General features: G+C 43.8%; 8 protein-coding genes and 1 long non-coding RNA gene across 15 annotated transcripts; 3 read left to right on the forward strand and 6 right to left on the reverse strand.

Moving 5' to 3' along the window:
- The first annotated feature begins 16025 nt into the window (after positions 1 to 16025).
- On the forward strand, positions 16026 to 17591 carry LOC127777034 (uncharacterized). The gene is made up of 4 exons (XM_052303546.1): positions 16026 to 16655; positions 16769 to 16885; positions 17032 to 17112; positions 17192 to 17591. The coding sequence occupies exons 1-4, from the start codon at positions 16143 to 16145 to the stop codon at positions 17348 to 17350; spliced, it is 870 nt and encodes a 289-aa protein (XP_052159506.1). The 5' UTR covers positions 16026 to 16142; the 3' UTR covers positions 17351 to 17591.
- Positions 17592 to 17610: 19 nt separating this feature from the next.
- Positions 17611 to 19905, reverse strand: LOC127777013 (probable hexosyltransferase MUCI70). The gene is made up of 4 exons (XM_052303535.1): positions 19458 to 19905; positions 19031 to 19243; positions 18220 to 18801; positions 17611 to 17957 (listed from the first exon to the last, which is right to left on the reverse strand). Exons 1-4 carry the CDS (start codon positions 19741 to 19743, stop codon positions 17626 to 17628), a joined length of 1413 nt encoding a protein of 470 aa, XP_052159495.1. The 5' UTR covers positions 19744 to 19905; the 3' UTR covers positions 17611 to 17625.
- A 7971-nt stretch (positions 19906 to 27876) lies between these two features.
- On the reverse strand, positions 27877 to 29168 carry LOC127777044 (uncharacterized). Its single transcript, XM_052303556.1, has 2 exons — positions 28842 to 29168; positions 27877 to 28511 (listed from the first exon to the last, which is right to left on the reverse strand). Exons 1-2 carry the CDS (start codon positions 29066 to 29068, stop codon positions 28076 to 28078), a joined length of 663 nt encoding a protein of 220 aa, XP_052159516.1. The 5' UTR covers positions 29069 to 29168; the 3' UTR covers positions 27877 to 28075.
- Positions 29169 to 31306: 2138 nt separating this feature from the next.
- On the reverse strand, positions 31307 to 32254 carry LOC127777054 (uncharacterized). The gene has a single exon (XM_052303565.1). The coding sequence runs from the start codon at positions 32064 to 32066 to the stop codon at positions 31566 to 31568; it is 501 nt and encodes a 166-aa protein (XP_052159525.1). The 5' UTR covers positions 32067 to 32254; the 3' UTR covers positions 31307 to 31565.
- Positions 32255 to 37120: 4866 nt separating this feature from the next.
- Positions 37121 to 43862, forward strand: LOC127777064 (uncharacterized). Of its 7 annotated transcripts, none has more exons than XR_008018242.1 (5): positions 37121 to 37414; positions 38955 to 39155; positions 39303 to 40154; positions 40305 to 40861; positions 43328 to 43862. It is a non-coding gene; the product is annotated as an uncharacterized LOC127777064 (long non-coding RNA). The 7 variants fall into 7 exon arrangements; XR_008018244.1 differs by lacking the exon at positions 38955 to 39155 and having other exon boundaries at positions 40305 to 40401; positions 40589 to 40861; positions 43328 to 43861; XR_008018247.1 differs by lacking the exon at positions 38955 to 39155 and having other exon boundaries at positions 39303 to 39437; positions 40099 to 40154; positions 40287 to 40861; positions 43328 to 43860.
- Positions 37849 to 42152, reverse strand: LOC127777004 (potassium channel KAT2). The gene is made up of 11 exons (XM_052303530.1): positions 41938 to 42152; positions 41632 to 41847; positions 41388 to 41543; positions 41252 to 41309; positions 40805 to 41122; positions 40096 to 40335; positions 39881 to 39979; positions 39757 to 39789; positions 39486 to 39671; positions 39123 to 39393; positions 37849 to 38297 (listed from the first exon to the last, which is right to left on the reverse strand). The coding sequence occupies exons 1-11, from the start codon at positions 42051 to 42053 to the stop codon at positions 38185 to 38187; spliced, it is 1806 nt and encodes a 601-aa protein (XP_052159490.1). The 5' UTR covers positions 42054 to 42152; the 3' UTR covers positions 37849 to 38184.
- A 1207-nt stretch (positions 43863 to 45069) lies between the features above and the next one.
- On the forward strand, positions 45070 to 50472 carry LOC127759856 (phospho-N-acetylmuramoyl-pentapeptide-transferase homolog). Its single transcript, XM_052284076.1, has 8 exons — positions 45070 to 45375; positions 45785 to 45862; positions 45969 to 46192; positions 46401 to 46848; positions 46939 to 47003; positions 47614 to 47807; positions 48277 to 48485; positions 49199 to 50472. The coding sequence occupies exons 1-8, from the start codon at positions 45214 to 45216 to the stop codon at positions 49379 to 49381; spliced, it is 1563 nt and encodes a 520-aa protein (XP_052140036.1). The 5' UTR covers positions 45070 to 45213; the 3' UTR covers positions 49382 to 50472.
- Positions 50473 to 50629: 157 nt separating this feature from the next.
- LOC127759857 (cytochrome P450 710A1-like) lies at positions 50630 to 52903 on the reverse strand. Its single transcript, XM_052284077.1, has one exon. The coding sequence runs from the start codon at positions 52868 to 52870 to the stop codon at positions 51335 to 51337; it is 1536 nt and encodes a 511-aa protein (XP_052140037.1). The 5' UTR covers positions 52871 to 52903; the 3' UTR covers positions 50630 to 51334.
- A 4567-nt stretch (positions 52904 to 57470) lies between these two features.
- On the reverse strand, positions 57471 to 59107 carry LOC127760169 (cytochrome P450 710A1-like). Its single transcript, XM_052284388.1, has one exon. The coding sequence runs from the start codon at positions 59105 to 59107 to the stop codon at positions 57539 to 57541; it is 1569 nt and encodes a 522-aa protein (XP_052140348.1). The 3' UTR covers positions 57471 to 57538.
- Positions 59108 to 69901: the final 10794 nt, after the last annotated feature.

Below are 69901 nucleotides of genomic sequence, written 5' to 3' on the forward strand. Positions count from 1 at the left end.
TTGGGCGTCTACGTCTTCACCGACCGGCCGCCTCATCCGCCGCCGACTGGTGTTTTTGCCTGCAAGGCTGGCTTATTATGCCGCCGTTGTTGGGCGTCTACGTCTTCACTGACCGGCCGCCTCATCCGCCGCCGACTGGTGTTTCCGCCTACACGGCTGGCCTATTATGGCGCCGTTGTTGGGCGTCTACGTCTTAACCGACCGGCCGCCTCGTCCGCCGCCGACTGGTGTTTCCGCCTGCACGGCTGGCCTATTATGCCGCCGTTGTTGGGCGTCTACCTCTTCACCGACCGGCCGCCTCGTCCGCCGCCAACTGGTGTTTTTGCCTGCACGGCTGGCCCGTTATGACGCCAACTGATGCTATCTTCTTCACGGCCGGCTACGTCGCCGTCACCGCTAATAGGCGTCATCATCTTCAACGCAAGCTGTCTACGTCTGCTGCCGACTAGTTTATTCACTTCCATGGCTGCATGATTCTGCCAATGGTGATTGGCCTTATCTTCTTCACCGCTGGTCATCTCGTCTGCTGTTGACTAGTGCCCTCGCCTCTACGTCTGGTTTATACCGCTACCACTACTGATGGACATCATTGTCTTCTGCCGCCGACTGGTTATGCCGCCGCCGACTGGTTATGCCGCCGCCGACTGGTGCTTTTATCTTCAAAACTACGCGTCTTCACTACCGGTTTGCTTCTGTTGCCGCCGACTCGTGTTCACTTTATCACGACAAGGCAACTTTGTCATCATGGTAGAGCGACTTTATCTTTATTATCTTCGGCACCGGCAAACTCTATTGCTGCTACTTCGCAAGTTTTGCTACTTCACCAACCACGACGTCTTTGTGAACCTCGACATCTCAGCATGCGATGCCGTGTTATTTTACTATAACAAGTGGTGTTCCAATCTTCAATATGTCTACTCGGACATCAACACATATATTCACTAAAGCAATGGCTACTGGACGACAAGAAGCTACAGTTCTCGACTCTATGTTCAGTTGTTTCCCAACTAATCAAAGAGTCGGGGGCTACACAAATATAAGGCTCAAAATTTGATAAATTCAACATGTTCGGGAGTTTGGAGTTATCAACCAATCAGCTCGGTTTAGACGAGTTGGACAACAGCATCAACTTTCCTCCAAGTGAAGCATCTACAACAGTTATAACACTAAGTTCTACAGTTATCTTCGTAAATCAAGAAGCGTTGCATCAGTCTTCTTTATGCACATGCTTGCATCAAGGAAACTACTCGAGCTTTGATATCTTTTCAACAGTTTGATGGATTATTGTCACTGACATCATCACCAGCACCTTTGCTTCATCGGCCTTGACATCCCCGTTGTTGCTAATGGATGATTATGTCTTCGCCTACTTATTATTTCACCTTCATGGTTGACCTACTACGCAAACGCTGATGATCGTCTTCATCATTATCATCGGCTGCTACACCGCTATTGACTAGATCACCGACATCGTCATCTTCATCAACATCCTGTCAAGCCTCTTCGACATAGCCTAATCTACTGCTATCGATGGACAACTTCGTCATCATAGTCGATCATGTCTGTTGCTGCTAATTGTCATTACAGTCGGTTGCGTTTGCCCTCGCCGACTATTTTCTTCATCTTCATGATTGATGGATTTTGCCATTGCCATTGATGAGAGTCTACGTTTTCACCACCGGCTTGCCTCCGCCGCCGCCCATGGTGTCTTCGCTTTCATGGCTGGCTTATTATGCCTTTACTGATGGGCGTCTTCGTCTTCTTCACCGGCTGTCTCGTCTGTCTCCGACTGATTATTTCGTCACCATGGCTACAAAGCTCTGTCGCTATTGCTGGGTGCCTTCATCTTCATTGTTAGTTGATCTGCCTGCGCCGACTGGTTTCTTCGCCTCCATGGCTATGTGACTTCATCACCTTTGATTGGTGCAATTGTTTTTACCACCACCAACATCTTCGTCAGCTTTGATGGGTGATATCATCTCCATGTTAGTCATCTTGCCTTCATGTCAACTGCATCAGCTATTGCCAATGGACAATTTTGACCACGACAGAACGACAAGCTATATGCTCAGGGGCTCATCAACTCAAGCGCGAGGATTATATCTTCAATTTGGACTTGTTCCGGATACATTTAACATGGATTCATGGTCATGAGTCAATCTCTTATGCTCAACGATTGGACCAATCATTATTCCCCGTAAGGGTTATCAACCGAATACTTGCGCCGGTCGGGATTCAATTTTTATATCTATTTTGGAGTATCCCATAAGGGATAATCACTCAGATCAGAAGCTATTCATATGAGCTGCACTTGGTCTATATCACCCGGAAGATTTATTACTCTGGAGCATGTTACATGCGTCATCCTTTAAAGGGTGTCGCAGGCATATTTTTTGGCCTAGGCCTAATATGTCTGCAGCCCATATTTCCAGGTGTGGCCTGTCACGTTCTTTTAGGGACTTAGGCACTTTTTGCTTATGCCAAAGTGCGCGTGATCAAGTGCCCAATATCTTAAAATCATTTTATACCGCAGTTACTCAACTTTTTAGGAGTTGGTACAATGCATCTTAAAAGGTGTCAAACAGTAAAGCTTTATATAGCTGCCCCGCTGACTTTTTTATATAAGTCAAGGTGCTGTTTGGGTTTTTAAGCAATTGATTGGATACAATATCGTTTCTTTTTGCCACGTAAGTGTGCATTTTTATTGACCAATATTATGGCTCAGGCTGATTATATATCTTGGTCATTTTCCAGGCGGTTGGTAAATCCTTTATGAGTTTATTTACTCGGATTTTACACCACATATGCCATATATTTCCGGGTGTGATGAAACCATGTGTCTTTTAGGGACTTAAGCACATCTGTTAAAGCAGTGTGCGCATGGCGTATGCCTTAAATTTTGGAAAATTCTTTATTCACAGCATACAAGGTTCTTTATAGCTATTTTTGCTATGTGAATTTTCAATGATGTAGTCAACTTTAGGTTGTACGCATCATGTTTTATAAAACAGTCGGTATATCACTCGGATTATATTATTCGGGGATTCACACCGCATATGCTACATATTAATATCAAGTCGCTTGGTTGACTACAATTATTGAAACCACTCGGTTGGTTGGATTATTTATTCCTTGACTATATGCTTGGTTTGTTCAAATAACCACGTAGTCGGGGGCTACACCTATTAGGTGCATCTAGTCGATGCACCTGACTTTATTTTTCAGCCCTCCACAGTCTTCAGACTTGGTAAAAGTACTCGGGAGACCATGGCAAAGATGATTGAAGTACTCGGCTTTGGAGTAATCTAGTTCAAGAGAAGATTATCTTTTCGACTTTGAAGGTCTCAGGGGCTACTGTGGAGAATATGGGTACCCTATACCCACACGGCATGGTTATCCGACTAGTTATAGGGGATAACTTATATCTATGGAATATGTAACAGATCATGATTTGGGTATTACGTTTCCTTGTGTATTACGGAACGGCCTAAAGTCCTGGTTTGATAATATTGTAAGGTAGATTTAGGAAACTGATACCGTATTAGTTAAGGTTTCTATCTTGTAATTCTGCCCCCCATCCTATATAAGGTGGGCAGAAGGCCCTCTAGGGGGCATGAGACAACTAGATCGTCAGATCTATAATTCACCCGGCGGATTCAAATCCCCAGACAGGAGTAGGGTATTACCTCTCATTGAGAGGGCCTGAACCTGTCTAAATCCTTTGTCTCTGCATCCATCCACTTTTAGGTCTCGTGCGCTACCCCCTTTTATTATTGCCGAATTCATGTTTCGACAATGACACAATCCACATCCCGACCACCTCACCCCAAACCGCCGCTACAAGGAGCTCCACTGGACTTTCGTGGTGGTCAACGGCAGTCGCACCATGCATCTGGAAGCTCTTCGGAGAGCTGCCATCTTACATGGCACTACTATTTCAGCTGCTCGCTGTCACCAACTTCACCATCGACTCTCTAGCCGCCTCCTTCATTACCACAGGTTGTCATCGCTACACGCTCCGCCTGCGCCACCGCTGACGTGGCGTGGGTTGGGGAACACCTCGTAGCGATGTTACGGGCAAGGTACACCGGCGGAGGCACGGTGGCCGAGGGCACCAAGCTTGAACGTATTGAGAAGCACCCTCCTGACGGCAGTCTCATCAGTTTTGGACAAAATCGTGGCGGCAGTGTCTGATCCCCCCACTGTCACCGCAATGCCGGTGATGAGGAAGATGGAGAAGAGAAGAGGAAGAGGGAGAATGAGAGTGTGTTGCATTTTTATTTCTTTCCCATGTATCTAATGTCGAAACATGAATTCGGCAATAATAAAAGGGGTAGCGCACGAAACTTAAAAATGGATGGATGCGGAGATAAGGATTTAGACAGGTTCAGGCCCTCTCAATGAGAGGTAATACCCTACTCCTGTTTGGGGATTTGAATCCGCCGGGTGTATATTGATCTAACGATCTGGTTGTGTCTCATATGCCCCCTAGAGGGTCTCCTGCCCACCTTATATAGGATGGGGGCAGGATTTACAAGATAGAAACCTTAACCAATATGTTATAGGTTTCCTAAATCTACTTTACAATATTATCAAACCAGGACTTTAGGCCGTTCCATAATATACAAGGAAATGTAATACCCAAGTCATGATCCGTTACATATTCCATAGATATAAGTTATCCCCTATAACCAGTCGGATAACCATGCCGTGTGGGTATGGGGTACCCATAATCTCCACAGTAGCCCCTAAGACCTTTACAGTCGAAAAGATAATCTTCTCTCGAACCAGATTATTCCAAAGCCAAGTGCTTCAATCATCTTTGTCATGGTCTCCTGAGTACTTTTACCAAATATGAAGACTGTGGAGGGCTGAAAAATAATTGAATGTAGACTTAGGTGCATCGACTAGATGCACCTAATAGGTGTAGCCCCCAACTATGTGGATAGTTGAACAAACTAAACATATAGTTAAGGAGTAAATAATCCAACCAACTGAGTGGTTTTCATAATTGTAGTCAATCGAGTGACTTAATATTAATATATAGCATATGCGGTGTGAATCCCTGAATAATATGATCCAATTGATATACCGACTGCTTTGTAAAATATGATGCGTGCAACCTAAAGTTGATTGCATCATTGAAAATTCACATAGCAAAACAGCTATAAAGAAGCTTGTATGTTGTGAATAAAGAAATTTCCAAAGTATTGGGCATACGCCATGCGCACACTGCTTTAACAGATGTGCTTAAGTCCCTAAAAGACACATGGTTTCACCACACCTGGAAATATATGGCATATGTGGTGTAACATCCGAGTAAATAAACTCATAAGGATTTACCAACCGTCTGGAAAATGAACAAAATATATAATCTGCCTAAGCCATAATGTTGGTCAATAAAAATGCACACTTACGTGGCAAAAAGCAATGATATTGTATCCAATCAATTGCTTGATAAACCCAAACAGCGCCATGACTATATAAAAAAGTCAGCGGGGCAGCTATATAAAGCTTTACTGTTTGACACATTTTAAGATGCATTGTACCAACTCCTAAAAAGTTGAGTAACTGCGGTATAAAATGATTTTAAGATATTGGGCACTTGATCACGCGCACTTTGGCATAAGCAAAAAGTGCCTAAGTCCCTAAAAGAACGTGACAGGCCACACCTGGAAATATGGGCTGCAGACATATTAGGCCTAGGCCAAAAAATATGCCTGCGACACCCTTTAAAGGATGACGCATGTAACATGCTCCCGAGTAATAAATCTTCTGGGTGATATAGACCAAGTGTAGCTCATATGAATAGCTTCTGATCTGAGTGATTATCCCTTATGGGATATTCCCAAATAGATATAATAATTGAATCCCGACTGGCGCAAGTATTCGGTTGATAACCCTTACGGGGAATAATAGATAGTCCAGTCTTTAAGCATAGAAAATAGACCCATGATCATGAATTCATGTTGCATGTATTCGAAACAAGTCCAAATTGAAGGTATGATACTTGTGTTTGAGCTAGTAAGCCCCTGAGCATATAGCTTGTCCTTCTGTCATAGTCACAATTGTCCATTGATAGTAGCTGACGTAGTTGGCATAGAGACAAGATGACCAATATAGAGATAATATTGCCCGCCAGGGGTGGCAAAAATATTGGTGGTAGTGAAGATAGTGATACCAATCAAAAGTGATGAAGTTGCGCAGCCGTGGAGGTGAAGAAACCAGTCAGCAGCAGTCAGGTCAGCCAGCAACGAAGATGAAGGTGCCCAGCGATAAAGTTGTATAACCATGACAGCGAAATAATCAGTCGGTGACAGACGAGGCAGCTGGTGAAGAGGATGAAGATGCCCACTAGTGGCGACATAATAAGCCATTCGTGAAGGCGAGGATACCAGTCGGTGGTGATGAAAGCAAGCCGATGGTGAAGATGTAGACACGCATCAAAGGCGATGACGAAATCCACCAATCATGAAGATAAAGAAAATAGTCGACGACAACAAACGCAACCGACGGTAATGATGATAAGCAGCAATCATAGATGACCGACTATGATGACAAAGTTGCCCATCAAATAACAGTAGAATAGGATATGTTGAAGAGGCTTGACAGGATATTGATGAAGATGACGATGTCGGTGATCCAGTCAATAGCAGTGTAGCAACCAATGATAATGACGAAGATGCTCATCAGCGAGGTCAACCGTGAAGGCGAAATAACAAGTCAGCAATGAAGGAAGCAACCGAAGGCGAAGACATAGTCATCCATTAGCAACGGCAGAGATGTCAGGGCCGATGAAGTAGAGGTGCTGGTGATGAAGTCAGTGACAATAATCCATCAAACTGTTGAGAAGATATCGAACCTCAAGTAATTTTCTTGATGTGTGCATAACGAAGATTGATGCAACACCCCTTGATTTGTAAAGATGGCAGTAGAACTTGGAATTGTAGCTGTTGCAGATGCTTCACTTGAAGGAAAGTAGAAATTGTTGTCCAACTCGTTGAATCTGAGTTAATTGGTTGATAACTCCAACCTCCCGAATATGTAGATTAAATCTCAAACTTGATACTTGAGAAATTTGAAGTAGATTGTGGCGGCATGAAGAAGCCAAAATTGTCAGTGAAATAATTGAAGTTGCTAAAGTAGAATGTCTGCTCCGAAGCAAAGATGAAGATAATGACTTCTGGAGTTGACTCGTTGGTTGATTAATTGATTGATTCAGCTTGTCGAATTTTGAGAGTCTTGTATTTGTGTAGCCCCCGACTCTTTGATTAGTTGGGAAACAACTGAACATAGAGTCGAGAACTATATCTTCTTGTCGTCGAGTAGCCATTGCTTGAGTGAAGATATGTGTTGAGGATGTCCGAGTAGAAATATTGAAGATTGGAACACCACTTGTTGTAGTAAAATAACACGGCATCACATTTGGTGACGTATGCCGAGATGTCGAAATTCTTGTAGTCGTCGTGGTTGGTGAAGTAGCAAAGCTTGCGAAGTAGAGGCAATAGAGTTTGCCGGTGCCGAAGATAATAAAGATGAAGTCGCTCCACCATGGTGACAAAGCAGTCGGCGATGGAAGAAGTAGAATGATGACGAAAACGCGCAGCCATGGAGGTGAACAAGCCAGTCGGCGTCAGACAAGGTGGCCAGCAATGAAAACGATGACGTACATCAGTAATGGTAGCAGTATAAACCAGCCGTATGGGCGAGGGCACTAGTCAACCGCAGACGAGACGACCGGCGGTGAAGACGATAAGGCCAATCAACACTGGCAGAATCATGCAGCCATGGAAGTGAAGAAACCAGTCGGCAGCAGACATAGACAGCTTGCGTTGAAAGTGATGACGCCTATTTGCGGTGGCGGCGACGTGGCTAGCCATGAAGACGATAGCACCAGTTGGCGTCATACGAGGTGGCTGGTCGGAGAAGATGTAGATGTCCTACAACGGCATAATAAACCAGCCGTGCAGGCGGAGACACCAGTAGGCAGCGGCGAAGGCAAGCCGGCGGTGAAGACGTAGACGCCCAACAATGGTGGCATAATAGGCCAGCCATGCAGGCGGAGACACTAGTCGGCGGCGGCGAAGGCAAGCCGGTCGGTGAAGACGTAGACGCCCAACAAACGGCGGCAAAATAGGCCAGCCGTGCAGGCGGAGATACCAGTCGGTGGTGGCGAAGGCAAGCCGGTCGGTGAAGACGTAAACGCCCAACAACGGCGGCATAATAGGCCAGCCGTTCAGGCGGAGACACCGGTCGGCGGCGGCGAAGACGAGCCGGTCGGTGAAGCCGTAGACGCCCAACAATGGCGGCATAATAGGCCAGCCGTGAAGGCGAGACACCAGTAGGCGGCGGCGAAGGCAAGCCGGCGGTGAAGACGTAGACGCCCAACAACGGTGGTGTGACCAACCAACCGTATAGGCGAAAACACCAGTCGACGGCGGACGAGGCAGCCGGTCGGTGAAGAAAACGACGCCCAACAACGGCGGTGTGACCACCCAACCGTATTGGCGAGGACACCAGTCGGCAGTGACGATGGCAAACCGGTGGTGATGTTCTGACTGATCCATTCCTGTAACATAGGAGATAAGCTTAAAGCCATGAATCCCTTTGATGCATATCTGGATCTGGATCCTGCAGAACAAACATATAGGATGAGTAGTATCTGATGTAAGGGATTCATGGCTTATAAATATGCTTTCCGTTTGTAAATATGTATTTCTCCTCATTCAAGTATTAAAAGTGTTTATAAATATGTATTTCTCCTCTCGTCAATTTTGATTTCCCCGAGCAGATGACTCATTACGTTTAAACACTCTGCCCGACTAGTCATAGCCACCAAGCACTGGGAGTCGGCCTACGCACTTCCCAAACATGCATATGAGTGACATGAGTTCGTCATTAATGGAACAAAGTTTCACGGATCAGATTTACTACTTGGGTACTTTTGCAATTATTAAGAGCAGAAAATAAATTTATCTCATCTCTATGCTTCTGATTTATTCCGAGTAATACTTAGCACCTTGCGTTACTTGGTCCATCCAACGAGCCCCCGGGTGCTAGGAATCGACCCAAAGGCAACTATCCATCGACAAACCAAACGGAAAGCATAGGGAGATAGAACTCTATAACTCGATAGGCACTTTTGTACTCAGATTATATCGTAAGCAATCAAGATAAATATTATGAAAAATTATTGAAAAAATATGATATAACATCTGTAGCCCCCGACTCACTAGTCAACGGCGAACCAGTTGATGTAGTGAGGCAGAGGAAAAGGAAAATATCATATAAGAAAAAATGATGACTTAGCTTTGTAATATTCCTCTTGATAACGGCAGAGGTGGTTGATGTGGGAACAAAGTCATCCATCAATAACAATGAAGACGCCAGTCGGCGGCGAAAGAAGGCGGTCGACGGTGAAAGCGAAGATGCCCACCAACGGCGGCATAATAGGCCAGCCGTGTAGGCAGAGACACCAGTCGGCGGCGGCAAAGGCAAGCCGGTCGGTGAAGACGTGGATGCCCATGAACGGTGGTGTGACCAACCAACCGTATAGGCGAGGACACCAGTCGGCGGCGACGGAGGCAGGCCAGCGGTGAAGTCGTAGACGCCCAACAACGGCGGCATAATAGGCGAGCCGTGTAGGCGGAAACACTAGTCGGTGGCGACGGAGGTAGGCCGGCGGTGAAGTCGTGGACGCCCAATAACAGCGGCATAATAGGCCAGCCGTGTAGGCGGAGACACCAATTGGCGGCGGCGAAGGCAAGCCGGTTGGTGAAGTTGTGGACGCCCAATAATGGCGGCATAATAGGCCAGCCGTGTAGGCGGAGACACCAATTGGCGGTGGCGAAGGCAAAGCCGACTGTGAAGATGAAGACGCCCAGCAATGGTTGGAAAACGCTAGGATATGTCCTCACACATGTTTGCTCCCAATCTGCTCGCACGCGTGTATATATGTGCGTACGGCAGAGTGCAAATTATGCGTGTGAGCAGCTCGCTCCAGCCAGATCAGGGCGACGTCAGCCGGATGGATAGGCCAACGATGATCTCACATGCAAAAAATACCCAATATATTAATCAGACTGATTAGGAATAGCAATTAGCAATGACGTATAGATATTATATGCTATATATATTGATGTACGCATGCAGCATATACGCATGCTAATTTGCATGTCCATGCATCTGAAAGTATTGCATGCCACTGTGCGTGCATCTGCCCCTGTAACCAACAGTCCTTCAGCATGATGCCGTCGTCGGAGGTAATCATGGAGCCGTCAAACGCCAGTATATGCACGCGAGAGGAAAAGAAGAATCAAAGGGCAGATCAATCTATGATTAAAAATAATATCATAATTATAATAATAGATTGGAACGATAAATCAGCCGATGCCGGAAAGCAGTTTTTATCCATGCATGCATGTGTTTATGCGTGTAGATGCAGAGCCGATCCTTGCATGTCCAAGTGCATGTGCTGACGGGTGATTGCTATCCCGGCGAGTAGCTGTCTTCACACGGCTGATAGATGGCTGCGGTGGATGACGCGCTGCTACACGCCTCCGCCGAGGCGCCGAGTCCACGTCGAACTCGAAACGTCCCGTCTGATCTCAACGGAATCAATCTCACCGAGCATAACAGAAAACGGCGACGATGACGACAACAGGATCGGCGGCTCGATTGCTATCCGGTGCATGTGAACATCCGCCGCTCCAGCATGCCTGTCCAGATAGCAGTGGTGACTCCCATGGCCGACCTCCATGCAGAGCAGTATGATCAAGTAGGGTTGTGCAGGCTGGTAGCTGGAGACGTGGCCGATGATCTCTTGGATACAGACGATTTTTTTGGCTACGGACTGTATAGCAGCTCCAGCCGGCATCTTGGCGAGTTGTATCTTGAGGATTCACCACCATTGGTGACGTCGGAGATTGGAGCGATCCAATTTGCTGAGATTGATTTTCCTTGCTAGATTGAATCTGATTCGGCGACTTCTAATTGGTTCCGTCTCACTTCTTGATAGATAACTCGACGCACCCTTACCTGGCGCGCCAACTGTCGAAACATGAATTCGGCAATAATAAAAGGGGTAGCGCACGAGACCTAAAAGTGGATGGATGCGGAGACAAGGATTTAGACAGGTTCAGGCCCTCTCAATGAGAGGTAATACCCTACTCCTGTTTAGGGATTTGAATCCGCCGGGTGTGTATTGATCTGATGATCTGGTTATGTCTCATATGCCCTCTAGAGGGCCTCATGCCCACCTTATATAGGATGGGGCAGGATTACAAGATAGAAATCTTAACCAATACGTTATAGGTTTCCTAAATCTACTTTACAATATTATCAAACCAGGACTTTACGCCGTTCCATAATATACAAGGAAATGTAATACCCAAGTCATGATCCGTTACATATTTCATAGATATAAGTTATCCCCTATAACCAGTCGGATAACCATGCAGTGTCGGTATGGGGTACCCATAATCTCTACATCTAATATGTGGGTCTCAATAATATGAGTGTCAACGTGACAAATCAGAGCACACAACGTGAGGAACCCATTTGGGTAAGTACGACACAAGGACAAAGTTCAAAAACTTGAAAAATAATTTTTAGAGGTTTGGGGACTTGAATGATAGAACCGAAAATGTTTAAGGATCGCCCTTATAGATAACATAGAGAATATAGTGGCGATGGCGGTCTCAGCCGGATCTGGACGCGGGCAGCAGTTGGTGACGACAGCCACGGTGTGGTGACGGCGGCGGCGGTCGTGGATGTGGTGGCTGCCGTGTCAACTGGCGGCGGCGGCGGCGGCGGAAGACATGGCGTCGGGCAGCTAGCTGCTCGGTGTTGGAGGACGACGGCGCAGCGGTAGTTTGCGGAGGCGGTGGTTGGCGTCGGTGACAGCGACGACGGCGGCTGCAACTCTGGAGGCGGTGGTGACGTCGGCGGCGGGGAAGGAGTCGGGTGCGAGGTGGCTGGGTGTTCGGCAGCAGCGGCTGCAGTGGTGGTGACCGTGTTTGCGGTCACCGGAGGCATGGCGGCCTCGGTTGACTAGCCGAGGGCGTGGGAGACGGCTGCATCTGGTCGGCGCGGCATCGTTCGGTGGAGGGGTCGGAGACCGGTTTGGCGCAGAGAAGCGCAGCCGATGGCAGCGGAGGCCGGCTCGGCGCGAGAGGCGCGGGCGGCAGAGATGGAGGCCGGCTTGGCGCGAGAGGCACGGCCGATGGAGGGAGGCCAGATTGGCGCGAGTGGCGCGTCCGGTGGAGGAGGCCGGCTTGGCGCAGAGAGGCGCGGCCGGCGGTGGAGGAGGCGACCTAGGTGAGAGGAGGAGCTGCCGGTGGGTGTGGCGCGGTCTTCGGCGCACGAAGGCTGGCCGGCGGGGGACGCCGGTGCAAGGGTCCCACATGTCGGCAAAGCTTGTGTGGTGGTGGAGCAATCGGTGCGTCAGCCGTGGTTTCGATCTCGTCTGTGCCCCTTTGTTGGCCTAGTGGCGGTCGGTCACGCCTAGCGGCGGCCGATCCGGTGCTAGCCTTCTCCTAGGCGTGTGTGTTGGCGATGTTGGCGTGTGGGTGGTGGTATATTTTTTGCTTTTCCTGGTTACGACTCTCCAGAGTTGTAATCTTGCAATTTTTTCCTATTCTATCAATAGAACTTCGCACCGCCTAGTGCAAGTCGTTAAAAAAAATAGAGAATATAGAAAGTACTACTAGTGTAGCGCTGGGACTGCACTTAGTGTCAGGTTATTGGGAGATTCAAAGACTATAAATCGCTCTTAAATAGCATGTTCAAGCATTACGCCTTCAAAGAGAATGCCAACAAGATTAGATTAAGCTCGAAAAATAAAATACTTAATCCATATTTTTATCGTACAATATACTGATTTATCATCAAATACAACAAAAAAAGGACTACAACTCTACAAGTTGGTAGTACTTGTCACCAACTTCTTCAGAGTTCAGAGGCCGCATCAGTTATGCGCCTATGCGGCGAAGCAGGCGAACCCTGGTGCAACGATCGTGCCGCCGCCGGCCACGGCGTCGCAGCCACCATGGTAGGAGGCCACGCTGGAGTCGAGGACGTCGCTGCACGACAACGCGTCGTCAAGTAGCGGTGGCACCGGCTGGTCGGGATGCCAGTACAGCGCCCTGAGGAACGCGTCGCTCTTGCGGAGCTCCCTCCACCGGCGCCTCATGGCGCGAGAGATGCGGCAGTGGGCGGCCCTGCTGATGTCCTTCCACCGGTCGCCGCCGCCGCCGCGGAGGCGGAGGTGGGCGAGCTCGGCGTCGTCGTCGGCGGTGAAGGGGCGGTGGTAGACGTCGCGGGCGAGGTGGTCCCGCCACCTGTCGCGGCACTGCTTGGGCGAGCGGCGCCGCTCCCTCGGCTGCATCTCCTCGGCGACGCGGCGCCAGTGGCGGAAGCCGTACCCCCTGGCGAGGCGCTCCAGGCACGCGTCCTCTTCGGGCGTCCACGCCGGCGAGAGCCTAATGCGGAGGATGATCTTCATCGCGCTCGACGGGGTCACCGCCACCTCCGTTGTAGAAGAGAAATCAGACGAAGAAGTTTCCATGCCTAGGTGAACTGACGCAAAGCGCGTAGGCGCGCTCACAAATCACACAATCTCTTCTGATCTGACAGGGGTGTGTACGCACGCTGACGCAGCCGCTAATTATGTAGATGGCATGCGTGCGTTCTCCGATTCGAAGTCGATCTTACTTCGCTTCCATTTCGAGGAAGAAATTTAACTCGGACTAGTCCATCGTAATACTACCCCGCCGTCCGCCAATGCAAACTCGATCCGATTAGCATAAGAGTGTATGGCAGATTGGCAATCGCGTATGGATTGTTTCGCTTTGTTCGTCGAGCTCCACGCGCATCTTCCGCGCGCCGCGGAGAAGCCCGACGCCACACAGTAGTTCTCCGGCGTCGGGCCGTCTCACCCGTGACGCTCCGCCGCCATTAGCTGCGCACTAGCGCTTCCTCGAGCTAATCCGCTAGTACCACTGAAAATTTCGTGAGGACCGATAGATCCGAAATTTCGAAAAACTACGTAAATTTCGGGAAACATTGAACAAAAGGACGGGACAAAAAAAGCGGCTCACAGCTGACATTGCGTCACCTCGGAGTGGTATTTGAAGCTTTGAGCTGATACGGCGGGCTGAGGCCGAGCCCGGTCTAAGTGAGAGGGTAGGGGCGATAGGGCCGATAGGTTGAGGCGTGCATGATATATCGGAGAATTCGATTCCGTCCGCCGAGTGGCTTAAGGTTTGTTCGGGATTGAAAATAATTAATTACAAACCTCAATAGATGTGAAAATATTTTCCTTCAAATCCCCCGTCAATTCTCTTGTGAGAGTGACGAACAAAGGTTTAAAGGGGCTACTTTATAAAACGGGAATGTTAGGGGACGGGATACCGTCCCCCAACAGGATAGCTCCTCTCCACAATGCGATTCTTATCCATACACTCACTCGCCGCTGTCGCCGTCCCCCGCCGCCGCGCCCATCCCCACCTCCGTCGTCGCTGTCCCTTGCCGCCGCCGCCGTGCCCATCCCCCACCACCGCCGCGCCCGTCCCCCGCTACCGCCGCCGTCGCCATCCTCGTCTACAAGGGATGGCTGCAGGGGGCGACCACGCGTGTCGGGGTGCTCCTCCCACAACGAGATGCCCAGCTATATCTAGTAGGAATCACCTGATACCTGGTAGGTATTATCCGATACCTCGCAAGTATCACGTGATACATGGTAGAAATCGCCTGATACCTCGCGAGTATCACGTGATACGTGGTAGAAATCGTCTGATACACGGCAGATATCGCATGATACCTCGTGAGTATCACGCGATACGTGGTTGAAATCATCTGATACCTTACGAGTATCACGCGATACGTGGTAGAAAATCATATGATACCTGATAAGTATCACATGATATTTGTAGGTATCACCTGAAACGTGTGTAGAATCGTTTGATACCTGATAGGTATCATACCTGATACCTATTCGGGATCATCCTGTTGTGTAGAATCGTCTGATACATGATAGGTATCACTCCTGATACCTACTCGGGATTATCCCGTTTGAAAACAGGATTCCGTTATATAGCAGTCCCCTTATAAAATCATCTCAGTCAATCTATGTAGCACCAGTGCACCACCTGATCCAACTGATCTTGTCCTAACCTAGTTTCCCTGTGTATCTTTTACATTAGTAAAGACAAATGGGGTTCCGTAGGATTTAATGTTCAACTTTGATCAACCTTACTTAGTCACATGCTTTATTTTTTAAAAAAAGAAAGAAGGTTTAAAATAGGGGCGATCTAATCTAAAAAGAGTGATTTTACAGTTCGGGAGATATCACATTTTCTAGTGTAAAATATGATACCTCTTGGTATCTTGGGTACTAGAAGGTACGGAAATTCGCAATAAATTTTTTGGTACCTCTTTCTCCATCTTCAATATAATTTAGTGTTTGCCTAATTCCTACCATGACTTCGGCTGTGTTTTTCACGCTAAAATTGAAAGTTTGGTTGAAATTGGAACGATGTGACAGAAAAGTTAGAAGTTTGTGTGTGTAGGAAAGTTTTGATGTGATGAAAAAGTTGAAAATTTGAAAAAAAATTTGCAACTAAAGACGGCCTTCCTGAAGGATCGAGCTCAAACGAATTGATGTGAGACTGGAATAATCGATTTGAATGAGGAAGAGTATTCCTTTTCCTTTGACATGAGGAGGTATCATAGATACTAGCAGTCTAGCACTACAAAATGTGGCATGATTCCAGCAGTGAATAGATACTAGCAGGCTAGCACTCTACTAAGTAGTAGACGGTAGTACAACCGGAATAACGCTTTGCTTGTAGAGGGAGCAACTCATATGTTCTAATACACATTCTTATTTGGCTATATCACCATGAGCCCATGAGTGTAACCAAGCTTAGAGCCTATGTTAAATTGCTAATCAACTTGAGTAAAAAAGAAGAGCGCGTTAGGAACCGGATGCCTTGCTTGCGATAGCAAAAGACGTCAAGCACCATGCATGCAGAAGCATGGTAGCACAAGCTCTGAAGCTCCCAATAAAAAGCAAAATTGAGATATGAGAATGATTGCAACCTGGCTTCACCAGACACCAAGCTGACCGATCAGACCAGCGGATGGCAATGGCATCCTCGTTGATCTGCGCATTGGATTGCACGGCTACGCCCGGAGCACGTGGTGCTCCAGCTCCGGTCGCCCCGCGTCGCCGCGTCGCTCGTGTTCGACTGGCGCCGCGGTGCCAGTGGAGGCCTCTCACCGCGCGCGCACAGGCGGCGGCGACGCAGCCGGACCCGGAACACCAGGCGCCCGCGAATGGGGGGCCGTCGGCGTTTCCCACGACCGCGCTGAAGGTGGGCGCCGGCGTGGCGCTGGCGCTGGCTCTGGGTGGCGCGTCGTGGAGGGCGCGCGGCGGGAGCGCCGGCCCGGTCCTCGTGCAACCCGCCGCGGTGTGCTCCCTCAACGTCGTCACGGACAGCGCGTCACGCGCCACCGCGGAACGGAGCGCCGCCGCCGCGGCCACCATGAGGACGAGCGTGGACGCGCTCTCCGACTCGCTGTTCCGGCGCGAGGACGCGCCCAGGGACCGCGCCACACTGATGGACCTCGTCTTTGAGCAAGTCACCAAGGAGGTCTTCCTGATCCATCATCCCGATCCATTTCTTGATTCTTCATTTCTCATCTCAATCTTAGTTAGATCAAGAAAATGTGCTTCTACCAACTGCGTGTCTCTTGTCATGCGCAGCAAATCGGCGACAGGGGAAAGCTGACGAGCTTGCTGCAGAAGGAGTGGTCGGCGTCGCGCGATTCCGAGAGGAAGCTTGACCTGGGCTTGCTGCTCACTGACGTACTGATCAACCAGGTACATTTCTATGATCCAGTATTAACTCAGTTTAAGCAAAGTAATCCGGATTCACTCTTAAAACTTTCTTGTCTCAACTCAACTTCCAAGCTCTGTAAGTGATCTGAATCACCTAGTTAGTAGTGATACTATGTTTAATCCTGTAGAGAGAATGGCAGAGGGCAAAAGAAGTTTGTCAGCAATTGACTGGCCGATACCAACGTGACTCGAGGCCTTACCTGCACTTGGTAATGATCTAACCAACTTATTAGTCAAGTTTTGTTTTGGTTATCTGCAAAGCTTGTGCCTAATGATGCTTTTCTTCAGGCTGTCATCAACATGATGATGGCAGTGGAGACCATGCTTTCTCCTGAAACAGCCAATAGTGACGACATTGAGAAGATGTCAAAGAATGCCATGGACGCGTGGAAGGAATTCAAGACCAAGTATGAGCATGCCAAGGGGTCAACTGATTCCAGCACCTGACTGACCAGTATTATGCTTGCTTTCAGACAAATCTTTCTGTTGAGTGCTGACAACTCTTGTGATGAATCTGTGTCTTACCCACTTAGTTGCTTGTGAAGTTTGCCCCAATCTTTGTGACGTAAATGTTCTCGATTCTCATTATGCATACCTATTTTACAACCTACAATTATTTACCAACATTTCTAGTTGTGTTTATCCCTTTTGTATATTTACACCAATGCAATCTTCAGAAGAAAAAAAAATGAAACAACGAACTGACAAAATTTCCAAAGACTTTATTCAGTAGTCTCCCCCCACATCTTCAGAAGGTATCTCTCGCAGCTGCTCCCTGCGATGTCTCCCGAGGATGCCATCCTGGTGATGCCCTGCTTCCCTCCTGCCCCGCCATTGCCACGCTTTAGGTTGTGCCGGTACTCGACGGCGATGTGCTCGAACACCTCGACGTCGAACATGTTCATGATCACCTTGGGGCTCATCTGGTCCCGGACATAGGCGAAGGCGAGCTGGTCGCGCGGGTTGAACGCCTCCAGCTCGTTGAAAAGGAGGCAGGAGAAGAGGTCACTGGCGAGGCCGTGCCTCCTGATGATGATCGCCGTGTCCGGCACATCTGCAGCACAACAAAATCTCGTGATCCCGTATCCCTGATCTTTGCTTGGATGGCGTTACATTGTTCGTGAGTTGTAACACACTATCATATCATGTGTCAGCAATGTTGACATGCTGGCTAATCGCATTTTGTTCATGTTATTGGCATTGTTCAGATGTCAGTTTCAGTAGCTTCGTACGATAGCTGTTTGTTTGTTTGATCAAGCAAGAAACCAAAAACTGAAGGCGAGAAAGCAAATTCTTTCTGTGCTATATTGCAATACCTGACGGATATGGAAGCTTGATAGGGGACCATGGCTGCAGGCCGTTCCGGCAGTACGTCTCCATCTGCGCCCTGATGGCATCCACGTCGCCCCACTTGCGCCACCGCGCCGTCGCGATCGCCTCCTCCATGGTGTGGAGGTTGAACGGGTGCTTGGAGACCGCCATGTCCGCACCCTTCCCGGCGACGAACGAGTGCACCAGCAGCAGCGGGTCGACGGTGAGCTGCATCTTGGCGTCCACCCAGACGCTGAACCTCGCGTTCGGGAACAGCCTGTGCAGGAGGTACTTCACGATCACGCCATTCATGGCCGGGTTCTCGTAGGGGAGCCGGTGGTCGCCGCCGGCGCCGGCGACAAGCCTCGCCACGCGCCACGCGCCGACCGTGCCGGCCTCGCCGCGCTCGCCGGCTAGGATGTTGTGGCTCGCGAGGACTCTGTGGGTGGCATCGTCGATGAACATGAAGAAGCACACCGTCCGGAGCGTCTCGGAGCCGAGCCCCTTGAGCTGCCGGATCTTGTCGTGGTCGTTGAAGATCGCCGACGCCACCACCACGCCATTGCACTTCTCCATGGCCAATCTGTCTAAAACCAACAACGTCTTCACAAAGATGATAACATCGAAGTGTGTAGCAGTGTTTCGTGATTATTGCACCACAAAAGGCTTGAGTTGCATATACGCAAAAGAACACATAAAAACATCTGGCTTGCAACTCAAGGGATTATAATGAGTTTTCAGCTCAATGATAGTCATGCTCACGTGCCACAAGAATTTTCTCCTCTATGAAAAATGCGAATTGGCCAAAGAAATCACCAGATTCTCTGACGGGGAATTCCTTGAAGAACCCACATGGAATTTCAACTGCGCTATCAGTGTGGTTGAAGAAGGATTTCCGCTCAACGGTGGACAAATTTCCCGCGAACGAGTTCCTCCTCCCATTCTGGTACCGCAATGCTGGTTTTGCATAAGGAGACGCCGAGAGGTTGCGGCAGAGTTTGTTGATCTCTTCTAAGACCGTCTTATAGTCTGTTCCAAGAGTAAAATATAGCACTTGTGAATTTCTTATGGCATTCAAATTCCAGAAATTTAAAAAACTGATCAGAAAACACTGAACGAAAACAAGAAAAACAGAGATGAGAAACAGGATCGTCCGCATTTGTTGCGTTTGCATGCGACCATGGATCATGAAAAGAGAAGCAGAGACATCCGTTACGTCCTTCCCGGACGGAGAGGGATCGACCTGAGAAGACGGCGGGGTCGGAGCAGAGCGCGCGCGTGGCGGGGATCGCGTGCTTGTGCTCGCCGTACTCGCGCGGGTACTCGAACAGCGCCGCCGACGCCGCCGACGAAGGAGCGGAGGAGCGGAAGGGGAGGAAGGCGAGGCAGCGCGAGGCGGCGGAAGCCGGGTCGGAGAAGGAGACGTAGAGCGCGAGCGGGAGCGTGGTGAGGAGGTAGAGCAGGGAGAGGCAGAGCAGCTTCGACTGCATCACCGGCGGGCTCCGCACCCGCATCCGCACCCACCCCATTTCGCCGTCTCTCCACGTCCGCCGCGGCTGCTTCCCCGCACGTCGCGGTTGTGTTTTTGACCGAGCTTGATCGATCCGTCTCTCCACAGTGGGCGCGCGGGCGCGCGGCGTCGCACTCGCGTGGCGGTTTCGGATTTTCGGTTAGGACGATGTGGTTGATTGGGCTTGTGGCTCAGTGGCTCATCAGTCATACCTTGCTCGAGCAGGGTATGTAGAGTACAGTGACTGGGTGTGGCCGTGTGGGGCCACATGTCAGTGTCAGTTTGCGGCCAAGCTGCATTTGCCCGGGCGCCCGACGACTTCTCGCTTATAGGTAAAACTGGTTCAGGTTCAGTTTCAGTTGAGTTGTCTATCATCTAAGGAAGCTTTCGTACATATTCCTTAATCCTAAGTAAATTTGGTTGGTCTATCTTAGACGACCCGGCAAATCATCTAAGGAAGCTATTCGAACGTGAAAAAGAAATATGAACAATCTACGAGGATAAACAATCGATGAGATCAGAGGAAGGAAAAACTCTGAATAATCATCACCGCTTTGTCGATCGGCAAAGTGTGTATTGTGCAAGATCTTTTCCGTTCGAAACTAACACTCGGGTGGACTCTCAACTGTATGTGATCGCGTTGGTAATTGGAAATTGAGTAAAGTACATGAGCGGTCCTTAAAATTATAGAGATGTGTCATTTAGATCCCCAAAGTCTCAAAATGCAAATTCAAGTTCTAGAATTTATCAAAGCATCCCCCATCTAAGTCCTAAATCATCACAGCCCCTTTAGAATCCTATATGGCGCTGATATGGCAATGCCACACGGACGGGACGTGGCATAATCTTGACTGAGAAATGTGACTTACTTAAAAATTTTCTTTTTTTTCTTCTTCTTTTTTTTCCGTTCTTCTCCTTCCTAGGCCAGGCCGCCACCACACAGTTAGGACCGCTTGTGTATTTTACTCTTGAAAATTACCATATAGCCACACTATCGATCTGGTTGACCTGCATTCTGCCTCGAATCTCGGTTGCATTTTGAATCATGGCTGTTTTTTTTTTAGAAAATTCACCCGGGGGGGGAGTTTCCCCACCTGAATATATTGATAGCGATAAAAGGGGGAGGTGGAGTACATGGAAACAAATTACAGATACGAAGAGCGAAGAGTAGATGAGAAGAGAGATTTCCAAGAGGAAATTACATGACGTTCATCTAGTTTTATCCTTTCTACCCACAATGAAGAATCATCAATACACTTTGTGAGCAGGCGGCGGAGCGAGATGTCTTCATTCCTGAAAACCACATCGTGGCGATGATTCCATAGGTTCCAGAAACAAAGAAGATAGAACACCCGAAAATGTTTACTTGGGATCATTGGTGGGGGAAGGAGGGCCGAAACTTCCGCTATTGTTGGGATGGTCAGTTGAATATTGATGGATGCCCAGAACTGCAAAGCAAACGGACAGTGAAGGCACAGGTGTGTAGCTGTTTTCTTAGCAAGATGACAAAGATCACACATCGGGACGAGACAATAGTCTTTTTGTGTAGGTTCTTCTTAGTAGGGAGACGATCTCTAACCAAGAGCCAGCCAAAGAACTGTATCTTCAGAGGAGCCTTATTTTCCCAAACAAATTTCCAATTAGAACAGTGGGGGAAGGAGCCACATTCCGCAAGGTAGAGGTGCTTTGTTGTGAGTAGGCCTACCGACGTGTGAGCACTTCTTTCGTCTATCTGTTCAGGATCCAGAGCGCAGCCAGGGAGCAAGAAACATAGATCAGAAAACTGCTCCTCCGCAATCATCGACAGGCGAGGTGCAAAATGTTGTCTGAGGTCAGAGGACAGGACTCTTTGGACAGTGGCATCCTATGCAAGCGAATGCGTGTAGAGCGGTTGCATCTTGTCAGCAAGGGTATAGTCTCCGCACCACCGATCATGCCAGAAGGCAGTACGGCTTCCATTACCCACCTTCACCGATGTGTGCTTCTGAAGCAGGGGGAGTAGCGCCGACAATGTCTCCCAATGAGGGCCCAGAGGTCTGTGTTCAGCAAGGGCACAGTCAGAGTGTTCCTCCCAAATCCATGAGGCCCAGGGAGAACGGCCGGAGTGAAGATGGTGCAGACGTTTTACCAGCAGAGCCTCATTTTTGTCTGCCAATGTCCTTGATCCCCAAACCCCCGAATTGTTTCGGAGTGCAGACGGCGTCCCATGCGACAAGGCACCTCGCCCCACTGCAGCTGTCCTCCCTAGTCCAAAGGAATGCACGCCTTTTCCTATTGAGGTCTTCGATCACTCCTTTTGGAAGTTTAAGAGCAGACATGGCGTATACTGGCACAGTGTCAAGGACAGAATTTACTAACACTAATCTTTCCACATATGAGAGAAGGCGGGCCTGCCAGCTGGCAAGGTACTTGTCCACGCGGGAGATCATCGGCTAAAGTTCACATTTCTTCACCTTAGAAGGTGTAATAGGTAGTCCAAGATAAGACATGGGGAAGCTCTCAATCTTGCACTGAAGAATCTGTGCCAGAGCAGCGGTATCCGCAGTTGAGGTGTGCATTGTAATTAGGGTGCTTTTGGAGAAGTTAATCTTCAACCCTGTGGCAAGAGCAAAGTGATAAAGATAGACCTTGAGTCGATGAACATCCTGAGTTGAAGGTTTACAAATGGAGTTTTTTTACCGTACAGCAGGCCAATACGGTACCAAATCGTCGCCGTTGAGTGGATAGGATCCAACGGCTGTCATCGCTGGGTACCGCGAGGTACCAACTCGTCCTTGTGGTGGCACTGTATTAGGATGTGGAGGTGGAAAGGTATTTCTGTATTTTCGCATGGCTGATTCGGTCTTATCCACTTCGATCGTTTCGTCTGACGCCGCCTCTTTCTCTCCATCTCCATCTCCACACCGGTGAATTTTTCCCCACATCGACCGCCAGCGTGGAGAAGAGAAGCGTGCAGCTGATGGCCCCGGATGACCGTGTCGAGAACGACAAGCTCGGCGCCGCCGAGGAGGAGCTCGTCTCCAAGACGGAAGCGGCAGCGGCTGATGTCGGAGCGTCCATTGGAAAAGTCGGCGCCGCGTCCGCCGTTGAGAACACCTCCGGCGTCAAGGGTGCCGACGGCAAGGCCGTCAAGGCGAAGGGCTCACGGTGAACACACACAAAACTCACGTCGCCGGCAAGAACACACACAAAACTCACGCGGACAGAGGAATGAACACCATCTTGTTTGGTGCTGCTAAGTGCTAACTTGGCCGCTTTTTCCAGACTCTTGTATTGCTTAAATATGCGATTACAAGGAAAGGAAATTATAGCCTCCAATCAGGCCGACACATGCATGATCACACAATGGATATGCAACTAACCAAAATAAAACAAACACTAATCTAGCACACAAGGATTAATCTCAATAGTCGTCGACGAGAAGCGCGGCGGCGCTGAGGACCAGATGGCTTGAGAGCGTCGAGGAAAGCCGGACCCCTTCGCGTACAGGTTGACGGGGCCTCCTCTTCTCCCCGTCCCCCGGCCGGTGCGCCATCGACGAGCACGGCAACAACGATGGCGACGGCACATCTCCACGGGATGAATCGGCGGAGTCGCACGCGTAACTACATTCACATATCTTACGCAACCTTACGTAAGTTAACAAAGCGAAAGCAACTCTACTTATCTATCTACTTCACACATGAGTTGTTCTGTTAGGGGGTTAGCTTTGGGATTTGCCTGATCAACCCCTACCAGCGTATTAATCTACAAAAATTAAGATTGATATTCGTTATCTGCATCTGCTTTCCTCAAAAGGTCTAGCTTTGCCAAAATCAATAGTTTAGTTGGTTGGGTCCTGTCAATCAAGTTATAGGAGCTGCTTGCTATCTATCATGACCTGGGTTGAAGAAGGAATCTATTTTCTTGGAAGCAAAGAAAGAACTCCGGTATTACGACCTTAGATTTTTGCTCTGTAGGGGCTACCCTATGGGCTGTTATCTCAAGGTCCTGGTTAGGAATATCTAGTCGAGTTCGCAGATTTGACTGAACACAGATAAACTATAAACGAAAATAGAGAACTGGATGTGGTTAAGCATACCACTTCGGAAAAGTGGAAAGGCACGGTGCTCGTAAAAGGGATAGCCCTCCTAAAGGGGATAGCGATAGGTCTAGGAATAGCATTTCTCTAGCGTATAAGGGCTCGCGGTCCAATACTTCTTTTCAAAGGAAGAAATGACAACCTTGAAAAATGGTTGGAGTGGAAAAGCTGAACCCTCTTCCTCACAGGTGGCTGAAACTGATCTGAAAGGGATCTTCGTATTGCAAGTTTTGATGCACCCGAGCCAAATCACGCGGAAGAAAAGCAATGGTTGTTCGGGGAGCAATGAAAGTATTAATAAATCTAAAGTAGATTGGCAAGAAAGAGCAGTTGGTTGACGGGGGGGTCGCCGGTTGTTGGCCTCTCCCGGTCCTTTCGTGTGGTGCTTCGGTGGAAGAAATGGATTTCTAGTAAAAGCTACTGCAAGAGATTTCCCATTGGGTTGCCAGAGGTTTCTGAACCCGTGGAACTCTTTTTTTGAGGAAGCAATGAACATTGTCTTTTTCCATTCTCAATAAAAGAGGAAGGAGGGGTGAGGTGTGAGCGCGGGGGTGGTCCGGAACCGTGTATTATCAAAACATAATGACATTCATTTAGAAGGTTCAAAAGTATGGGAAAGGTTGAGCAGAGGACTCGAAATCCTCTTTAGCTTTGCGCGTTGGACTCTAAATCCTAACAGAGTGGTTCGATTCCACCTCAGAACGAACCCTTTTTTGACCAGGGAACGGGAGAATTCCCACTACCGCTGGCAGGCCAGCCGGGCCGTGAGCGCGGTGGGAACGGGCTTCCCAAAAAGCGAGCTCTTTACCTCCTCAGCCGCATCAAGTGCAGATTTTTCGCTGAACACCTTCTTTGAATGCGAATCCGAGTAAGGTCTAAAGGCATCAGATCGAGGAAGGAAATAGAGAATGTTTTCATAGAAGCTTTCTTTTTCATAGGTCAACTCTGAGATGAGGTATGCTGAAACACAGGTTTTTTGAATTCTGCCTACGCCAAAAGAATCTAAAAATATCCGTTCGAAGGTGACTGAAGTCCCATGTTTTGAAAGAGACTTCCGGGTATTGGGTGACGACCTTAATGAATCAAGTATTCAGGTGGCAGAGTTATTAGCTACATAAGCGCTCAAATTCCTGAATACTTATTGCCCTGGCTTCTATGATCAACCCCTGGCACATTTAGGTTTTGATCTGAGGCTATCCTGGTCTGCGGGACCCAACACAAGTATTCATCCTTTCCAATCTGAAAAAGGTGTTGCCGAAAGCTTACCCTCTTTCCTTTTAGGAGGCAAAAATATGGAACTTCAATCTGATGCGGGTATCCAATCCCGCAGCTGGGATGTCCCGGGTTGATAAAGGTATTTTGAACTCCCCAATTTACCATTGGTCTTCCATGTGATTTTGTGCTACTTCTAATGTTAGGATTGCTAAAAGGAAAATTTGGGAAAAGGAACCCATTGTATGGGAAATACTTCAAGAAGTTATGAGGGGACATCCTGTACTGTTGAATAGAGCACCTACCCTGCATAGATTAGGCAGAGGACGCTGCGGGACTACCAGGGGAAAGCCCGCCCCCGCTAGCTAACATAGATATCTATTCTTGGTGCGCATATTCGAGATTTAGAGTCTCTTTCCGACCAGGCCAGGCCGAATCGGCTTGGCAAGGAAATTTTGAATCATGGATACAGGATCCTTTACACGTAAGACCTATTCTCATGCGATTTGGGATCCTCATTTTGGTCAACCCGCTGTGGAAGCCTTTACTCGAGGAGGCGTCGCCAGTCCAGTGAATATCGCCTATTCTGGGGTTTATCAGTGGTGGTATACAATTGGATTACGGACCAATGAAGATCTTTATACAGGAGCTCTTTTTCTATTATTTCTTTCTCGGTGAGGTCAATCCCTACACTTATTACCCATATAGAAAGAAACTTAGCGTAGCGATTCCGTATCTAGTTTGTGTCTTATTATTAAACCTGCAAAGCCTTGATCCCGGCTTTTCCTAAATTATTATATTGCCTTGTTTGTCCACTTAAGCAGACAGGTAGAATATCTAGGGCTTCATCTTATGCCGCACGGGTTTCGAATCGTCTACTTTTCCTTATCCTTATGGGAATTTAAGAGAGAGATCACTCCACTGAGTAACCGAGAGAGAAGATTCAGGCAAGTATGTCGTACCCTATTTAAAATAGAGGGCGGTGTGTCTGCGGGTTGAGCCTGACCCCTGCAGGATTTGGTAAAACATTCTCTCCGTCATCTAAAAAAACAGTCTCTAAACAAAATTTATAGGTAATTTGGAATATTCCTATCTACACTGTACACAACTGCTTTATAACTAATGCTTTGAATCCAATGAAAATTCCAGCATTCTACACAGTAAGCTTCATGAATCTACTCAAACCTCTGTATATTGTCAACAGGCTCTGATTTATGATAACCTGATTCGGTATTCTGGCTGTTTACATACGTATAATCCGCTTGTCAATTCTTTATATCAGACTCACTCGTCAAAGCAATTGAACTTCATTGGGGACAGGGGCTTTCTTTAGGAGATAAATCAGAGACAAATAGAAGTGAGAACAAGAAGCCCCTTCTGTCATAGCTATCGCACGCACCCTCCTTCCCTATTAGAACAGGTTGTTCGAAGAGGTCTCCTGTTCTTCCATCAAATATTCTGCTTTTTCCCGGGTACTCGGGGGTGCTGCGCGTCGGGGAAGAGAGAAAGGAAAACGCTCGAGGGGATTGGTTGTACACACGACGCAGGAGCGGTGCGTTTCCACAGGTTCCCATCATGCCCCTTGCGAGCGAACGGCAGGGATGATTTCAGTACCGTGCGGTACCAGTACCGCAAGGTACTGCCTGATGGACCGGAACAAACCTCTTACAAATGATTATCGTGTTGTCAGCATATTGAAGGGTGGCACAAGCTATATCATGATAAATGGGATGAGCTATCTCTGATTGTTGAATCAATTTTTGAAGGACATCAGCAACCAGGATGAACAGGTATGGGGAGAGCGGATCTCCCTGTCGCACCCCCTGTTTACAGTTTATCCATCTACCTGGCAGGCCATTAATCAGGATAGCCGATTTTGAGGTATGAAGAAGTTGCGCAATCCAGGCACACCATAGGTCAGGGAAGCGTCTGGCCTGGAGAATTGAGAGAAGGCTAGACTAGGTGACAGAGTCAAAAGCTTTGGCAAAGTCGAGTTTAATCACTGCAGCATGTATCTTTCTCTTGTAGCAACATTGAATCAGTTCAGTGGCATAGATGAAGTTTTCAGAAATGCTTCTACCTCGGAGGAACCCAGTTTGATCTTCATCGATGAGAGCAGGTAGAATTTGTTGCAGCCGGTTTGCTAAGGTCTTAGCAATGATTTTGACAGAGCAATTTTGGAGAGATATAGGCCGGTATCCATCAGGAGTGTTCAGTTTGCCAGGTTTAGGGACAAGAACTATGTATGCTCGATTTATCCGTTCCAAGTCAGCCACCCCCCCATGAAAACTCTGAAGCATATGGTGAATGGAGGGGGCAATCGTGCTCCAAGCTGCTTGATAGAATCCCGGACCGAATCCATCCGGACTGGGGGCACTGTTCCTATCCATTTGCCGTAACGCTGTATAAGTCTCCGCTTCAGAAAAGGGCACAACCAATGGATTAGGGTCCCAGCCCAGATCGTCTCTATACAGAATCATGGCTGTAGCAACTAATGAATCAGGTACTCCGGTATGCACTTGAAAGTGTCTCAGAAAATTAGTTTATTTTCTCCACGGATAGGAAAAAGAAAATTCTTGCCTCGAAACAGAGCTGAAATAGTTAACTAAACAGTACTTTTATTGTTGTTAATCTCGATACTCATGAGTCACAACTCAACTACATACTCGCTCCGTTTCAAAATGTTTGACGCCATTGACTTTTTAGCACATGTTTGACTGCTCATCTTATTAAAAAAATTAAGTAATTATTAATTCTTTTCCTATCATTTGATTCATTGTTAAATATATTTTAATTTAGGCATATAATTTTATATATTTCACAAAAGTTTTTGAATAAGACAAACGGTTAAACATGTACTAAAAAGTCAACGGTGTCAAATATTTTGAAACGGAGGGAGTACTTTACAGTGCAAAACAGTTCACTCGAGCAGTTTATAAGGCTTTTTTTTTTTAAAAAAAAAGAGCAGTTTATAAGGCTTTAAGATGTCATTATTCGTCCGACCAGAAGCTTTGAAGATTACACTGCTAGTGAAGAAGCACTAGCTGTGCGATCGAGTCTACATGTCGGATGCATCCTTGGCGTCGAAGAGCATCCATATCTCGTTGACCCTGCCGCTGAACTCGAACGGCGAGTTGTACTGCGCCACCGTGTACGACGACGTCGGGTCGGCCCTGCGCCCGTCGGACACGGCGGCGGCCCACCTGGTCCCCTGCAGGCTGGCGTCGAGCAGCGCGGCCTGCTCGCCGACGTCGGAGTCGGCCACGAAGCCGCCGAAGCGGCGCACGGCGGCGTACCTGGCCCCGGCCCACCTCTGCACGTGCAGCCCCTCCGCCGGCGGCGGGTCCGGCTGGTTCTTCGCCGGCACGTAGAAGCTGACCACGAAGGAGGAGACGCAGAACGGCCCGTCGCTCGGCGCCACCTGCGTCAGCACCGGCGCCGTCATCTCGATCGTCTCGTTGTATGCGTTCTTCCCCTGGATGTAGTTGAACAACCTGGCCCATCAACGACATGTCTTCAGCCCAGGGTTATCTCAAGCCCAAACACTTTTTTGTGGCCCATGTAAAGCCCATGTACTAGCCTGTGATGAAGGGTCTATTTACTTTGATGTCATTTTCATCCTTACTAAATTTTAGTAAAGTTGTCAAAAATATGGCTATATTTAGTTTACTGCCAAATTTTGGTAACTATATAAGAAATCCTGCCAAAATTTTAGCAAGTAATTATAGTTGCCAAATAAAGTTTTTTTTTTTAACAAAGTGAACATGCCCGAAGCTTTTCCATGGCGAGAAGAGGTGAGTGATGAGTACTGAGTGAGGACTTACTGGAGGAAGCCGGTGCGGGTGGCGGCGACGAAGGAGATGTCCTCGATGGGGGCGGTGGAAGCCCACATGGCGTCGCTGTACCGCCGGATCTCGAACCCGTTGGCGCTGTCCACCACCTCGTACGACGGGCACTCGATGCGCTCGCACGACGGCGGCACGGCCGCGGAGGCGACGGCGGCGGCGGCGGCGGCGAGGAGTAGTAGCATCAGGCCGCTCCGGCGAGCCATGGTGGCGGGTGCGGGGATGCGTGCGGCGGAGTTGGGGAGGTGGGAATGCAGTGGGGCTCGGGTGCGTGCGGTTGGGGATCGATCGGTCGATCGGGTTGGATAAATACGGCCGCGCTTTGCGTTTGCTCGGCGCAGGTGCCTCCACGTCGCCAATGTTCGTTCGTACGTTGGAGACGCACGGGGAAGAGGGAAGCAGGCGCAAGAAGCGTCGTTTTGGTGGTTTCTGAGATTTTCCTTGCCAAAATTTGTGGAAGTCGTGTCGGCGCGTGTGCTGTATTCGCCTCGTTTTATATTCTTGTGTCTGAAACTCTGAGGGCTGTTTTGCTTTGACGCCAAAACTTGTCCTGCTAAATAGTTGGCAATTTAAATAGTACTTTATAGATGTTTAGATTGATGCCAATATTTACTATAGCTAATACAACTTAAATAGTCCAACTCTACCAAAACATTGGTAGTGTCAAAAACATGTTCAAATCTACTATCAAAATTTGGCACTACCAATGATTTGGTAGGACATCAAAACAAATCAGCCCTGAATGCCGATTCATATTTGCTCTTCTCCATTGTCAAGTCTAAACTGAGATCTTCACCTCATCCGACTTTGTTGTTGAGTTGGTTGCTCAACTTTGACTGATTGAGCAATGAGCAGTTACTTCAAGTAAAAGAAAGAGAGAAAATCTTTCTTGCATGAGTAAATTTCAGAAAACTATTAATTTAAGGTAAAATTATTATAAAACTATATATTTAAAGTTAAGTATCACAACTATATATTTAATATTAAAATTATCATAAAACTACATATTTTAGATTTTAAATCTCTAGTGATATTGTTCCTGTTAAAGCTATAAACGTTATAATTTGATAGATTTACTGCTTAATCTTATTTTTATTATATTCCATGTTAATTTGTAATAAGAAATTTCACGGTAATTTTATATCTTTTTACCACACCTTCAATCTTTAGTTTGAACGAAGTGTAATGTTGTGAAATTTAATTTTCGTGAATTCATTGTTTCTTGAAGGAAAAAAAATAGTGCTTACGAGGAATTAATTCCTCGCAAGTCGCAACCGTGTCACCCAACTTGCCGGAAGGATCAATTCTACAACGAAGCCCTGCCAGCCTAATCGTGGTTTCGACCCCAAAACATAGTAGTAGTATCTTTTTTCCGTCAAAAAAATTTTGTAGTTATTGCTTTCATTCAACGTACTCCTCAGTTTCATATTACAAGTCGTTTGACTTTTTTCATAGTAAGTTTGATTAAGTTTATAGAAAAATATATTAGAGTAGTATTTTTAACGCAAAACAAACATATTATCAAAATATATTTAATGTTAGATTTTACTTAATACAGTCTGGTATTTTAGATGTTGCTAAATTGTTTTATAAACCTAATCAAACTTATAATATGAAACGGGTAATATGGAATTTCATCCGCAACATTTACTGGGTAAAATAGCACGTGCAGTATCATACACGTCAATGTGGTTGGGGCTTGCTTTATTGACTGGGATTCGATTTTCCGTACGAATAAGAACACTAAACATTCACCGTGTTTTTTTTAGATAGCAGCCAACTCCAGGTAGTATATTTTTTAAATTTACATCAGTGGTTATAAACTTATACTAAACACAAAATAGTAGTAGTAGTAGTACGGTCTATGCATGGTGATGGTCATGGTAGCATGGTACACGAACAATCATCAAATTAAGTAGGATCACAGGACATCATCAATCATGTTCCCTACAGTACAAATTTATGCCAAACTCTTTGCGGCTGAAAAGGTTCAGACAGTCCATTCAATCCGTCTATTTAGATGGTATTTGGATCCAAGAACATAACTTTAGTCTCTTTATTTAGACACTAATTTAGAGTATTAAATATAGATTACTTACAAAACTAATTACATAAATGAAAGCTAATTCGCGAGATAAATTTTTTTAAGTCTAATTAATCTATAATTAGAGAATGTTTATTATAGCATCACATAGGCTAATCATGGATTAATTAGACTCGATAGAATCGTCTCGTGAATTAGTTCAAGATTATGGATGTGTTTTATTAATAGTCTACGTTTAATATTTTTAATTAATGTCCTAATATCCGATGCGATATTGACTTGTTTTAGTCCCCCTAAACAGGTGTCATAAATTTCTCACCAGCAACATGTTTAAATACGACAGCTACTCTTGTCTGCGAATAGAACTGTAAGGTAGATTATAATTACGGCCAAGAGAAGATTTTCAAGTCTAAAATCATGAACATCTTTCAGGTAGTCATCTACTTCTCGTGATGCTACTGTAAGGTTCACAAGATTAATCCCCGCTTGATAAAACAGACAAAAAAATAGGATAGGTGACACACGAGTATAACGCTCTCGATGAAAAACCGGAGCAGAGTAGTAGTAGTAATACAGCAGCCGTGATTTTATTTAGAAGACTAAGTATATCAATTAAGAGGGTAGTTAACCTTAAACCCCGCAAGAAACCCGCGCCACCCTCACTTGGCCTTGCCGTTGACGGCGGTCTCCTTGCCGTTGGCCGCTGCGGCGGCGGGGACCTTGCCCTTGCCATCGTCCTCCTTGGCGAAGGCGTCGACGGGGTAGGTCCTCCCGAGGCCGGTGGGGGTCTTGAAGGTGATCTTGGAGGCGTCGTCCTTGTCGATGAACATGTCGGAGAGGGAGACCCAGATGAGGAGCTCCTTGGTCTTGGCCCCGGTGACGCGCTTCATCCGGCGGTCCTCGACGAAGGCGGTGACCTCGGCGGCGTACGAGACCTGCCTGCTGATCTGCTTGAAGGTGTGGGTGATGGCCTTCTTCTGGCGCAGCCACACGAACCCCGTGGCGCGGTTGTAGCCGACCTCCTCCATCTCCGCCAGCGGCAGCAGGCCCAGCGGCATGTGGATCTCCGCGAGGAGCTCCACCGCCTTCTCCGCGCACAGCGCCGCCCCGTGGTACACCTCCGCCCCCTCCCTGTGCGCCTCTATCGCCTGCGACCCCATCGAACACGAACTCCAACTCTTGGATTCGACACTCACAATTCACAAATGCACAATGCGGGATACTGGGAATCTTTGGGTTGCGTTGTTTGTGGGGAAAGGTGGGGCGCTGGATTTATAGGAGAGGAGATCGGATTGGTGGACTCCGTGAGCCTCCGAGTAGGAGAGGAGGCGGGGACGGTTGGGGTGGGGGAATTAAGGCGCGGGGGGTTTATTTATTACTACTCCTACGTGACATCTCTCTCGCAACTCGCGCGAGTCAGAGGAGGCCTTGATGCAGATTGGGGGGGGGGGGGGGGGGGGGGGTGACGCAGGCGCCGCGCTGTGCGCGAGCCGTTGCGTAGCGCGCGAGTCGCGACACCGCACGACGCCACGCGATGGTTTGGGCGGTGGTGTGTGCAGGTGGGGGTTGGGCGGGGCACGGGAGGCGTCGGACGCGCGCGATGGTGGATTGATTCATTGATTGGGTCCGGCCTTTCGCCGGGTGGTTGGACGGTTTGCTCTACTTGTGGATTTCGTGTTCACGTGTCGTGCAGGCTTGCGGGGTGTGTCGCGCGCGCGGTAGCCGTTTCGAATAGGAACGGAAAACCTCCTTCAACACTACCTGGATTTAGACTGTTTCTCGTGAAATCGTCACAGAAATTCGTTACTATATTCTTGCGTCTCGAATCGAATGGGGACCCAAAGAGTCGGCATGCATTGGACACGCCTGTGCTGACTGTTGTAGAAACCAACCGTAAGATATTTTGAGTTTAGATGACGCCATAGCGGTCATGACCCACATTTTAAATGCAACAATTAATCATGCGAACCCAACCACAGCGCTCGCCGTTTTCTGTCGTCAAATCGTGGACTGTGCGATTGATTAGGCCATATTTGGTCACTGGTACAACTAGTTGTCAATATCTTGCCACGAAAAAGACGAGCAGTTGACAGAAAACATAAACATAATCTCGAGTTCTTTGCCTCCGAAAACAAGAGTTTCACCCGGCAGCTGCTGCAGCACAGCTCAGTCCAGCTGCTAATTTAACGTACAACTGTGCTATGGCAAGCAGGACACGCTGGATGGAAGCAATGAAACGCGTTAGAATCTTCAGATTGAAGGGTGATATACAGCTGCACCATTCAATGGCGTACATGTACAAGGTGCAAGGTGAGCGTATCGGAGTTAATGTTCTGACCTCTGAAATGTGTAGCTGCTGTTGCATGTGGCATCGTCAATTCGTCATGCGTCTTTGACGTTGCAAGTTGGTTCTCGGGTACGTACAACCACCTGATTTAACGTGCAAATACGGCAACAACATAAAACCAGTACAGTTCTTCACACTACTTCCTCTGTCAGAAAAAAAAATACAATCTAAATATATCATAATTCATCGTACATAATATCTCATTCTATCGCAAGTTAATTTATTTTTAACAGACGGAATACAAAATAAACCAAAGTATACCTTACAATCACACGCATTCTAGCTTCTAAGCAGTATACTCATTGCTCGGCTCGAGTAATGGATAAGAAGTTGATTTGAAAAAGAAAGGTGCTGATAAGAACAAGTGCTTTAAAAGGTGCAACATAAGTTTATACTTCAGGTGGAGAAGAGAAATAGAAGCCACCCCTCGTAGAAGGGACAATCTCCAAACAAAACTCCAACAAAAAAAAAAGAAAATAAAGAGTCGATTGAACAAACAAATAAAATAAAAATATTAAGGCTAGTGTGCTATAGTTAATATAGATTAGCTTATATGGATAAAATTAAATGTGACAATTGTACCTTCTACTATACAACTTGCCCAAGAAAGAATAGTGAACTAGTTGGGCTATGCAATTGTACGTGTCCGTATGAGCATGGTTTAATTATATGCACCCATAAGCGAGTGCATGCTAATAGAGACCGTTGATGTAATAGTCTCGACAACGCCATAGTTCCCTATCCATAACATCTTTTAATGTTGTATGGTGAAACTGAGGATGCTTTGCTCTCATTTTACAGCTCATACCTTCTAGAAGAAGGATGGAATTAGCATCAGTTGTTGTCGATGTGTAGCAAGTTGATGTATTGTTTATCTAGCTTGGTTTTGTCTCTTGCTGTATTCGATGAAATTGTCATACTCAATGCTAAAAAAGTTGATGTACTGGAGAATTTCATTTCTCTCCTTTGTATTCTAATCTTAATTTTTAAATAAAATATAAAAGTCTTAAGAAAAAAAAACTTGTGAGCCTCTTAAAATAGTTGGTCCTTTGAAGAGGTTTGGACTGCATGGCTTTACTAAAGAGGGAACTGGGGAGGGAAAGAAAATGAATTCTAAGGGATCAGATCAGTAATGTTACGCTTGATCCTACAAAGTTCTAAGCCCAATTGAAAATTGAGCATATTGTGTAGTTTTGTTACAGAAAGGCCACCACAGAAACCCTCTTGAAACTGCGTTTCAATAGGGAAGTTAATCTGGTTTCTATCAAAATCCCGCAAAATCCCTAGTGAAATTGACATTGAGAATATCTTTAAGAACAGCTCAGCACCCTTTACACTAATTCTAAAGTCGCCTCTCACTGTCTCACATAAATCTAAGCTCCCTGAACCTTCTTCCATGGCTCCAAACTGTGTGGTTGAAGATTGTAGCATACTTGAATTAATGAAGTTAAAGGTTGTCGCATTAATGAAGTGTAAGATGCCTGTAACACCCAACGACCATCTGCTTTACATTCGCAACTCCGATCCAGTGGCTGGATGCTGCGCACCAACAAAGTCGCTGCAATCCCTGGACCCATATGCTTCATGTCACCATGGGGATGACTAGAGCAAGTTCTATAGAAAGGGTAAGGGTAGTTATCCAATTTTGTACATGTAACATAAGAGGTTATATGTACAATATATATATATATATATATATATATATATATATATATATATATATATATATATATATATATATATATATATATATATCACATCTGCACTATCTTTTGCTGAAATTAAAGTCAACAGTGAGCTTTTCTAGTACTTCCTCTGTTTTATATTATAAGGCATTCTAATATTGTTTATATTTATATATATGTTAATGAATCTAGACATATATATAACCTGAAACGGAGATAGTATTAACGTATAGAAGCCATGGAGCCATGCTCGTGCCCTCATGGGAGATGCAAGCTTTGGTGAAGGAGAACGTGAGAATGGTGACAGACCAGGAGGCGTAGAGAAGCAGAGGTATAGCAATGCAGGACGTGGAGGGGGTAGTGACATTGTGGATAACAAGTGCCAACATATAAGCAAGATAAAATCTTGTACCGGTAAAAAAAGAGTAAGTTCACTTTAGATCTCTTAATTTATTGCCGAGTCTGAAATTCATCGCTCAACAAAAAATACAAGGTATAATCCATCCCTCAACTCACAATATTGTGTCAATTTTAGTCTCTCGACAATATAGTGGCTGGTTTTGGCTGACGTGGCGTGTGGGACCCATGTGGGCCCCATTAGTCAATGGCTAACTCCTCTCTCTCCTTTCCTTGTCTCTCTCTTCCCCGTCTCTCTAGGGCACGCGATGAAGTCATGGTGGCGCGTAGCCTGCATCGCACGGTGGTTGACGGGAAAGGAATGGCACGGCGGCTGGCGGAGGTGGCAGCGGAGGCGGCTAGCTAAGGCGATGACAGAGGAGATGGTGGCACGCGGTGCTAGCCTGCGGAGGAGGCGACATACGCGATGGCGGAGGAGATTGTAGTGCACGGTGGCCGGTGGAGTCGTCCTCTCCTTGCGACCATGACCGGTAAAGTCATCCTTGTCCTTGCGGCCGGGGAGTCGTCCTCGTCCTCACGATGGCTTCTTGAATGCCCTCGACTACCACTACATCCATTCCCTTTTCCTCAACCTCGAGAGATCCTCGGGACGCCGTCGTCTCCTTGTTTGGGACTCCGTGCATCGGCCGCCGTGAGCCACCATCTCCTTCATCATCACCTCCGCCAACCGCCACATGCCACATGGCACCATGTTCTTGCCGCGTGCCCTAGAGAGATGTGGCAGAGAGGGAGAGCGATAAGAGAGAGAGAGAGGAGTGAGCCGTTTCTCCATTAGCCAAAACCGGTCATCATACTGCTAAAGGACTAAAATTAACACGGTATTGTGAGTTGAGGGATGGGTTATACCTGGTATTCCGGTTGATGACGAATTTTAAACTCGACAACAAATTAAGGGATCTAAAGTAAACTTATTTCCTTAAAAAAAGGGCTTTTACGTAAAAATCGAGTGGATGACAACACAAAGTCATCTATACAATACTACGAGTATTGATGCTCAAATTGATGCTGAATGAGAGATCATAAAGCTACTTGTATCAGTACAAATTACGAGTTACACTCAATGATTAGGTTCGTTGAGTTGAAACCTACTCATAGAAGAGTTTTAAGTACTAAACTTCACGGCTAATTATTTTCTCATAGGCCTTGTATAGTTCCTAAAAAATTTTGCCCAAAAACATCACATCGAATCTTTAGACTATATATGAAGCATTAAATATAGATAAAAAACTAATTACACAGTTTATATAAAATCGCGAGATGAAACTTTTGAGCCTAATTAGTCTATGATTAGCCACATATACTAATGACAGATTAATTAGGCTTAATAACTTCGTCTCGCGGTTTACAGACGATTTATGAAATTAGTTTTTTCATTCGTGTTCGAAAACCCCTTCTGATATCCGGTCAAACATCTGATATGACATTCAAAAAAATTTCTTTTTGCGATCTAAACACACCCATAGTAAAAATGATTGTAGCAATTTCACCTATCCCTACGCGCCTGTAATCAGTACAATTACGGGTGCGTTTAGTTCACATCAAAATTGAAAGTTTGGTTGAAATTGGAATGATGTGACGAAAAAGTTAAAAGTTTATGTATGTAGAAAAGTTTTGATGTGATGGAAAAGTTGGAAGTTTGAAGAAAAATTTTAGAACTAAATCGGCGTACATGAGTATCTTCGAGAAAAAGTAAATGTTTACAAACCGGAGAGATATAAATGAGTATAGGAGAGGATAGATTGTGGCCGTCAGATCTAGCACCAAGTGGAGATACTACATGGAGTACTCTGTCTCCCTCTCGTCTTCCTCCTCTCCTTCCGCCGCGGCGCACCACGCACGACGGCATACCCCCTCCCCCTCCGATCTCCCGCCGAAACCTCCCCCGCGCGTCGTGGAGCAGACCAGATCCCGACTGCGCCGCGGTTAGCAGCTCACCCGTAGATCCCCCCCCCCCCCCCCCCCCCCGCGCGCCGGCCGCGGCGCTTGTTCGCCTTCCGGCGATGCCGACGCCGAACGGTACACCTCGGTGGCAGCGCTACTCCGCCGTTCTCGCCGCAAGGTGCACCGCATTCTCCACCCCCCGCGTGATTGAATTTTAGTAGTTCGTTCCAGCGTATTTGGCCCCATGTCAGGCTTTATATAAAACTTCAAATGGTTACTTTGGGATGAACTGTATTTCTCTCGGACTTACGATGTCAAATTGATATAGTTTTGATACGTTCAAGATGAACTGTTGTTGTGATTTCCTAGTGTAGATGTTAACTAACCTAAATTCACCCAATCCTGTAAATCCAAACAAATTGTTTTGCATCTGATTTTGATTCAAGTGTTATAACTGGGATTTCCGACCCCTTTGGAGACAAAAAAGTGACTTCTGTCAATTGTGATATATAATGGTTAGCTTTTCTAGAATGCGCGCTCATGTCCAGTACTCCAGTCTGCATGTCTGTTTCATCATTTATTTCAAAAAAAACTTGGAGAAACACTATAAAGTACCTGTAAACGATATTAGTATCTTTCGTTGCACTATAGCTACATTACAAACTCCACAGATCATAGAGGGCTGCCCTCTGCCATGATCCAACATTTTGAAAGCGGAATAGAGACTACATTGCTCCAAAATTCTACATTTACATTCTAAAGTAAAATTAGATGTAACTACAGGACTGCAACTCGAAACATCCCTAGGTGGCATGTTCTTGATTATCATGCCAAGTCGCCTCATGCCTGATTAGTTATCACTATTATCTTAATCTGGTACCTTCTGAAAGGTATACTACATACCTATCTGCAGTTCTTTGCATCGTTGCTGATTTCAAGCATCCTTATTCAAATTTCCATAAAAAACAGATGATCACCATCTCGAATTACTGTAATATCATCAATTTCAGCAAATTCTGGATTGACAAGTTTTGTAAGACGATAATTGTTAAACTTCTGACCTGCAGAATCAAAATTATTGAATAAGAACACTTGCACTAGATCCAAGTTGTATTACCTAATACAGACAGTCCCTCATACTTGTACCTATGATTAATTATAGCCTAATGGGACAGCTACTGCTTGCTTTTTTTTAATGAAATGTCAACCAAATGTAAACTACAAAAATGCCAAGGGACAGTTCAATCTATAAAATGAACTAATACCGTGCCAACTATTAACAAATTTTGGTGCTAGTTATTTGAGGGGTTAATGCAATCTCATGGCCCATTAACCCATCAACTGATCAACTCAACACTGAATGCATAAATATACTGTTTGGTAGGGTTAGGATCTGGTGCTTTGGTATACCTGCTGGGCTTTACTTTCTTGATTAAATGGCGTTGTATTCAATTTAAACATTTCAGGTGAAGGTGTTATCCATGAAGAAACATATTTCTTGAACTATAAGTAAATGTTGGAGACCTTAACCTCCAGTCTATTGCTCTACCAAGCAAATAGAGTAGCATACTGATGTAAAACAGTTATCATCTAAGAAAGTTCTGGTGTAGTGGTAGGATAGAATTATAGAACTCTGTTTGATTGTTGCATGGGATGTAAATTAAAAGTACTCTTCCTGTAACCTATGAGAATCTTAAGTTTTCCAAAACATGCTGCAGCTGGAAGGATTTTTCTCACTTCTCAGGGGAGTTTTACCTCCCTTGCACTGAGAATATGAGGTCCCTTCTGCTTACATACCTGAGAAGCCAGTTCATGGAAGAAACTAAGCCCTCCTATACAGGGCCCTAATCGTCCTCCCTCATGTATTTAAATCAAAGAATACTTACAAGCTATGGCGAAAAGTTTATCAAGAGATCCTGGTAGATTTATAACTTTTGCAAGCGGTGCCTCCGGTCTTTTGTTTCTCTGTGAATACATATGTATTGTCACTCTTTTCCATTCTAAAGCCATAGAATGACCATTATTAGCTTTTAATTCATTCTTCTCATTGTCTTGATTCAATGCAGAACATCTGTTGTACTCTCCAAAGTGTTGATGCATCATCTGTAAAGATTTTTCCATCACCTCGGTAGAGAACCTGTGATCTTGGTTCATCTTCTGCCGAATATGAAAGAATTCTAATCATCATTCTGCATAAAAAGGTATATTATAAAACAAGACACCATGATGATACCAAGACATGAACTAACCTGGGAAAGATTGTTCAGAATAACTCGTCTGTCATCGCTGTTTTCCTTGATAATGTTCTTTAGCACTGCTGTGTTCAGCCTTAATAGTTGTGAAACTTTGATTGTATGGAAAGCACACGGCTGGGGGATGCTGCAGATAACTCCTATTTCTCCAAATATTTCACCATCGCACAGTACTTCCTGGACCTGGATTTTGTAATTATACATGTCAAATTCTGCATTACCCTTTTAACCATTGTTCTTTAGAACATATGAACTTTTGTTAAGTCACCTTTTCTGTTCCATCGATCTCTACCCGCTCTTCCTGCCAAACAAAATAACAACAGTTACACTAGTATCCATAGTTGTATGAACTGCAAAATCATCACAGTGTTCCAAAATATAGTTGCACTAACCACTGCTCCTGAAACTAATATGTAAACATCTCGGGGTGCTTCATTTTGGAGTATGACAACTTCTCTTGGTGGGTAGTACTCTGCTTCCATTTCAGTTACCTATTATGTAGGGATAATGTATTAACTTTGAGTTGTTCATGGTATATCGAATATTAACTTTTTATTTTTCTTTTGCAATTGCTCTAGCATAGAAACTAATTTCCTTGTGTTCATACCAGTTGGATCATGCAAGTAAATGAGACACCATGGAAAAGATAGACTTTTTCTATAACAGGTAAGAATAAGTTGCACGCTATGCTTGAACGGATTCCCTTGGGGAGACTATCCAATGTTTCTTTCTGTTTCAGCCCCTCTGTTTTATATCTTAGGCAGATATGAGATAGCATTTCGTCCTTAATATGTCCAGGCAACTTATTTCTTGCAGCAAACTGAGAGGCAGCATGGATTGTGTCCCTCTGCAGTATGGAAAGATGAGAACGATTAAGAGGTTTAAATGCACTTGATATTTGCAAAAATAGAAGGTATGTACTGCTTGGGAATGGTAGAGTTTTTATGAATTTTTTTACCAACAACCAATCTTATCTAATCTAAGTTCCCATTCATGATTCTACATGCAACTTTATTGTTAGTACAGTTCTGTACCAAAAAGAATTGTATAGCAATACTCATATTACTTCTAGCTGTGTCTATGCATGTATGCATATACAGGTGCACATTCAATTTGCAAGAGTTTTCGCATGCATCTCTACAGCACAGCCTTCGATTTCCAGACATGCTAGTGATAAGCTTAAAAATCCATAAGCAAAGTACTTCTTTCTCTCTCTTTTTTTTTTGTTCCAGTTATTTTGCAAATCCACAAAGCAGGAATATCAACATCATCAAAATTGCTATAGGATTTCTTGAAGTTATTGGAAGAGTACGTACAAAATTCCTGGTCCGGCAACTTCCCTGAACAACCAGATTTGTCATGTTACCTATGAGGTATGCTGTCAATCCCAGGTTAAATAGCATGTAGCATATGCTAAATAACATTTCTCTTTGATTCTCTGCATGCAAATCCCCATAACCAGTTGTTGTGAGTGTTGTTATGGACCAATAAATTGCCGTAACATATCGAACCCACAGACTTTGTGATCTGTAGTTTGATATTGCTGCTCCTATCCATGTTCTTGCTGGATTGGGGTATCTATCAGCTATTAAATAATTGAAGCATCCTGAACAATGTACCGCGAAAAGTGTAACCTGAAATTTTTACAAATAATAATAATAATAATATAGAACTAAGTTTTCTTCATCAAGGTAGTGTACTTCGATTTTTTTTCTTCTTTTTTTTTTTAATTTGAAGAGGGAAATGAGAGCATGCAAACTTACAGAAATTAGTTTGGTGCACCTTATCCAGTAGTAATTCAATCGGATATCCTTTTCGAGCCTAGAGGAATTGTTTTACCATATCAATTTTCATTTAAGTTTTTTGTAAGTTTCAAGATGAAACGGAAAAACACTGTACCTGGCAAATAATTCACTGAGGCGCCGGAGACGCCATAATCGAAGCATGCTAAGTAACCTATAAGCAAGGCCATTTTCATGCTTTTTGAAGATTTGCCCAAGCAGTTGATATGGAATCGTTGAACAGACATCAAAAAGGAACCAGGAAGAGAAATATCTGCATATACACTATTGTCAGTTTTGTTCAACAGTTATCTTTGAACGTGTACTGTAGCATTCAAAATTACATACGTGAAAAAACTGACCTAGCCACGATCCTTTTTGGATCATCCACTAGAAGATATGACTTTTGATCCAGATACGCTAGAAAAAATGTGAGAATAATATCGATTGCAAAGAAGCTGTCAATAATATTGTCAACAAGAGAAACCTTCCAGGAGAGATTTCTCAGATATGCTAGTTCAAATGGGCAGATCCAAGCTGAATAAACAACAAGCACGAGCAAGAACGTCTCCCAGGTCCTATCCAGACAAACAAAAAGGAACTAACTATGTAAATTAACTGTGTTTTGTGTGCATATTCATATATGAGCAAGCAAATATCGATCTTACCTGTAACGGGAATCATATGGAGAAATAATGAATTTTCTCAGCTTGATAGATTGGTTTGCTCTTGCTCCTAGAGGTGGGAGTGGGTCATTGTGAAAGATATTGCTAATAGTTTCCATTGGAGTGTCTAGTTAGAAGTGGGAGGTGCCTAAGTCGAGATCTTAGTTCCTAGAGGCTGTTTTTATTACTGACATGTTGGTGGTACATTTCTGAGTGTGCCAGTTAATCTTGACTAGCTGAGTGTGAAGTGGTAGCTGTGAATGCAGCATAAATAAGGGTTTGGTTTGGCTTCAGGAAAGAAGATGGAGGAAACAATGAATTATTTGGAAAATATTGTTTTATTTGGTTTTGTTATTTCTATGTGAAATAAAATCAAGTATTTCTTTCAAAAAGGAAAATAAAACCAAGTGGTCTGGTCTTATTGCTCGTGATTTGGTTGGTTAGCTATGAATGAGTTGTAAATGTTTTGGTGTACCAAGTGGTCAGGTATTTGGAGACGACGCCTGCCAAGTATCACTTTTTAGATATGATGGGCAGCCTTTGCAGAGTTCTACATTGTAGCAATCGGAGATTAAGAAAATTTTGAACTTTTTTTTTAAAGAAAATGAACTGTTTTTCCCCCCTGAAACGGACCCAGCTTCAGCTGATTCTATATTATAGCAAGAAGAGCAGAAATATCACTCTGTTTTCATTAGTTCGTGCATGTTGTTTCCAGGGACTCCTTGTATACCCCGAACTATCCCAGTTCTCTCCTAATATCCATAATTCATAATCTTTGCTGTCTGCATAGTCGCATAGAGCATGCCTTTTGAGGTGCAAAATTACGTGTGAATTTAACTGGAAAACCTCCTGGCATCTGAAGGTTCATTCCAGTTGGACCTTTCGTAAATATGGGATGGCCAAGGGTATTGAATTATCTCATTGATTCTCGTTTGCAGAAGTGCTTATTTAACCAGTTTTCCTTTATAATTTTGTACTATTTTGAGAAGATGTCGACATTACAGCACGAAGAGTTTAAATGTCATTGCAAGTTGCAACTCTTAGTTCAATGACTGCATTTTGCCAGTGAAGCTGTACTGTACATCTTCTGATCAGTTGATAAGTCTATTAAATGTCTCTCTGGCCATTTTCGAGAACAGCGAAAGCTTGCCATCAGTATCATTATGTATGATCCTCGAGCCATCTAAACATGTACAAGACAGTAAAAGAGATTTTTTTTGGTTAATTTTTTGAGAATAGCGAAAGCTTGTCATCAGTATTAACTATCTATTGATCCCCAAGCTATCTAAACATTCACCAGGCTCTTAGGTTTGTTTGTTAATTTTGGCTGCAAACGAAGAACTCACGGCTAATTTGGATCATTTCACGTGTCATCTTGTTTCTGACTTTGCAGGGTCCAGAGAGATCATGGAACTGGATGTGACAATTAGTGAAAAAGAAACATCTTGTTGTCAGGAGGACGTGAAGAAATGTACACAGATTGCTTTGGCTTCAGTTTTCCCTGCCTTTATCACGGACTTCCTGGGAGCTTATGGCTTGCAGGAAGCCTAACTCAGAGATCTGGTCGACCTCGTGTCCAATGCTTTCTTGTAATTTCTTCACATGCATCTACTTGATCACTTTGTTTCGTGTGTCGCCTTCAGCTCGGCTAGCTTGTGATCCCGAGTTCTAGAAAAGCATCTGGAAATGAATTGAGTTCTACTTTCAGGAATGGATAAGCTTGATTCTGTGCTCCGATCGATTAGGTCACTAATGCGAAATTGTTTCATCCATGCTGTTGACCAGTCATGTCTAAATTCTGAATTCTGGCCAAATTGAAATATTCATAACTAAAAAAAATTCCGTACATTGCAACAAGATCTAATAACATTAGATAATCTAATTAAGACTAAACAATCACTCTCAAACTCCAATTAACAATGACAGGATTAAAAATAGCCTAAATAGGCTATTCGATCAACATGTTGTGCATGAAGCAAATAGGGATTTAAACATAGTACTGCTGCATGGCCGGTGCCACATTGGTCAACAAAGATGGAGCTCATAGAAAGAGGGTTGGGAGAGGAGAGGTGATTGATTTGTGCTTTCTCACTTACTTAGGGGGTGTTTAAATGTAGGGGTGTAAAGTTTTGGCGTATCGCCTAGGATATTATATAGGGTATCGTATGGGGTGTTCGGGCACTAACAAAAAATCTAATTGCAAAATACGTTAGTAAACCACGAGACAAATTTATTAAGCCTAATTAATCTATCATTAGCAAATGTTTACTGTAGCACCACAATAACAAATCATGGAGCAACTAGGATTAAAAGATTTGTCTCGCAAGTTAGTCGCAATTTGTGTAATTAGTTATTTTTTTAGCCTATATTTAATGGTATTCAAACGTTTGATGTGATAGGGTGTAAAGTTTTAAGATGGGATCTAAACAAGGCCATATCCATCAACATTGGCTTCTTTTTTAAATTTGCATAGATACTAGTCATTTCAAAATGCTACTAAGTACAATCTTGGGATGAGATTTGATCCATCTAACTAGATTCGTTGTTAAAGAATAAGTCAAATTCTATTCTACTACTAGATTACAATATTTTAGACAGATGCAGTAACTTCCCACTCACAATACGGATTTCGTCACCAGACATCAGTAAAGGAGAAATTCATTCCAGTCATGACGTGTCAACTCGTAAAAATTATAGCATACTCTCTCCGTCCCATAATATAAAAGATTTTGGGTGGATATAATACATTCTATTACAATGAATCTGGTCTCATCCACCTAAAATCCCTTATATTATCATACTAATCCATAAAGCGAACTTGGCAACCTTGTGTTAATTGAGCTGAAAATTTTATTGACAGAAACAACGCAAAGACAATGTTCGAGCCGCTTAGACTGTTCTGGCCGTGGAACCCAACATGCTGCGCTTATGGCCCATTCCAAGCCCACAGGAGAAAAAAAATGTCCACTTGGACACGTGAAGGAATAAACCGTCAACCAGTAACCACCTGTCTAATACCTGTCACAAATCACAACCCGTGGACCCACCATGAGCACCGGAGTCATGGACCCACCATGAGCACCGGAGTCGGTCTAGCTCGCTGGTCTACGTGCACCGAGTCCACGAGCACCCCACCCACACCCACCGACCCACCCCACCAACGCATCGGCGCAACGCCGTCGCCGTCGCCGTCGCCGTCGCGGTCTAGAAAAAGCCGCCGCGATCTCCGACCGTGTCGTGCGCTCCTGTCCCCCTCCTCTCCGACGAGCCGCCTCGCCCATGGCGTCGCCTCCGTCCGCTCCCTCCTCCTCCGCCGCCGCGGCCGCGCGTGCCGCTCCCCATCGCCCGCGCTTGCGGTCGCGGCGATCTCTCCGGCCGCCGCCGCAGCCGCAGCCGCGGGTGCTTCCCTCTTCCGTCGCCTGCCGATCCTCCGCTCTCCGGGTGAGTTCCCAGATCTCGCGGGCTCCTTCGTTCCTTCTCCTCCTGCTAGGGTTCCGCATCGGGGGAATCGCCGCCTCGCTGATGTTCATCGAGGCTTTAGCACGTGTACTATTGGCACGAAATGAGTGTTCTCTTCTAGTTTTTCCCCGTCTGATTATCCATGTGTTGGCGAGTTGGGATGCTGCTTGTGTGATTCGTTTCGATGCTATTTGATCTCGTCGAGACGGTTAGGATGTTGCCTGTTGGAGAAATCGTCCACAGTATCACCTTGGATTTCTGAGTGGTGACTTTATGATGGATGTTTGTATATAACTAATTGAGTTTGCGCGAGAATGATTCGTTTGACAAACCAATGCGTGTGAAATGGTTAAGCTAAGGCAATCGCATTGTCATTTAATTATCCTTTCAGGACTTCCAATTCAGAAATATCTCCACGAGACCCACAAGCAGGCGCGATGTCCTTCCAGTTGCCTCTGCATTTGATGAGGTACTGTTTTATTTTTCTTTAGATAACATTGATTCTTATGGAGTTTCTTGATACATTGATTCTTATGGAGTAGCTTAATTTACTATTAGCGTTGGTTTTTATGTAGGATCTGGGTGATTTCTCGCTGGTGCACGCTGATGGGGATGACCCTTTAGAGGTTGTTGTATATTCAAGTGAGAGCGACTGGAGCGATGAGGAGGTCGTGTTAAATCCAACGAGTGATGTTGAGTTACCTCTAAAGAGCAAGAGCCGCTTTGAGGGTGTAGAGGGTGCGATGACAGTTGCTGCCCATAGGTTTGCCACGATTGAGAAAGGGCATAGGGACAGCAGGCAAGATAATAATATCTTCTGATAATACTTAAAAACTAGAGATTCAGCGTGTAGATTTGTAGCATGCATTATGATCTTCCAGGATTATCTGTTTATGTTCTTCCTGGTAAATGGCACTTAAAAGTTATCAAACTAGTAGTAAGAAACACACGCTTTTTACAAGTGTTTTTGCTAGGTTCTGACTGAAGCTCTTTACATCAATTCCCAGAACTCAACAAGGGCTGATGAATAATGTTGGACTGATTGCTTTCTTAGCAATATTACTTTTGTTTGTCGACTGGTGTTCTTGGCGGATTGTTAGACTACCTCTGGACTCTTTTTACTTGACACGTCCTTTTTTAATATCATCAGTTCTATCAGCATTAGCTGGATTTCTTTTTGCACCAGTTGCTGATAACATGAAGATTCATCATTTCCGGAGGAGAGGGAAGCTTATGTCTCCATCCTATAGAAAGCCAACACCAGCAATGGGAGGATTGTTCTTTGTACCTATTGGCATTTTTGTTGCAAGAAGACAGGTTGGTTCCTCAACTGGAGTGAATGGAGCAGCTATTATAACCCTCATATTTGCAATGGTTGGATTTCTTGATGATATTTCAAATCTTGTCATGGACCGCAATCGTAAAATACCGCATTGGATGAGATTATTTGTTCAGGTGAATGGTGCTTTTTCAATAGAGATGATAGGATGCTCTTCCCTTATTATGTTGAAAGCAACTTACAGTTGATCCTGTGTTCTTTTGCAGATTGTTGCTGGGATTTACTTATCTATCTGGTTAAGTTCTACAAATATTTCAACACCATATAACACGTAAGCATTACTTCAACTTATATATACTGAAAAACTAACTGCAGTTTGAATTAATGCTTTATCGGTTAGGCAATGTGGTAAATTGCCTTTTTTTTTTTTTGATGAGGAGTAACCTTTCTTAATGGCCTATGTCAAAGTATTATCATGATGCAGTACAATGTACAATTCAGTTAATAAGGTGCACAACATTATTTCTGCCTCCCTGTACTCACAGGAACACTGCACAGATACTTCGTGCCTTACATTACTTCCAAATGTACTGATTTAACATCTATTTTCAACTCATGCTAGTAGCTAGTCACTAGTGATCGTGTTCACATGTTAATTTAGAGGCAAGGGTGCTTTGCTAACCACTTCTGATTTTCATTTCCTATTTAGTGCACCAAGCTAGTCATGTGGCCTTAAATTCCATAACCAGCATTGATGTGGCCTTAAATTCCATAACCAACATTGATGTGGTCTTAAACTCCATAACCAGCATTCTGTAACAAAAAGATACATGTCACTACCGTTGTCATAGTTCTATAGCTTTGCCATGTTGACTAATACTTTAGGATGTTTTTGACTTTTTTCACTTGTCAGCTTTACTAATTGGAATTTGTTCATGAAGGAAATTCCTTGTTCCTCTTCCTCCTCCTCTTGGCCTTGCATTCATAGGAAAAATCTATCTCGTTTTGGCTGCAATATGTTCTCTTTCCATGGGCACTGGAGTTACATTGGTTGATCATCTTGATGGCTTGGCTGGTGGCGTCGCTGCTTTAGCACTTGCTGGATTGTCTGTTGCTTCCCTCCCAATTTGTTCAGGTAATTTGCCATTCTGGCTTGTTGAGCTAATCTCAAATATACTTATCCTAAACCATGAATAATCCCTTATTCGGCTATAGCATATTGGCTTTTACTGTTGCTTGGATACAAACATCCCTAAGTGGAAAAATGCCAGTGATGCACTTCACTCATTCAGTTTCATCTGGATCTTTCAAAGCTTATGTGTTCCACTGGCTGAAAAAGCCAGATGCAGTCTCCTTGCAGACATGCATATCATTTGTAGGGAGAAAGAGAACAAGTTGTGTAGTCACTAGTCATGAATCTGAAGCTGGCATATCAGAATTTACCTTGTCCCTATTGTACTTCAAAGTGATCTTCCAGATGGGCGCTCCTGTTGACTTTCTAATTGATTTTCGACTGCTACTAATGCATTATTAGTTGTAGGTTTAATATCTGTAGTGATTCTACTGAAGTAATGGCTAATAAGCTATTCACCTTTTTACTGCAGAAATGAGTGTTTTTGGAGCATCAATGTCAGGCGCTTGCACTGGCTTTCTTTTCCATAACAGATATAGGGCCTCAATTGTTATGGGACGTGTTGGCTCTTTTGCACTGGGAGGAGCAATTGCTACAATTGCAGCCTGCAGTGGAATGTTCATTCCGATGTTCATCGCATGCAGCATTTTTCTTCTTGAGCTGCTCTTGGTAATATTTCAGGTAAGTTATTGCTTGGATTACTTCCTCTTTTATTTTTTTTTGGAGACAATCACTTCCTTTTGCTTCAATTATTTTTTATATCTGGTGGTTGTTACACTTTGTCAGCATTTCTATAACTGTTACAAAGTGTTTGCTTCTGCTTTGAGCTGCATGAACCAATTTAGATGTTTTCCAGTAGATAATGGTTGAGTATTGTTGGAGTTCATTATTTGATTGTTCTCATTCTCTGTCAAAGAGCATGGACGATCTTACTTTGGTTATAGCTTTACACCCTTTTATATAAAAATAGATGGGTTAATATATCTGACCATCAAGTGATCTTTGTTGTAAACCACTATTTTTTGTTATCGTTTCCATCTTTCTGGGCCCCGCAGCCCAAACCTTATGTGCTTAATCAGGACCCCCTAGAAGGCCCTTTCACTGTCCATGAGCAATTATATTCGTATGGAAGTAAATTTAGCTGAGTTATGCTTCCATAATCCACGTTGTGAAGTTTGCTTATCCTTTTCTACTGAAAAGTAAGTTTCGCTGGTACATTAATCGTATCATGCCTTGTGTATATGTGTATATGTTTTTGCTGAACAGTTTTTAGTTAAATCTTGGTCTAGTCAGATTCAAGTATGACAATCCTTTGAAGTAGAGCGCATTTGATCATAGAATTACTTTTTGGTGATCAACAAAGCCTGTCTTATTTATACGATTATCTCTCACAGGTCCCTTTTCAGATGGCTAAGAAGCACTTCCTTGGGACAAATAGATATCCCTTGCGTATTCTTCCCTCGTATTACTTTCTTAAGTCGTGGGGTATCAAGGAACCTTATATTGTGGCTGGCGCATACATTATATCATGCCTATTGACGGCATTTGCAGGATATCTTGGTCTTGTTTCAGCGTAAGTGGAAGCTTAGGTTACTTACTATTCTTTCATTCTTTTTCTGTCGCTCCTACCTTATTCTTTTCAAAAAGTTTGAACCTATAGCATTCTTTTAGAATGGTAGTTACCAAGTGTATGATTCATACAACAAACATAGAAAATGTAGATATTGGACCTAGTAGGATTCCTAACAATTGTGGGAATTGGGTATTATAGCATGATATCGTGAGCTACGTTTTCTGCCTTGCATAAAGAATTGTATCCTTTTGTGACCTAAATTATTGTAGTTACAAAAGATATTAGACTATCAAGGAAAATAGCTTATGATTCTTGATTTGTTTTCTCCCTGGTATGAAAGTTTCAATAATGGATTGGTATGCTTTGCTAGGAATTAGTTTTGAATAAATGCCTAAAGGGCTAGTCTACAACTTTCTCGAGGAAAGAGTACAGACGTTTTAGCCTTTTAGGGAAAAAGTTTTTGAAAGATAGATAATCTAATCGGTGTATCAGTGATTCAGACATTCAATGTATGTGTCACAGACTCACAGTTGGGTCGGATACATATTCAGCTGTTTCACAAGTCGGAGGTAGCAGTCAGTTTTCTAAAACGCACTGCTAAAAGTGCAATAAGTTAGTACTACCTCCGTATTATAAATATAAGACACTGTTTACGGCATTGATGTGTAACTTTATTACTACCTTCATCCCAAAATGTTACAATCTAAGATGTGATTTGACTCCTGACAACAAATCTGGACGACTAGCTTGCAACATTTTAGGACGGAGGAAATACTTTTCTATTTGATATAACAATAATGTCTAAAAATTACAATATTATAAAAGGGCTTATAAAACATAGTTATTTTGAGAGCTATCTATAGTCACAGTTTTAAAAGTTTGACCAAATAAAATCAATAGGATAATATATTTAAATACACATGGTGCACCTCTGACAATAGTAGCAATGTTTTTTTTTTTGACCTTTACTTTTGCTATGATGAGTTTAGGGTTTGTTTCGATACGTGACGACACAACTTATGCACGCAGGAGTGATCTTGCACGTCCAAGTCAAAGGTCCAAAATGCCACTGACATATCGTAGGCAAATAACGGTTGATATGAATTCAGTGGAAAATAAGGAATATTCCCAAAAATATTTACAGGTAACAAAAAGAATTCTGATAAATGTACATGCTAAATTACTGTACACTAGTATGAAACAGATTTCTACAAGTGGTCAGAACACATTCGCTGGTGGTTAGGTTAAGTTGTTCACTCGAAAAAAATGATTTTGCTGAAATTAATTCCCAGAAAAATGATTTTCAACGAACGAGATGAAAAGTGAAATTGGAATCGGATTGACGATATACCAAACCAAATGAAAACATTATAATAGAGATACAGATCAGAAGAAAGAGAGTGAGACGTGGGTAACAATAATAAAAGGAGAGCTATAAGACACGTGCCACAAACACAATCGTGCGAACTGCACGTTATTACACGTACAACGGTACAAGCACGAACATGCAATTATGCATGACGTAGAGAGCTTGATATTACTCCCTATGTTTCAAAATGTTTGATACCGTTAATTTTTTTAGTACGTGCTTGACCATTTGTCATATTCAAAAAAATTTAAGTAATTATTTATTCTTTTCATATCATTTGATTCATTGTTAAATATACTTTCATATACACATATATTTTACATATTTCACAAATTTTTTTAATAAGACGAGTGGTCAAACACGTAATAAAAAGTCAACGGTGTCAAACATTTTCAAACGGAGGGATTACTACATAACTGTGTTGACGAAGAGAACCTTGGAGGGAGATGACTGGGGAAATGAAAGGAGCGGCGGGGCAATGAAGAATGAACGAGATACGTAATGCCCATGCAGCGGAGGTGGAGGAAAAGAAACCGAGCGGAGCACGACTGGGTAACGGGAACCAGCTCAGAACGATGGCAACTTGACTCAGCGCTGCTTGAGGTAGACGACGCAGCCGTCCCTCGGCACCATGGTCGGCATGTACACTGGCACGTCGCAGCCCTCCGTCCTCTCACGCCGGAAGTCGACGAGCGAGGCGAAGAGCGCCACGAAGAGGACGAGCTGGTTGAGGGCGTAATGCTGCCCGACGCACTGGTGCGAGCCGGCGCCGAAGGCGAGGAAGTTGCGCTTGTACACCACGTCCTCCCTCCGCGCCTCCGAGAAGAAGCGGTCCGGGTCGAACGCGTCAGCGTCTTGGAACCCTTGGAACGACGACTCGTACACCGATGGGAACACCATGGTGCCCTTGGGTATAGTGTACTGCGCCGTCAGCTGGAACGCCTCGACGGCGATGTGCGGCACCAGCGTCGCCGGTGGATGGTACCGGACAACCTCGCGCGCCACCGCCTGGGTGTATTTCATCGCCGACATCATCTCGGCAGTGATGGGTTCGCCGGACTCTGGCGACCAGAGAGCGGCCACCTCAGCACGGACGCGGGCGAGCACGTTCGGATGGGAGTCGAGCGCGGACACCGCCCAGCAGAGAGAGGAGGTGGACGCGTCCTGCGCCGCGAAGAGGAAGCCGAACAGGAGGGCGCCGACCTCCACGTCGCTGGTGTGCGGTGGTGGCGGCAGCCCCGCTGCCGTGGCCTCGTCGATCTCACGCACCGTTTCCTGCATCAAGTAGTCCAGGAGGCACTCTGGCTCGCCGCCGCCAAGCATGCGTTGCCTGCTCTGACGTGCGCAGTCCCCGAGAGTGTGCATCAGCCGTGCCCCGGCTAGCCTCGCCCGGCGGAACGCGAACCCCGGAAGGTCCACGGGCAAGGTTATGAAACCGACGTTGAAGAGGTTGTAATCCCTGTCGAACCTCTCCCTCGCCTTCTCGGTGAGGTACGGCCCCACGAACACCGTCTGCGAGGTCTCCAGGTTCATGTCGCGGCAGGGCACCCGTATCGGCTCGGCCTTGCCGCCGTTGGAAGCACTCCGGTCGAGCCACCGCCGGAGGTGGGAGATGATGACACGCTGCTGGATGACGGCATAAGTGGAGAGCGCGCGCGGCGTGAAGTTGGGCGCGATCCGGCGGCGCAGGTCCTTGTGCTCCTCGCCGACCAGGTAGACGAGGTTGTGTTCGCCGAAGAGCTTCTTGCCGAACGGGTGGCTGACGACGTGGAAGGCGTCGGCGCGGACGTTGGCGAACACGCGGTGGGACAGCTCCGAGTCACGGATGAAGACCGTGAACCGGCCGAAGAGAAAGTCCGCGGCGAGCCCAGCGCCGGACTTGCGAGCGAGCGCCGCTTGCACGTCCCAGAATCCGACCGGGTCGCGGATCAAATGCGCGGCGCTACCGAGGAACGGCACGACGAGCGGCGGCCCTGGCATGGACCCCTTCTTGCGGTGGTATGACAGCTGCTCTATGAGCATGTACAACGCCACAGCTGCAGCCAGCAATGGCGCCGCCGTGCGGAGGTGTACGAGGCCGTGAAACGACTCGATTGAGCCGGACGGGTCAGTGCTGGTTCTCATAGTGCGTGGGGTGCTGAAGGCTCTCGAGCTCCTGCTCAGACAGTTGCACTTATGTTCTACTGGACATGCGCGTATACGTATTTATAGGAAAACTATTTCAATCCGGCGGGCAACGTACGTCCCATCAGTTTATTCAAACACCATCCAAATATTCGTGTTATACAATACATCTATTGAACACATTGACTATAGGGTTAACTATAGATAACATAGCTATCAATCGGAGCGCCAACAACAGGCTCTCTTATTAACCTCGCTCTTATACAAGCTCTCTCTCTTAATAACTATATATAAATGACCTAGATAAATATTGAAGCCAGTAGCCTACTAAACTATTGACCTTGCTCTTAGAGCAAGTTTAATACTTAGTAGAGCTACTATATATAAAAGCCTATATTAAAGCTAACATGCCTATAATAGATAGGCTATAATATTGCCTTTAATCTTTTTCTTTTTCTCCAACTATCTATCTACTATTATATACTAAAAATCCATTAAACCACGTACAAAAGCTCTTAAACCATCATATGACACTCCTACAATCGCTTCTTAAATCATCATATGACACTTCTATAAACGCTTCTAGCTAGATTAGCGATGTCACGTGTCGCTCTAATAAATAAGAGAAATCTTACACAAATTTCAATAAAAAAATTTAACCTTAATTTTTAATTAAATCGGTGATCCATTATTTTAAACTATTAGATTAGATTTATTAAGAAACAACCTCATACCGAATAAAAAAAATCTGCCGTAAATAGTACTTAGGGGTGAGTTTGAGGAGAGGGGGATTGAGAAGATTGGGAAGATACGCAAAACGAGGTGAGCCATTAACGTATGATTAATTGAGTATTAACTATTTTAAATTTCAAAAATGGATTAATATGATTTTTTAAAGCAACTTTCCTATAGAATTTTTTTTGCAAAAAATACACTGTTTAGTAGCTTGGGAAGCGTGCGCGCGGAATACGATGTCCTTTTCGAACAAAAATGATTAAAAAAAAAGATGATTAGTCGTCCCATCTTATCTCCCGTGCGCTACGAGAGAAAACTACGCATGTATACTATTCATCGGAAAAAACTGAAAAAAATTCACGTGTTTGTATAAATATGTACTACTGTTCAACGGAGAAAAAACCCAACAAATATCCGTGTGCGTCCGTACTATTCACCAGGAATATGGAAAGTATTTAAAAATATTGTTTACATATAAACTAGTATGGTGGACCGCGTAAATTGCGCGGCTAAGATCATTATATTCTATCTAATATAATAGCATATATATTTTTTCCCAATTTATTATTAAAATATATTCAATATAATTTTAAATTTTATACTTTACCAAACTACCAATATGTAATATTCATACTGTATTTTATATACGTCATACTTAATAATTATTTTTAATATCAAATTTTAGTTGTTTCTAAATTATATTCCTATATGGCATGTAGACTCGTCTTCCAATATTTCTTTTTTTTTTTCAAATTTTCATTATTTGTAAATTGTATTTCTATATAGACTCTAGGCTTCTCTTCAATATTATTTATTTTTAATTCTGAATTCTCATTATTTCTAATTGTATTTATATGTAAACTCTAAACTCATCTTTCAATATTCTTTATTTTTTTAATTTCGAATTTTAGTTCCTTCTAAATTGTATTCCTATATGGACTCTAGTCTCTTCTTGCCATTTTTTTATTTCGAATTTTAGTTATTTGTAAATTGTATTTCTATATGGACTCTAAGCTCTAATTTTAATTTTATTAATTTTTTTCCTTTTAGTACATTCTAAATTCCTATATGGACTCTATGCTTTTCTTCTACTATTCCTTATTTTTAATTCCGAATTTCTATTATTTTTAATTATATTTCTATATGGACTCTAGTCTCCTCTTACAATATTTATTATTTTTTTTAATTTCGAATTTCAGCTATTTCTAAATTGTATTTCTATATGGACTATGTTTTTATTTTTCTTCGATTAATATGAGAATTTTTAGGCCATGAGAGCGAACGTGGAGGCTCCTTTTTTATTACTTTAATAAGATAATAGATATGTACAACTATTCACCAGAGAGAGAACAAAAAAATCCATCTATTATTTTGTCACAAACGCTCTTGAATCACTACTTTTTCCATGTCATATTATAAGTCGTTTGATCTTTTTTCTGGTCAAACTTCTTCAAGTTTAACCAAATTTATAGAAAAATATAATACTATTCTCAATACAAAACAAACATATCATCAAACTATATTCAATGTTAGATTTAATAAAACTAATTTTATATTTTAGATGTTAAATTTTTATATAAACTTGATCAAACTTAATAAAGTTTCACTAGGAAAAATATCAAACGACTACATAGCAATCCTACAAACTCTCTTATTCTGTCATCCGTCGCTTTAATAAATTAGAGAAAACCTTCCAAATTACAATAGAAAAGAAAATTATATATAACCCTTGGTTTTCAATTTAATCAATGAACTCATTATTTTAATCCATTACATTCGTTTAGATAAGTTAAAACATTAGGTTAGATCACACGTAACCTGGGAATGAATAAAAAAGTCTGTCCTGAATAGTACGTACGTACGTACGTAAGTACTTTACCACTCACCGAAAAAACGAACAAAAAGATGATTGGTCCTCCCATCTAATCTCCCGTGCGCTATGAGAGAAAAAAAAACGTATGTACTACTAACCGGAACAAAACTAGGAAAAATAATCTCGCATGTACGCATCAGGGTTAACAGATCCGACGAAAACCAAGATTTCGAGGGGGCTTGAAAGTAGAAACCGTCTGAAATTTTGAAGGGTTTCATTCAAATTCGAATTTGAATTGATAAAAAAAATAAAAAAAACAAAATCCATTGGGTATAAATTTTCCAAAAGAAATGGTATATTCCGTGTATTTCTTGAACTTTACAGTAGAAAAGAAAAGAATAACAGTTTAAAAAAGAAAAACACTTTCCTGTGCCGAATTCCTTATAGTAGGCCCACTTAGTACTTAGCCTAGATAATATAATAGAGAGGCAACGTGGTTGTGCACTTGATTTCGCTCGGAATATCGCTAAAGCCGACCGGTTTTCGCGAGCATATCGGTAAACTCAGGGAATTAGTATTCAAATTTTGGTTTATAAAATTTGTTCGAAACCTACCGGTTTTCTACCGGATTTCACGAAAACCGTCATACCGCCAAAGCTCAGAGTGGAAGGTCATCTTGGAATCGTAAACCCTGGTACGCATAAATACGTACTACTATATACCAGAGAAAACATATGTATGTGTACGTACTATTCACCAGAAATATGGGAAAAGCTATTAAAAAATCCTGTTTATTTACGTATAAATACATACTACTTCATCCGTTTCATACTATAAATCATTTTAATATTTTTCTAGTATATAAAAAAATAGCAATATTTTATATATTTTGATAATACATTTTGTTTTGCGTTGAAATACTACTCTATTTTTCTATAAATTTGATCAAAATTAAATGATTTTGATTAATTAAGAAAAAAGTCAAAACGATTTATAATATGAAACGGATGGAGTACTATTCACCAAAGAAAAAAAACGAAAAAACTCTTTCGTGTATGTACATACTACGCCCTCCTACTCCTAATTTTCAAATTAAATCGTTATTTGCTTCTACGTGCAATCGTACGTCCGTCCATACCCTACTTAACGTATCTAAATTAAGTATAGAGCATTTTTTATGTACCCTTGGAGCCAGGGATGGCCATCCGCCATCTATGAATTTCATCTGACGGACTCTACAATCAGTTGTACTACACATGTTGTAGCTTGAGTAGTAGAATTAGCGAAGGGGTAGATTTGAAAAAAAAATATGGTAAAGAAGTAATAAAATCCTCTGAATTTCGGCTGCCCCAATATTTCGGGATTGCAGTTGTGAATTTGTGATCCTCCTAATAGTTTGTAATTCACACACCTAAAAGATAGGTGCAGATCCCATAGAGTTGCGGCCAACTCCACCGATGAATTTGCCTCAATCTCAGCCATCCCTTTTTTTTTGTACGGTTGAAATCATCCAACCGTATACAAGCACGGACACGCAAGACAATGAGCGCTTGACGCGAAACACCACCTAATACACGCACATGCACGTGCAAGGTGCAACTACATCGGCTTGCAATTTTAATATAGCAAACAATAGAGAAGACGAAGTGGTCATGACATGATTGTCCAAATAGTGAACATTAGGGAAAATATTTTAAACTATTAAGAGGATATTCCTCATTGTTTGTATATAATTCAAATGATTAGAAAAAAAATAAAAAAAGCAACAAGATAGATTAATATGTGATAAATCACTCCATAAAAATATACAAGATCAAATTTAACTTCAACCAGTTGCAACGAAAAAAATAAATTTAAGTGTGAATATACGTTCATAGTTTTTTTTTTTGCAACTTGTAAAAGTTAAATTTTAACTTGTATATTTGTAGAATGGTTTTCTCATATTTTAATTTAACTTGTTGTATTTTTAGTTTTATTTTGTAACCATTTGTATGAAATACAAATAAAGGATATCGATATTTCCTTGAGAATTTAGAATACACCCGTGAACAGTACAGGGAACGCACATGCAGTGGAGGTGCAGCCGTGGAGAAATTGATGGGTGACGGAAAATAACCAGCTCAGAACGATGGTAACTTGGCGCACCGCTGCTTGAGGTGCACGACGCAGCCGTCCCTCGGCACCATGGTCGGCATGTACACCGGCACGTCGCAGCCCTCCGTCCTCTCACGCCGGAAGTCGATGAGAGACGCCAAGAGCGCCATGAAAATGACGAGGTGGTTGAGCGCGTAGCGCTGCCCGACGCACTGGTGCGGGCCGGCGCCGAACGCGAGGAAGTTGCGCTTGTACACCACGTCCTCCCTCCGCGCCTCCGAGAAGAAGCGCTCCGGGTCGAACGTGCCAGCGTCGGGGAACCCTTGGAACGACGACTCGTACACCGACGGGAACACTATGGTGCCCTTGGGTATAGTGTACTGCTCCGTCAGCTGGAACGCCTCGCCGGCGATGTGCGGCACCACCGGGCCTGGAGGCCAGTACCGGACAACTTCGCGCGCCACCGCCTGGGTGTACTTCATCTCCGTCATCATCTCGGCAGTGATGGGCTCGCCTGACTCCGGCGACCAGAGAGCGGCCACCTCAGCTCGGACGCGGGCGAGCACGTCCGGGTGGGAGTCCAGCGCGGACACGGCCCAGCATAGGGAGGAGGTGGACGCGTCCTGAGCCGCGAAGAGGAAGTCAAACAAGAGGTTCCCGGTCTCCATGTCACTGGTGTGCGGTGGCGGCGGCAGCCCCGCCGCCGCGGCCTCGTCGATCTCACGAACCGTCTCCTGCATCAAGTAGTCCACAAGGCACTCCGGCTCGCCGCCGCCGCGCATGCGCTGCTTGCTCTGACGTGCACAGTCCTCGAGAATATGCTTCAGCCGCGGTACGGCAAGCCTCGCGCGCCGGAACGCGGACCCTGGCAGGTCGATGGGAAAGGTTATGAAACCGTGGTTGAAGAGGTTGTAATCCCTATCGAACCTCTCCCTCGTCTCCACGGTGAGGTACGGCCCGACGAACACCGTCTGCGATGTCTCGAGGTTCATGTCGCGGCAGGGCACCCGTATGGGCTCGGCCTTACCGCCGTTAGCAACGCTCCGGTCGATCCACCGCCGGAGGTGGGAGAGGATGACACGCTGCTGGATGACAGCATAGGTGGATAGCGCGCGCGGCGAGAAGTTGGGCGCGATCCGGCGGCGCAGGTCCTTGTGCTCCTTTCCGACCATGTAGATGAGGTTGTGGTCGCCGAAGAGTTTCTTGCCGAACGGGTGTCCGACAAGGTGGAAGGCGTCGGCGCGGACGTTGGCGAACACGCGGCGGGACAGCTCCGAGTCACGGATGAAGACCATAAGCCGGCCGAAGAGAAAGTCCGCGGTGAGCCCAGCGCCGGACTTGCTAGCACGCGTCGCTTGCAAGTCCCAGAATCCGACCGGGTCGCGGAACAAGTGCGTGACGCTGCCGAGGAATGGCACGACGACGAGCGGCGGCCCTGGCATGGACCCCTTCTTGCGGTGGTATGACAACTGCTCTATGAGGATGTACAACGCCACAGCTGTAGCCAGCAATGGCGCCGCCGTGCGGAGGTCTACCACGACCAGGCCGTGAAATGACTCCACCATTGAGCCGGGCGGGTTAGTTCTGGTTCCCATAGTGCGTGGGATACTGAAGGCTCGAGCTCTTGCTCAGACTGTTGCACTTATGCTCTTCTGGACTCTCAACAAAGAGCGTATTTATAGGGGGGAAAATCGTTTCAATTACTTGACTTGTTCCATAAAATCTTGAGTCTATTCTTAGATTTCCCCCCTTAATGTGTAGTTCAGGGTTTAAAATTTCGAAACTAAGATTTCTGCCACAGGTGGGCGAAAGAACCGAATTTTCCGAATTTTTTTCGTACGATTTTTTTTTTGAAAATTTGACTGATTTTGAATAAATTTGACCAAATTCACAAAATATTGCAAAAAACAAAATTTTCGGGCGAGATGTGAGCATTTCGGTGGGGGGGGCGAAATTTCGAACCGAAATTTCAAACCCTGGTGTAGATTGAGTTTGAACTTAATATGTAGTTAGACGTATACTTACCTCGACGGAATACCATATATCACTGACTCCTATATGAAAACAAACCCAAACATATGTAAAGCCGGGAGGAGATGTTGAAAGAAAGACATAGTTCTATTTGGTTCCTACTAAAACCAGTGGCGAAGCTAGGAAATTTACTCGGTGGGGTTAATTATTATTACTTCATATTTTGGTGAGGTCATTTATGCAGATTTGAATAGATTTATATAGAAAATTTAAGACTCACTGGATGATAGTGAAAACGCTGGGCTGACCCCACAACTTACACATAAATCTGTCACTGATTAAAACGATTCAAAATCTACATTTGTCTCTTTACTTTTACTTAAATAAGGGTATCTGAGGGTATAAATATAAAGCTTCGCCGGGAGGGGATGTGAGTGAGGGATTTCAACCCGAGACAACACAATTCAAGCAACCTTCAATCTTATCGAGCCAACACCTAAGTAAGCTGACCATAACTAGCTAGCCGCAAACCATCTCATCCAGGTTTTAAACCGATACAGTGGCCCACTATACTAGATCGACCTCATGCTAGTCGTTCGACTTGAACTGTTTTTAGGAATTGAGCAAACCCAAATAATATGAAATTTGCTCCTGTCCAACAGAAAGTACCTTGAGGTACCGGTACCGTATTGTTTCTGATGGTTGGATTTAACAATGTCCATCCTGTCTAGCTAAACGTAACTATCGGAAACAATTTGGTAGCATGAAGTACAGGTACCTTGAGGTACTTTTTATTTGACCAGAGCAAATCTCAAATACTACCTCCGTCCCAAAATGTAGCAACCTAACTCATCCTAACACTATGAATCTGGACATGCCTCATGTCCAGATTCGTAGTCCTAAGATAGGTCTCATCCTATCATTGCTATATTTTGAGATGAAAGGTGTAATATGGGGTTGTTTTTGGATGGGACTAAAAATTTTTAGTCCTTGTCACATCATTGAATGTTTGGACACTAATTAGAAGTATTAAACATAGACTACTGACAAAACCTATTTTATAACTCTGGACTAATTCGCGAGACGAATCTATTGAGCCTAATTAATCCATGATTAGCCTATGTGATGCTACAGTAAACATGTGCTAATTATAGATTAATTAGGTTTAAAAAATTTGTCACGCGAATTAGCTCTTATTCATGCTATTAGTTTTGTAAGTAGTCTATATTTAATACTTCTAATTAATGTTAAATATCCGATGTGATAAAGACTAAAGTTTAGTTCCTGAATCCCAACAGCACCTATATATGGTTCAGTAAACTCAAATAATATTGCAGATTGTGGTGGAACAACTGCCATGCTAAACTGCGTATATTATGTGCACTTCTACGGTACCTTCCACTATTGGAGTACTCCTATATGGTAGTAGAGTAGTATGAGTTAAATCTAACCGTTAATTTCCATGGCCGTTAGACTATTTTAGTCATGCATACTAGCATTGGCCTTCGCGATTATCCGCGCGCCTCGTGAGCAACAAACAAGCCGGTCTGGGCAGCAACCCACGCCTGAGCAACACGAGAAAGAGAAGAAAAGGCATCGCTAATTTAGCCACAGTTCCCCAATTCCAAACGTTGGTTGATCGCTTTTGTTTCTCCTGATAACATGTCCTAAAATATTCAGCACCAATTAAATTTCTGTTTACGAATGGTAGATCATCAAGTTCAGTTCTATTCTGATACATCTTGAAGCTATTCAAAGAACAATTTTCTTGAAATGTGCCCCAAATATGTGGACGAACCCCAAAATTGAATTGTATGTCTTCATCTATGCTGTCTTTAGTTCCACGTTAAAATTAGAAGTTTGAAAAAATTAAAACGATGTGATAGAAAAGTTGAAAATTTGTAAGTATAGAAAAGTTTAATGTAACGAAAAAATTAAAAGTTTGTTGGAAAAAAGTTAGAATCTAAGCAGCTTCCCTATTCCCAAAAGCAAAACTGCATGTGCAGTTGCCGAAGCTGCACATCCACCAAGCTGCCGTGCAGCATGTCCTTCTTTTAGCCCCTAGAAACACAAGATGACAAAATTGCCTGTGATCGATCCTTGTCGATGCTGTTCAGGGAGTCAGGATCAGGAACACATGGCTTGAGGGCTACCGGCAGCCGGGATCATGTTTCGTGAATCGTGGTGACAAACAAAGTCGCTGGAAGCTACAGGGATCATGAGAATGAAGTCGTGCCATGCTGAATCGTGAGGACGAAGATGCCACGGTGTGCGAAAAACCGGTGAGCAGTAGCAGAAATCGGGAAGAAGATTAGAAGACTTGTTTCCTTTTTTTCCCCCTCTTACAATTTCTACTACTACACATACTATTTCTGATGTATTATAATAAAATCTAAGCCTTTGGATCGAAATCAATGAATCATACTCAACTTAGGATACAGTAAAAATATACTCTATATTATTTGGTTGTAATTCCTGGATGAACGATACGATACTTGTTTGTTTACCCAATATCTCACCTTCCAGATTTTCTTTTTGGGTTTTCTCTTACTTCTGTTCATGTGTCCTATTTTAGTAGAGGATATAATGATTATCAATTAATTTATTCTCCTTGCTATATGCATTTTCTGGGAGGATGCTACTTAATTCTAATTGCTTACATGTATAGATTCTTGAATGAGTACCAAATACACAGTGTACAATTGTTTATGACTATGTTTGCGTTTGTATCAATTACGAGTCCGTGTTACAGTCGTGATTACGAGCTTCAGATTACACTTCTAACTTTGTGGAGTTCCTTGAGGGACACCTTTAGCCACGTCTCCTCGACAAGAAGCTCCTCCATTTTTCTAGTGCCACTGGCCTGAAGCTAGACTAATGGCCAGCACCAAAACCCTAAGGACGGATATTCCCATGTGAATACAGACTAGGGATCAATATTGGACTGTTGGAGGTTGTAGGCTTGTAGCTTAACATTGGACTCGGTTTGCCGGTGAGGCATGCATTGCGACAGGTTTTGGCACGGCGGTGCCTACTCACGTGAGAGTCTGGATGCGGAGGAGGAAAGGGATGCCGAAGGAAGGGCGGAGGCGCTTGGAGGGGTGGATGTGGAAGTTGGTGATTATTTTGGGAGTGATTATTTTGGGAGTAGTGAGAGGGTCAACGCCATTGGATTACTTCATGGTTGCGTATTTGGGAGCGGCGAGCAATTTTCAAACTTTTTCCACTCCTATCCTTTCACAAAACTTGTTTTATAAATATGCATTGACAAAAACTATTACCAAAATTGAAACTCTACCTCAGCGCCATGGGTCTTGACGCTGTGATCCAATATGTCAGCGCCATGAACCTTGGTGAGTATGGTACAAATCAAAAGGAAGGTAGGTTGTTTCTTAACTAGGTGTATTAAGTAACTCAATGGTAAGTTGCTCCTTATCTAATAGGATTTTGGGTTCGAATCTCATTTTGCCGTCCGTAACCTCTTTGTTTTTTTTTCCAAACGTCATTTATGGTACACTTTCAATATTCAGTTGGATCTACCATTCTTTTATATTGTTTGTCAAAGGTGTTAGCGTCTAGGACCAAGGTACTGACAAGGTCTCATTCTGGTTATAGTTTTGTCAATATCTAGTTAGAGCAAGATTAATAGTATAGTCAACTACTAGCTCCAAATCATATATAGCCAATGTAATAGTCAATTCATATAATAGTTGTTTACTATATTATTAATATATGGTCCTATATATCATACACGCATTACGTCTTGGAGTCCGTGCTGTAGCTGGCTACAGATCTGTAGCCCGCTGCTCTTCTCTCTCTTCCTTTATCTCTTTAAAATATGTTTATAGCTGGCTTATAGCCTGCTATTGTACCTTCTCTTATAGATTAAGTTTTGTAAGAGGGTACCTTCTCTTATAGATTAAGTTTTGTAAGAGGGTAAAAAAGATGGCACGTGTCGTGAGGAGGGCGGTGGTTGTGCAACCAGCAAGTTTTGGGTGCACGAGGGACAGTGGAATTAGTCCCACCATTCTTAGGGCCTGTTTAGTTCGTGAAATTTTTTTTTTATCACATCGAATGTTTGACCGGATATCGAAAAGGATTTTAGAGACGAATGAAGAAACTAATTTCATAACTCGCCTGGAAACCACGAAATAAATCTTTCGAGCCTAATTAATCCATTGTTAGCATATATAGATTACTGTAACACTTATGGCTAATTATGGACTAATCGATTTAGTGAGAGATATGGTAAATTTCTGCTCCTTATGCACTCACCATGTGGTAGTTAATGTGTCATTGCTTTTGACTAATCTACCAACATGCATGTTTGATGTATGTATGTAAAATTAAAATTGATTTCATCCGTTACATCATATTGTCATTTTGCTAGTAAAATACTAAAAGTAATTATGTCCTCACCCTGCTTCGCTTGGTGTTTTCGAGTCCGAAGCATGCGCTCTGTCATGATAGTGTTTTTACATGTTCGTCACTGTCGACGGGCTATACCCGCAGACATTATTTATAAAGAATGATAATTGTTGGAATTAGGATATACGCAAGATTGAGATAAAAGAGATGGGAGACAATATTTTTTTTACAGGTTCGGATCCTTTAACTGATAGGTAATAACCCTACTCATGTTACTTTTATAGGATTTTTATAGGAGGAGGATCATTTATATTAATTTGCACATTATATCTCTGTCTCTACTATAACTAAGTTATAGAGGTTTCCGTCGTCTGTTTCATATATAAGTCGGTCGTCCGTCGGTCCTTCACTCACAACTCGGGTTACCTATACTATGTTTGTGTTCTCAGCTTCATGCCCAAGTAGATCGCTTTCCCGTTTTCTATTTCATATGACCTTGAGCTGTGGGCTCTATTTCCAAAGGCTTCTTTGCTAATCGAGCCCACAACCACAACCACAACAGAGACGATACGAATATTTTTAGATAATGGAAATGGGTTACATCTCCAGCTTCTGTCATAAGACACACAGCCATAAGTTTAATAGTAATAAAAAGGTAAGATAAAAGTAAATCAAAATGAGAAATAAGGTGATGGGACAAATTCCCAACTCCCCTTTATTATTGACTAGCGTTAAACCACATAAAATATTTTAACAGAGACGATACGAATATGACGGGTGAGGATTGATCCTCTACCATAATGGCACTACCATTACAATCACTAACATATGGGTTTTATTCTTCTATTACCCCACATGTCAGTGACTGTAATGATAGTGCTATTATGGTAGAGGATGTCAACCTGAACACTACCGATCCTCTCTAACTGTGCGGCACAATGTGCTTCGTCCTCCTCTTCACCCGCTTGGTTTCTTCACAGTCCGGAGCCCGAGAGCCATCGCCATATAAATACAGTCTTCATGGTACAGACGGATGCTAGAAGGCCATGTTACTGCTGGGCACTGGTGGATAATGACACCGGCCGGGGCTCTGTTTGTTTTGCGGAAAATGTATGGAAGGAAAAATAATGGGAGTAGCTATATTTATTGCACCATATTTTTACCAAAAGTTAGTCAGCATGTATTTACATTGTAAGTCACTAAATTACATATGTAATTTTAGTGTATTTACAATATAAGTCCCAAAATTACATATGTAAGTACTAAAATTAGATATATAAGTCACAAAATTACATACTAATTACATATGTAAGTGGTGTGTAAATAGAGTGTAACTACTGTCTAAATATACTACTAATATATACTAATTACATATTTATACTTTAATTACATATGTGTTTCGCTGGTCGGTACAAATACTCATACTTGATCGAGTGCATGCAGTGAAGAAAAAAATAGTAGCAAAGTTCTCCAGTAGACCGCTAATTAGCGACCTGTAACCTATGAAGCACAACTAGTTACGCGTAAATAAGTATGCTAGCACGAATCCTATGACCGATCCAATGGCTCAACAAGCGACTGTAATCAACCAGAAAATGTGTCGCCAAAAATTTAGCAAAACCGAAAATAATTTTGTTTTGTTATATACATCTTTCTTCTCGTGTGACTTGCTCTGATTGGATGGTGTGGCGGAAGGCCGGATTAGATTGCCGTGGTGATGTAGGCTGTTCTTTGCGGAGTTGTTGAATTGTTGCCGGAGCATCAGAGAAGCCAGGGCCGTTCATACAGTGCTCCTTTTCTTCAGTGGCATCATCAAGTGTTTTCGTGTGGAATGGGATGCACGTATCGTATCTACGCTAGTGCTGGCTTAATTCGGTTTAAGTGATGCCTGTATGCTTTAATTAATACTGAAGGCCTGAACTACCTTGTATTTAGTGGTTGAATTTCCTTTATCTACAATGGACTAGCAAATCTCAAATTCTCAATGGCATGCAGGCCCTGGTAATTAAGCTCATCTTTTGATATGTTTCCTAGAGATTTTTTTTTCTCATCCTTAGAGATATATATCTGAGGACAAATTTATGGTTAGCATTATCGAGATCTTTCTGGTCATTAGGAGGTAAGTCTATACCTCCTGGCTAGTATAGCTTACACATAATACAAACACCTCTAAAAACGGAACAAAAAGTCAAAGAACACAGATAAGATGAGGTTCCAATCCTACTTTCAACGTGTAAATTTTAGCTTTGGCAACTTGCATAAAGAGGTATATCTCGAGTATGAAGAAGTTTATCTCTCTCAGCATAGGAGAAAACTTCATTTCCTTAACATAGCTCTACCGTACATATGTTGTTATGGGGCCGGCTAATGGGCGGGTGACCGCCCTAGGCGATCGCCCCCCATCCCCCTATACACTACTCTCTTCCTTCCTCCTCTCCTTCTTCTCTTCCTACTACATCATAAATTTTTTAAAAAATAGAAAACACTAAGTTGAAAAAATTTATGTATAGAAATACTATATAAAAAATTTGAATTCAATCAAATTTGAATCGGGTATGTAAACTTTTGACTTATAAACTTTGGGTCTATAAACTTTTGGTGTATAAACTTTAGATGTATAGAAATACTATATATAACAAATATTTGAATTCAAATTCAAATTTGAATCGGATATAATTCAAATTCAAATTTGAATCGGGTATGTAAACTTTTGACTTATAAACTTTGGGTCTATAAACTTTAGGTGTATAAACTTTAGATGTATAGAAATACTATATATAAAAAATATTTGAATTCAAATTCAAATTTGAATCGAATATATAAACTTTTAATTTATAAACTTTGGGTCTCTAAACTTTAGATGTGTAAACTTAATATGTATAAACTTTATGTGCATAAATTACCTAAAATATGAAAGTAATGCGGTGCCAAAAAATAAACCACGTGGAGGAGAGGGGGCGCGCTAGCAATCTCGTGTTGCTATGCTCGTTTACTGGTACTACACATATTTGTAAAGGATTGACCAATTCTTTTATTCATAATAATTAACAATTCTGAAATTAAAAAAGTAATAATTGAGAGTAAAGAGTTATAAAACTAGTAAGGACGCTGTTTTGGATGGCGTCTAGATACGAACGCTATTATGGATATCGTCTAGCCATGGACGTCATGCGGAAGAGCGTACGACGTGGTTGACGCAACACCATGTCTTCTCTTGTGACCTCCCTCTTCATCGCGTTGGTCGGCATCGGGGACTCCCACAGCTCCTGATCTCCTAGCCTGGCCACTTCGACCTTGAGTCCTCGCATCGAGCAGGCAACTTGCGTGGCTTTCCATCCTTCGTCTCTCGTGGTATTCTCGCAAGACTTAGAGGGGGGCTCAGATCTTGGTTCTATTCCTTGGTTGGCTCTATAGCATTGTGGCCAAGTATGGCAGTCGCTCTTCCTTCTCGATCAACCTTTGTAGAATCTAAGCTCACCGTTGGTTAGCTACGCTTCTGCAACTCCCTTGGGACCCTCGCATCAAGTCTAGGTGCAACCGCCATTTTCTCAGAGATTACCTGAAACCAAGTCCATCAGTGATCATGTCATCCGTAGTGGCCGGCCTTCCCGATTCCCCCTCATCATTCATGTTCTCGTGGCACGGCCGATGCCCCTTTGCTCTCTTCACACATCTGGAGTGGCAGAGTGAATTAGTGATAGAATCAACCGGGAATTTGGTTTTCGAGGTAAAATATATCTTTGCAATGCCCATACAATTACTAGTGGATAAATTAGTTCAAAGTTTTCTCTCCCACTCTATTCAAGAAGGCACATTCTAAGTGGTGATTCGTTCAAAAAAAAAATAGTTTGATGTGCTTCGGTCACATAATCATATCATAAAGTGAATAGCTCTTGCGCAAGTCTGTTTGACATAATATATTTCAGGTGGGCATTTCGCCTCCCGTTGACCTGTCAAAAAAATAAAGCAAATATCTGTTGTTAAGATCTAACCAAAACTTCATCAGTTCCTCGTGGCATGCTTGCCACAGCCATCCTCCTTTTTAGTGTTAAACATATGGTTTTTAATGAGGTAACAGTGCCTAAGAATTTCTATTTTTGCGGTAGCAGTTTCTTCAGATTAGTTAAATTTCCTTCAATCTCTGCTTTCTTATATTATTCTGCCCTATTGAAATTCTACAACTAAGGTTGTATCAGGAGGTTCATTACGTATCCAAATTGGAACGAAGAAAAGTACAAAAAAAAAATATTATGCCCGCATAGCATAGGGGCCTAAGCCATGTAGATGAGTTTTGGTGCACAGCAAGTAATGTTGCATTTATATATATAAAAACAGCATGTGTGCCACATTGATTAAAGTAATGTGTACCATCAAAGTTGTGCTTTCAACAGAATTCCCCGTTTCAGATACTATTGCCACATTGATTATGAAAGATACGAAACACTATGTGCCAGCTGAAATGATGGCTACTAGTGATTTAGAGCATCTCCAATACGTACTAACCTCTATTTTAGAGCCCCTCAAAGCTAAATAGAGGCTGCCATAAATTCTTTTAAGACCTTAAAAAGGTCTTCAACTCTAGTAGTAGTCCCATTTGGTACCGATTAGGGCGGGGTGCAGGCAGATGGTGGGAGGGCGGCGGCCGTGCGAGTGGCACGTGGATGGGTGGAGGGAGGATGGGCAGTGCGTGGATGGGCAGGCGGATGGTCAAATATCTTGCTTAGGAAGCATAATCAGTGATCATCTAAGATGGTATTTCATCAACGTTGGTTGGTAGTCTAGCCTCGCGTATAGATGGCCAAATGGGATGCTGTTAACGACCAAATTTGGTAATATCAGTATCGGAAAAGGAGATTAGATCAAGGTGGAGTCGAAGGCGGAGATTGATCCAAGAACAGAGCAAGAATCGGCTGAAGTCCAGATCGGCTACGATTAGAATCGGCTGGGTCTGAGTTGGACTAGGTGACCCGATGCAGCCGATTCTGACAGTATAATTTGGTGTATGACATTGGGTTGAATTAAGGTGCTTCGAGATGATTGCCGCACATGGATAGAGTCCTGAGAAGGCAATTGTATCTATCAATTAGGATGTTTTATGTAACTTCCTTAGAGATATGTTTGGGCAAAAGTCTGCCGTAAAGACTTATGGTATCTTAGAGTTTGTTAGAGATAGTGGTCGTGTCCGGTATGAACATATCTTGTAATTCTCGGGTATAAATACACTCCGAGCCCTATGTAATTTTTAATACACACGTTTAATACAATTTCGGCGCATCGCCACCTTTTTACTTCAGTTTTGTTTCGACGAGTTCTTGCTTTCGGGTTGAGCTGCATCGGTTTCGATCTTCAACAAGAGGTAAAACTTGTTATGATGACTTGTGTTCTCGAGATTAGTGCTTCCATCTTTATGACACTCCAATCTTGTCTATATAAGTTGTCAAGTTATCATATATCTTACATAACCTTTGGCAATATCGTCATCTAACCTACAATCGGCTAACATCTGTTAATAGAAGGCAGCCGATTAGGTTAAATAGCGACATTGTCCTAGATTATATAAGATAACTACCACTTTATGAAACACCCAGCGGCTTGATTGTCTAGATATTGTTCTTCTTTTCATACTTAATGCTGCATCAGTTGAGTTTGATCTATTAAGTCGTGCTTAGAATATCAATCTCTAGCCTGTCCTTTGGTTGCCGATTAGGGTAGTATCGGAGTTTCAGCCGATCTTATCTGATTTAACCATATTCGATCTATGTGCTTCAATGACATGTTAAATCCGCCCTTTATGTCAAGATCTTATTGCATTTAAGTATATTAAGCTTTTGTTTGGTATATTATATTTGTTTTGATATCTTTATATAAAGTAGTATCGGAGTATTAGCTGATACATGCTAGATCTATTTGATCGGCTATGCTATAAACATATATAATTCTGTTATTAATATGTATTTCGATCTAAGTGATTTATACTGTCTCGGCATGGTGACCGATCTATCCCAATCACTTAATTTAAGTATATATTAATATAAGAACTATATATCGTT

Source organism: Oryza glaberrima, chromosome 1 (genome assembly GCF_000147395.1).
Source record: "Oryza glaberrima chromosome 1, OglaRS2, whole genome shotgun sequence".
Taxonomy (NCBI): domain Eukaryota; kingdom Viridiplantae; phylum Streptophyta; class Magnoliopsida; order Poales; family Poaceae; genus Oryza; species Oryza glaberrima.

Bases quoted from the DNA above. Each gene is read 5' to 3' on its own strand.
- LOC127777013 (XM_052303535.1), bottom strand. From the start codon at position 19,743: ATGGGGTGGGTGCGGATGCGGGTGCGGAGCCCGCCGGTGATGCAGTCG. The intron at 19,244-19,457 runs GTCGATCCCTCT...CTCTTGGAACAG, and splicing joins CGACCCCGCCGTCTTCTCAG to ACTATAAGACGGTCTTAGAA. The intron at 18,802-19,030 runs GTGATTTCTTTG...TGTTGGTTTTAG, and splicing joins ATTCCCCGTCAGAGAATCTG to ACAGATTGGCCATGGAGAAG.
- LOC127759857 (XM_052284077.1), bottom strand. From the start codon at position 52,870: ATGAGAACCAGCACTGACCCGTCCGGCTCAATCGAGTCGTTTCACGGC.
- LOC127777054 (XM_052303565.1), bottom strand. From the start codon at position 32,066: ATGGGGTCGCAGGCGATAGAGGCGCACAGGGAGGGGGCGGAGGTGTAC.
- LOC127760169 (XM_052284388.1), bottom strand. From the start codon at position 59,107: ATGGGAACCAGAACTAACCCGCCCGGCTCAATGGTGGAGTCATTTCAC.
- LOC127759856 (XM_052284076.1), top strand. From the start codon at position 45,214: ATGGCGTCGCCTCCGTCCGCTCCCTCCTCCTCCGCCGCCGCGGCCGCG. The intron at 45,376-45,784 runs GTGAGTTCCCAG...TTATCCTTTCAG, and splicing joins GCCGATCCTCCGCTCTCCGG to GACTTCCAATTCAGAAATAT. The intron at 45,863-45,968 runs GTACTGTTTTAT...GTTTTTATGTAG, and splicing joins TTGCCTCTGCATTTGATGAG to GATCTGGGTGATTTCTCGCT.
- LOC127777044 (XM_052303556.1), bottom strand. From the start codon at position 29,068: ATGGCTCGCCGGAGCGGCCTGATGCTACTACTCCTCGCCGCCGCCGCC. The intron at 28,512-28,841 runs GTAAGTCCTCAC...TTGATGGGCCAG, and splicing joins ACCCGCACCGGCTTCCTCCA to GTTGTTCAACTACATCCAGG.
- LOC127777034 (XM_052303546.1), top strand. From the start codon at position 16,143: ATGGCAATGGCATCCTCGTTGATCTGCGCATTGGATTGCACGGCTACG. The intron at 16,886-17,031 runs GTACATTTCTAT...TTAATCCTGTAG, and splicing joins CTGACGTACTGATCAACCAG to AGAGAATGGCAGAGGGCAAA. The intron at 17,113-17,191 runs GTAATGATCTAA...GCTTTTCTTCAG, and splicing joins CGAGGCCTTACCTGCACTTG to GCTGTCATCAACATGATGAT.
- LOC127777004 (XM_052303530.1), bottom strand. From the start codon at position 42,053: ATGGAAACTATTAGCAATATCTTTCACAATGACCCACTCCCACCTCTA. The intron at 41,123-41,251 runs GTAAGTTTGCAT...TAAAAATTTCAG, and splicing joins GGTGCACCAAACTAATTTCT to GTTACACTTTTCGCGGTACA. The intron at 39,672-39,756 runs GTGACTTAACAA...TACAAAATCCAG, and splicing joins AGATCGATGGAACAGAAAAG to GTCCAGGAAGTACTGTGCGA.